Source organism: Furipterus horrens, unplaced genomic scaffold (genome assembly GCF_987537825.1).
Source record: "Furipterus horrens unplaced genomic scaffold, mFurHor1.1.pri manual_scaffold_1, whole genome shotgun sequence".
Classification (NCBI taxonomy): Eukaryota; Metazoa; Chordata; class Mammalia; order Chiroptera; family Furipteridae; genus Furipterus; species Furipterus horrens.
In genome coordinates, this window is record NW_028327171.1 from 119,319,704 (window position 1) to 119,391,792 (window position 72,089).

Consider the following 72,089-nt stretch of genomic DNA (forward strand, 5'->3'; position numbering starts at 1 on the left):
TTGTATAGTAAATTCTATTTTGCTCTTATATCTGACCATTATAGTTTGTCAAGCTTTATACTTTGCTTGTATAGTTAGTTAATTTGGTTTTTGGGTTCTTCTGTCTAAGGAATCCTTGTTATGTTTTGGTGCTATTAACCTGTCTTATGATTGTGTCTAAAAGCCAACAGGCTGTAAGTGAGCCTCCGAGAAGTCGTCCCTCAGTAAGTTGTGACAACTTGGGGACTTGCTCTTGGTCATATGGTGGGTCTTGGCTTCCTTCTATCTCTCCAGCTGCAATCCAGATAGTTGATTTTTTTTAATTTATAAACTCTGACACAGGGGATACTGTTATCCAACACAGAGTTAAATGTATTACAAGACAAAATGTAACACTATTGCAGTAATCATTGCAAGCTTCTATTAAATGTCCCTTCTACCCCACTGTTATTTTAGAGACATTGCTCTGTAAAACTCTGGAATGTGAGTGTTCTTGTCTCCGTGTGATAGATGAGGAAACCAAGACTCCCAAACCTGGCCAGAGGCATTCTGCAAATAGTTCACTTGAAGTCAACATGCACATGGCCAGCACGGAAGTTTCACTAAGGATAAACAATGTGAGGTTCTTCATTATAAAACTAAAGATAATTATGAACACTTTCCCACTGTGTCAGACAGGCAGTCCTAATTATGATGCCTGGAGTTGGTCCAACCCAGGTGAAGCTGGGCAGGCGTCTGCACCACACACCTCCAGAGGGCAGCCTTCTACTGTGTTCAACATGGGTGGTAGTCCCACCAGAAACACCTTGTGCAGACAGTTGGAAAGGTGCCCCAGGACTGAAGAAGGTAAGGGAAGGGGGTGCATTGAGGACTGGTGAGTAAACCACAATGGAAATTCCCGCAGGGAGATCAGACATCAGAAGTGAGAAGTACAGGTTGTCTCCTGGGGCTGCAATTTAATGCAAGGGCAACATAGTCTAAGTCTCCTTCCTTTCTCTGGGGACAGGAGAATATACTGCTGCATTTAACACTACATTCTTTGTGGGGAATGTGGATACACTCCATTTAACTAATGAGTGTTAAAATCTAAGTAGAGTCTTTAGTTGTTTAAGTAAAGCGAATTTTTCACAAAGTTTCACTCTGACTGGAAGCCTCAGACAAGTGATCCAAATAAAGCACACAGCCTTTGTCCAGCAATCCGTTTTTTCTAAGCGCCTTTGCCAAACATTAGCCGGTGAATTGGGACAGCGCCCCTGATGGGCCAGCGAGGCAGGAACTCTTCCTGGCCACAAATGCCCTCAGCTGTGAGAGACCAGGCCATTTTAGTAACAGAGCCACCAGCTAAAATTCAAATACAGGACTGTCTGTCCCTACTTGGTCACAGTCCCAGACACTGTCCGAATAGGCCTTTGTGTCACATGTGGGAGTTTTTCAGTCCACACAGGGGAATTCTCAACCACAACTTCTGTATCTGGTAGCTGCAGACGGGCATAGACACAGAAAAATGTGGTTCTTGCGCAGGAAAGTTGAAGCGGGGAAGAGTTCAGAAGTGAGCGAATATGTGCTGGAAAGGAAAGGAAAGGAAAGGAAAGGAAAGGAAAGGAAAGGAAAGGAAAGGAAAGGAAAGGAAAGAAAAGGGTGGAAACCACACCAGCCAAGTCTGCACCAAAAAAAAAAAAAAAAAAAAAAAAAAAAAAAAGTCTGCCTATCTGGGGCCGGAGCCCCTCCCCTCGGCCTGCGCAGAGGAGTGTGACCCAAGTGCCGCTTCCTCTGGCTGGTGAGGGTCAGGAGCAGGCCCGTGCGACCCTCGCACCTCTCCGCTAGGCCCCTCGGCCCCTGCCCGACCGCTCCCGGCGCCATCCACGATGAGCGGCCACAACGCCACTTCGCCTAACCGCCACCGTGAGTACCCGCCGCGAGGAGCGGTCCGCGGGGCCCGGGACCAGCTCCAGGCCGGGATGATAGGGGAACTACGGCACGGGGTTCTGGCCGTGCCCCGCTTTTATGGTCGAGGCGCCTGCTGGGTTCAGGCCGAAACGCAAGCGCCGTCCCAGGGCTCAAGGCGCCTAGGTTGCGTAGAGTCCCTGGCCCGTTCGCTTTGGGATCCCCGCCCAATCCCCAACCCCCAGCCCCCAACCCCAACTCTGGGGTGGGGCTCAGAGCTCCTGATCCTTGTGCGCGGGCTCTCCACCACCCGGCCGCGCAGCCCTGACGCCCGGGGAATGTGCCCCCTACCCTGGTGTGCGGGGTTCCCTGCCTTGCGCCCAGACCCTGGCGCGCCAACTGTGCGCCATAGACCTGGGGGTGGGCCTCCTCGCACGTCCGCCATCGCGTCTGCTCGCTTTGTTTCTTTGCGCGCTGGTCGGAAAATGTCTGTGGCAAGAACTTTTACTAAAAGAAAGTAAATGAGGAAAGGCAGAACGTTCAGCAGCCCGGAAAGAAAGACACAAGCCGAGGCAGGAGACATGGGACGCACTTAGAGAAAACTCCAGGTCAATTCCATCCCTGTACTTGCTCTCAGGCCGGCTGGGTTTGGGAAGGGATGCACAGATGGTTTGTCATTCCTTGTGGCCTGTTTACGAAATCCGCACTTTCTGTTGCTGACAGGAAATTATACACCCTGAGATTCATTGGAAGGCTGTTCAGAAACATTGCTGGGCCCTCCCAACCCTCCTTTGGACTTCACAATCAAAAACTAAAATTGTTTTCATTAAAAAAAAAAAAAAAATTATCCCTCTTACCCCCACCTTGGCTATGTCATTAGAAACTATGAGAAGAGACATTCTGATTCAGTAATGTAATCGTGTTAGGTAATGGATATGGTAATGATATGGATATTGGTGACACCAACTCATTTTATGTCTTTAAAACCCAGGTGCTTGTGAAGCCTTGGAGGTGAACTCCAGATAGATGAGTGTGGCTAGGTCTGTGGCTGTGTACTATGTGTCTCCATGTGCATTGCATGGCTCACTGTGTCTAGGTATGCAGAATGAACTAACAGAGTGGGGATCTGGCCGCCTATACAGGGATCATGTGTACCACTTATTAGTCGACTGACTTGAGGCAAGCCACCTTCTTAGCTGCAGTTCTGTCAGCTGCAAAATGGGAATATAATGTATTCCTCATCGCGTTGTGAGAATTCAGTGTGTGTAAATGGCTCAGCACAGAGATAGACCCATACTAGGTGTAAGATAAATGTCAGGCATCTCTGTTCATTTTACATGAGACTGTGGATCTGTTAGCTCATGTGTGTTAGTATGTTTACGCGTGTGTCTATTAATGTGGGTGAGTCAAGACACTACTGAGTTCATGTATGGGGTGAGGGAGGGTTGATGGGACAGAACCACTGTATGCATTCCAATTCAAGTGCTGAGGAAGTTCAGGCCTACCCGCATTCCCTGTCTGGTTAAGCCAGGCATGCCCACCCAGAGCCTTGCCCCTGCTCCATCCCCCAGCAGTTTTCTGGGGTTGAAGTTTCAGACTTTGACCAATGACTGCAAACACCACCCTTCTGGAACTGATGGGGATGTAGCCCCTACTTGCACACCATTCCAGATTACGCTTTGGACTTGACCTATGGCAGGGTCTCTGCTGTGGAAGAACCATGGGGCCCTATTTCTTGCTGCTAACTCAGACACAATGTCTCAGTTTACATCACTGTTCCTCAGCACCAGAGATTAGAATGGAGAGGACCAGGCCAGGCCTGCCCTATGCAGCTGGGCTCCCAAAAGCTCAAAGGCCACGGTTATTACAAATGAGTCATGTGCAGAAATCCATTGCGTTGCCCTTGGGTGAAAGAGGTAAATGCTCAATAAGGAAGTGGCCAGGTTTTGTCAGCCTTATATAGAATCTGCTGCCTCTGACAGAGCAGAAAGTGTTGCCTCAAGTGCCAAATGGAATTCCATCTCAGACATTGCTCAACCTCTCCAGGTACTGGTGGAGTAGCATTGGCACAGTCAGCATCTGGGCCTTCCCAACAGTGCCATGTCTGGGCAGTTATTTCTGGGACTTGCAGTGTACCCTGGGAAACAGATGTGTGGGGTAAGAGTCACTCCATGTTTGCAGTGGGACCACAGCAGCCCATCTACACTGAATAGGAGGAGGCCCCTCACCAAACAAGCAAGGGGGAGGTTGGCAAGTCAAGCCTGTTTGCCTCTTTGGGTGGCAGATGTCCTTCTGAGACCCCAGCTGAAACACCTTCTAGAGACTGAGCAAACACAAGCTAAAAACAAAAACAAATTTGAACAATACATGAAGTTAATAATAGGAAAGAGGTAGACACCTTCTGCCCACCTCAAGGGCAGATACTTTACTGACTTGTAAGAATCCTTCTAGAAGTATTTCATGAATATACCATTACTTTTTATTTTAAAAAATGAAACGTTTTTATGTATTCTATTTCATCTTGCTCTTTTTCTTAACAATATATCGTAAAGATTATAACAATTACTACTCAGATAGGCATATAGGTTGTATACAGTCTTTATTTGATTTTTTTCTAACCAGACACTACTGCCATGACAGCCCTTGTAAGAAAAATTGTACATACATGTGTTTGTGTATTTTTAGGATCAATTCCCTCCAGAATTTAATTTCTGGTACAAAAAGTGCGTATCTTTAAAATATTAATAGATACTGAAAAATTGCTTTCCAAAAGGTCGCATGATTACTAACACTCACCAGTAACCAATAATAAAAGGTGCTATTTCCCCACATTCTCACTCACACTGTGCAGTTTTTATCTTGGCCAATCTGATGAACAAAATACATTGTCACTTTTGACTGTACCTCTGTAATTATGAATGAGGCTGGGCAGATTTTTGTACCTTTAGAAAATATTTCTTTTCCTGAGAAAGTACCTCATTCTGGCCTTTACTCGTTTCCTGTCAGGTTCCTGTCCCCGATGGGAAACATGTACCAGATAATGACGTGTCCTCCCTCCCTTGGTAAGGTAGAGACAGAGTAGGGACCACAGTCCCACACGTGCTGTGGAGTCACCGTGGGTTTGATCCCACCTCCAACACTTACTGACTTTGGGAAGGTACACAGTGCCTCAGAGCCTCAGCTTTCTCATCTGTACTTGGGAGTAATAACAGCTGCTTCACGAGAATCATGTGATGAACAGAGGATAAAGGCTTGGCACCGTGCCCAGAAATAGTGGCATCTCTGGCTGTTGTTAACTGACTTTATCAGCAAAAACCCAGCCTGCATGTGCTGGTAATCTTAGCTTGCAGACAGCTGCTATTTTGTTTTTGACAATGTAACAGTAACAACAGCAGCAGGATGCATATGTGGCAGACCTTGCCCTGGTCATCTTCCACAGCCTGGTCTCACAGGCATTTTCTTAGCTGTTCTGCAGATGAAACACTCAAGGCTCCGGGAGATGACCTTACTCCAGGGTTCCCAAGTATGGACACAGGCTGCAGACACCAGAGCTACACAGGCCAACTTGAGGGGGCTGTCAGGGGCATGTGGACCTGCTGTCCCTGTCTCTTGTGTACCAGGTGAGGTGTTCTGCCACCTTTCCACTGTGGGACCTGTGCCTGGGACATTGCTGCTGTAGCTTTGCACCAAGGGGGACTGCGTGTGGCATAGACACTCAAAACCTGCCAAATAACCCATGGCTTTTCACCCAGCCCTGTGGTCAAACCTCAGTTTACCACTGCCAGCCATCACTCCTTTTTTGTGGTCGGGTCTGACCCACACTGGGCCAGCTGCTGCTCTCCACGCTGCCTTGCCAGGCAGCTCAGGCTGGCCCTGGAGCCTCCTCTCATGGCTGCTCCTCCTGTCGGCACTGCCCTGCCTCTCCAGCTTCACCCTCCCCAGCCCCGCACACATGCACACATGCACTGTCTTCCTGGCTCACACCTGCTTGTCAGTTTGGGCCTAGTTTATGCACTGCCGACTCCCTGAGCCCTTCTGACACTAGAAAACCACCCACCATGGCCCTGGGAACACTTTTGAGCCCCAACAGATTCCTGGGTCTGCCCCCTTCACAGAATTCTGACCTTCCAAGGGTCTCCATGATCTAGCTCCCTGCCATATGCAGACTGGCCCAGGTTGGTACTCAGGAAGTGATTTGGAAATGAATGGATGACTGCAGAGATGACCTAAAGGCCAACACTGCCAGGCCTATGTCCATTCCAAATGCCAAAAGCACCTTTTAGAAACCATATGCTCAATAGCTCCTAGTCCAGAACTTGGTATATTCATGGAGGTTAGTAAATAATAAGTTGAAATGGACAGAAAGTCAAACCAAAATGGATTCTATGAACATGGCTGAGGGGCCCCATTAGTCACCACCTAGCCCTCCTTCCCAGTCAGCATTAAGTCCTATTTCATATTCTGTCTCCCTGCCCCTCGTCTCCCTGCCTCCATCACCAGCCCCATCTTTACCTAGGATGTCATTCAGATCCTATGTAATCTGAAGTTCTGAGGGAATGCTGTCTCCTGCCCTTAGTTATTATAAATTCTCATTTTTGTACATTCTTCCAGAAAAAATGTTAGTGCACAAAGTCTTAGCCATGGCAGATCCTGGAAAAGCCAGTTTCTTCCCATGCTAGCAAGAGACAGAGCCCAGGACACTGGCCATCACAGTTGGAGCAGGTTCTTCAGGGCCTCTGCACCACTCCCTGCACCCACCCTGGCAGCGTCAGAGCCTTGTGGTTATCACCACCTGACAGATGTACCATGGCCTGAGCAGGCAGGCCTGCCCTACCTGGAGACAGTGGCTGAACAGGACTTGCTGCTGTTTGTCTGGCTCTGAAGCCCTGCTCTTCCTCTGGCTAAACATCTTTTTACCACCTTTCACTAATGACTCTTTAATATTGACAAATTGTGGGAGGCCCATTGTGGACAACTCTTGAGAGTTAAAACTCCAGGACACCCAATCATGGGTGAGGGTAGGGCTTCACAATATTGTGAGATTTACCTTGTGGAGCTCCACGAGGTTCCCACAATATATATATCAGAGAAAAACACACACACCCCTTACGCCCCACCCCAGCTTCCAGCAGGAAAAGGGGGAAGGAACTTTTATTTAAAATTGTGCCAGAGCAGCTGTTCTCAATCAGCTCTGCCCTCAGGGAAACTAGTTAACCAGAGCCTGACCTGCTGGGGTATCACTAGAGCCTAAGGGACCTGGGAGAAGAGATATGCCCAACTCCAGCCCCCTGTAGCCAGCTGTCCCACATAAGAGGAGGGACTGAAACTGAGAAGCACTTGTGAAGCTCACAGTGCAGAGGCACGGACTCACTAAAGACATACCTGAAGGCAGGACTATGGAGTGCGTCCTCTCCCTGCCCTCTCCACCATATCACAGCAGTTCCCTTTACCCCATACATCATCTCTGATTGTCAAAAAAAATTTCAAGGCATACCAAAGGCAGAGCAAGCCTCAGAAACAGACATGACAGGGATGTTGGAATTTTAGACGGAATTTAAAACAACTATGATGAATAACTATGACACTTTGTTATATATTCTCTTACTTATGCTTCTCTAACAAACTCCTTCTATAAGTTAAAGTTACACATCCCTTCTCTTATTGCCAAAACATTTCAGAGTGCTTATGAAGGGTCAGACCTAGGCAAGTTTGCCCAGTTATCTCACTGCACCTGTCACTCCCTGTTGGAGGCATTTTATCTCCACTTCAGATGAAGCCTACTGACTGGCAAATCAGTGGCAGAGAGCACAGCCAGAAGAAGCCCTTGCTCCCCTTCTGCATGCAAGTGCATATTCTTATGTTCTTATAAGGGGTTCAACTGTGCAGCTACCTGCTGGCCCTAGGCCCCAGTTCTGCCATTTTCCCCCTTGAACCCTGGAAAGGAGAATCTTCACATTTTATTGATAGCTGTGGACACATGCACTCTCAACAGAATCTTAAAGGGAAGGGTATTATGGTTGCTAGATGAAAACCAGATAAAGCATTCGTGCCTACCTTTTGTGTTGGGCCCCATTCTGTGGCTTCTGCATTCGCCAGGCAGCAAAGTCCACTGGATATAAAATGGTAGTTTCTCCTGAGATCCTTGTCAAACACTCTCTAGAACCTTTCACATAGCCTTTAGCAAACAGAGGCCTCAAGTTCAGGTTCCTCTTCTGTACATTTTTGAGTCATTTAGTATAAATATACTTTGCATTTTTTTTTTTTTATGACAAGGAGGTGGAAACAACCAGTTTTAGAGTTCAAGAATTTGAGTTTGAATGTGGACTCACACTGACCTGGCTTTGGCCTTGAACACATTGCCGGGCCTCTTTGCCTCTCAGTTCATTGTCCTAGACAGGGCTGGCTTCACGGGCGCGTGACTTATGGAGTCACAAAGAGCCCACACTCACTAGATTTAATGCTTTGCTGTTGCCATCTTGAAATTCTTAAGTTTTGAACAAGGGGCCCTATATTCTCATTTTGCACTGGGCCCCACAAATTCTATAGCTAGTCTTCATTGGCTAAATGGGGATAATAGTCATTTCTGCCTCAGGGTTTGCTCTGAAGATTAAATGTATCATCATAGATAAAGTTCTCAGAGTAATGCCTAGTACATGTTCATCAGTATGACCCACTGAGTCTTGAGTGTGCCCAGCCTTTCCTTGTTCCCAGGTCTTCACCTCTGTTAGCTCATTCACCACTGGAAATATTACCCAATGACAAGACGGCACAGTCTGCCCTGGTCCTGAATGGGGGCAAGTCTTTCTGACCCAGTAGGGGAGCTGCCCTGCAATAGTTCTGGGAAGCTGCTCCCTCTTGAGCTATGAAAGCTTCATCCAACATGCCTGCCCCTTCATGTTTCTATGAAAGAATGGGCACAAAATGTGCAGAGCAGCCCAGAACACACACGAAGGCCCAGCAGCTCAGTTTCCTTCATATACCATGAGGTGGCCATTCCTTGCTCCCCCAGCCTCACATGAATACCAGCCTCTTGTCAAAAGGGGTCTCACTGTCTCATTCTTCATAGGAAAGAGAAGACTCTTTAAAACAGGGAATGAATGAATGATTAATGAATGAATGAATGTGAAGTTTCAAACAGTGTAGACAAAGCCTCCTCTACACAGACAGTGCTGTGGGTCCTTGATTCACATGAATCCCCTCCAATCCAGTGTAAGATCCCTCCACTCAGTGACCTATACTGACCTCTGAGCTCCCCTTGGTTCAACCCACTGACCTCTTCCTGACCAGTGGCCCTTGTGTGCCCTATCTTGTGCACACGTGGAGCCCTGTCCCTTCCCACCAGGCCCTCATACACTCTGCCTTTCTGTGTCTCTTCTCACAGTCTTACAGCAGGGACTCTCTCAGGGGCTCTTTAAAGCTGGGACCCCTCTCTTAGAAGGATCTCTTCTCCCCCAGTCCCAGCCTGCACCTCATGCTTAAGTTCCTGCAGGGAAAGGCCATGCTTCCTGGGACTGTGCCCTGGGACTGACTTGTCATTTGAATTGCCATCTTTAAGTTCTCATTTTAGTGAATTGATTTTAGCTATGACTGGAAAGCTAGAGTAGTTCATTTTTATTTTTCTTTAATTTCCCAATCTCTTTTATTCCTTTTGTACAAATTCTATAAATTATCCTGACCCATTCTCTTCTTACGGTGACTGTCTCACTGTCTAAAAGCTTCATTTCAAATAAGTTCTCTCATTTCACCCTGTGCACCCCTGAGGCGGGTATTTTATCTCCACTTTACATGTGATAATACTGAAACTTGAAAGGTAATGTGACTTGCTGAGAGCCACAGCCAACTCCGCCTGCTCACATGCACACGCAATGGTTTTTCTAGGAAGGGCTCAGCCAGGCTCCACTTGCACATTAGGCACAATGCTCTACAGTTCTTTGAGAGACCCACACAGATGTTTGTTTCTTTCAAACTCGAAAGGAAAAAGTGAACTTTTAAGACTAAACATTACATTTGTCTTTATATGAATGCCACTATAAAAAATAATTTTTAATATCTGGGGGGAGAGGGGACCCATGAAGTCTAAGTGCCTAGGCTGATGAAGGTCATATTGGGGCCCTGTCTCTGCCCATTCAAGGTCAATGAGCTGGATGCCTGCTGGTCCCCAAACTGTCCATCTCCCCACCCAACTTGGCCCTAGTCGCAGTGTTCTGACACTCCTCTGCATGGCTGTCTTACCCCAAATCCTCACACTCCTTCCCTGGCAGTCCTGCCCAATTGGTAGGACTCCTGGGCTGGACAGATGCAGTGGTTGCTCTTGTTCCTGCCTTGACCTTTGCCCTAGGAAGATTCGCAGAGTCAAAGTAAATTCTTGAGGATACCCAGGACTCCCTCTGTCTGTCTCTATCTCTGTCTCTGTCTATAACTCCATCTCTGTCTCTGTTTCTGACTCTATCATCTCTATCTCAATCTTTCTCTTACTCTCTTGGCTTTTTAACCTAGGAATTGGGCTGCTCTTCACTTAAAAGTTTAAAAATAAGTTTTCTTTGCCCTATTTTATTACCATGGGAGCAATTAATGTTCCTTATTAAATTATGTATAGACCAAGAGGAAGCTTCTTTCAAGAGCAGGGCAACTCTCAGACACTCCAGGGACTGCCAGGTGACAGCTGGAAGGCTGTTCAGTGGGAGATCTGGGCAGAGACAAAGATTCAGACCTCAGTGTAAAGGGCCACCCAGGGAGGTATCCAGAAGGAGCCAGGAAGAGCCTGCTGGAGCTGCACTGACCACTCTGGATTGGGGCCCAGATGTGGTCATGTGGGTTTTAGCCCAGGCACAGAGGGCAGGCTGGTGCACCACCCTCGGCAGACGCGCACTCTGTGCTAACTCACACCCACCAGGATACATGTGCTACGTGGGTGTGATATTGTTAATGCCAGTTTAGAAATATGGAAACTGAAGTTCAAAGAGGTTATTACCCCAGGGCCTCACTGTGCATCACTGGCACTGTCTAGCGTTGAGCCAGGTTTGTCCCTCCACTTTCAGGACACAGTAGCTACCATGATGGAAGGAACTTGCCATGACCCCTGTCCCTTCTGCCCAGCTCCATGCAGCCCTGAGCTCACTCTCTTCACCTCAGAAGAAATAGCCTTTCTTTATCCACCCCAGCCTGGCCACTTGTGCTGGCCCTGCCCACCTCTGCCAGCCACCATCTGTTGGCCTAGCAGCTGCTAATGAGATGCTCACAAAGGCATGTAAGGGCCAGTTGTGGCTGTTCGAGTTCTGCCAGCCAAGCTGGCCCACACACAAGTCCCACCCGCCCCTGAGTAAGTAGTGAGCAGCTGCCTCTTAGGGTCACCACAGGGGCATAAGCAGAGAATAACGCCCCCACCAGTTCTTGGAATGCCTCTACCACAGAACCACCCCTGGACTGGAAGCTTTGTCTTTTGTTGAAATCTCACCAGCCATGGACCCTTACTGCAGTGTGTGTTATATTTTGCTAGGCACTTTCAAATCTTTCCTTTCTTCACTCAAGAGCTACTGTCTCCCTCTTTGACAGGGAAATAAACTGAAGTTCAGACAAGTTATGTGACTTGTAAGAATTCCCACAGTCAGGTGTAGGAAATGGATGAGACTTGGGACACAGATCCTTGGTAACTTTTGGAGTGCACTGTTTGCACCACAGGAACTCAGTCATCAGGTTCTTAAATGGGAAACAGGGAGACAGGATGGGGTGATGTTGAGGATGCATGTCGCCAAAGGGGAGAAACTGACTAACCCTACATTACCCTGTACCTCACCTTCCCCTCCCCCCACCCCCACATGCACACAGGCACTCACATATAGGAGGTCTTTCCAGAAAAAGCTCTTTCATTGTTAATATGATCAGAATGGTTTGTGTGACATTGATATAACCTGGCAGCCAAGGAAAGTGAACTGGAATGCACATGTGTCAATAATGATCATGCCACTGTACTAGTCAGTGGGATGGTAGACACTGTTAAATGAGCATATATACTGTGTGGCCATCACTGAGCAAGTAGAGCAATGAATCTGCATAAAGTTTTGCATTAATCTTGAATAGTCCTCCACAGAAACTATTTGGATGATTCAGAAGGCCACAGCTATGGGCAACTGGTGATTGGCAGCTTCATCATGGCAACATACCTGTTAATTCATCATGTCTAATGCAGAATTTTTGGTGAAACATCAAATCACCCAGGTGACTCAGCCCCTCTACAGCCTGTATTTGGCACTCTACAACTTCTGGCTTTTCCCAAAACTGAAATCACCTTTGAAAGGGAAGAGATTTCAGTCCTTCAATGAGATTCCAGAAAATATGACAGGACAGCTAATGGCGATTGGGAGAACTGTGTGAAGTCCTAAGGTACCTACTTTGAAGGGAACTGAGGCATCATTGTCCCATGTACAATCTTATATCTTGTATCTTCAGTAGATGTCTCTATTTTTCATATTACATGGCTTGATACTTTCTAGACAGGCCTCATATACACATGTGCGCACACATGTGCACAAGCACACACATGCATGTGCACACATGCACACACATATGCATGCACACCCAAATGCTCATTACCACTTTCTTGCATATTTCAGTGACAGACTGTTGTCAGCTCTGGTTCAAGGCAGAGGGACGCTCTCTTAGGGGTCTGGTTCAGTCTGGGGCAGGGCAGGCAGGTGCATGGGTCCAACTGACCTCCCGGAGACAACAGGAAAAAATGGAAGAACTGCTGCCTACAATATCATTGGTCCTGGGCATGCTTCTAAAACATTTTTCTACATCACTATTTTTCAGCCACCATTCTCATCTTTTTACCTCAGTCTAGAATATCCACAATGTGCCTGGCTATTGGCACTGTGTTCTACTTCTCAAAGCTCCTGAGGCTCAATGTGGTATTCAGGCCAGACCCCTTTAACCTCACATGTCAGAGAGGGGTTGGAGAATTCAGCAAGGTAGTCTTGGTTATTTTAAGGTTGGGTTCATGGTTGCCTCTCCCATGCCTTCCCCCCTTGAATGCACCCCAAGTCTATTAACAAAGACAGGAATTAATTAATGTCTATTGATAAAGGCAACTTTCCCTCTGGCATGTAACCTGTACAGTGCGATCAGGTACCAGTAGTTAAATTCTAAACCACTTTCCAGATTTGACCTATACACACCCTCTTCACTCCCAGCCTATTATATCATCTAGGCTTATTTTATAAGTCCCAAGTTTCCAAACCAGGAGCCATCTGCTTTCTGCTCACTTCTGGTGAATTCAGGCCAGAGTGCCACCTTTAGGTTGACAGAATTGAGTCTGACACACCTTGATTTTAACCCAGTGTACACCTCCTGTGTGTAAGGGTTGCACAGTAAATACAAGACACAGACTTTTTCTTCAAAGGGTCTTCAGCCTCATGGGGGTGAGGAGCAAAACCCAAGAACATCAGAGGCAAAAATAGTCAAAGCATCATTCAGAGCTATTTGGTCCCCCAGGCCAGTGGCCACATCTGGCTCAGATACAGGTAATAGTCTTCTTCCCCTATGGAATGAAGGCCATGTATTCTTGAACGTCCAAAAGAAGTGGCTTCCCACCTGGGGTCCCCACTCTTGAAAGCATATACAGAAAATGATGTCACAGCTACAAATTTCCATTGCATTATTTTCATCAGAAATAACATTTCTACAAAATAAATTCTTGGATAAAATCTGGAAATACATGAAATAAAAGCCCATCTGACACATCTGTGCTGGAGATGAGAGACTTGGTGACCACACTCCAATGGCCCCATTTGATGGTTCTCTCTAAAGTCATCTCTGGACACTGAGGACTTCATGTTACCAAGTTTGCAAACTCCTGCCTGGCACCTTAAGGAACAGTTAACTGATGCTCAATCCCTATTTGTTTTATTGTCAGTGATGGCACTCTGGTGCTTGGATCTCAGACGATCCTTTCATACTAGTCATGTTCATCATGTGAAGCCATCAAATTCTCTCACTGTGGTTACTTTTCCTGTAGCCAGACTGCAGTGTGCACCCAGCTGTCAATCACTTTACCAGTTAATGCCATGAGACAGGTCTTATCAAACTTCAGGAACCCTCAGACTCCATGAAGAAAATCTGAACAGTTGGGATGGAAACTGGATGAAAAATTTTTATTATGAAGCCATTTATCCGCAAATGCTTACTAACCACCATATACATTCCAGATTCACCAATAGAAACATAGTGTTACAGTGTGTCCCTCCTGTCCTCTGTCCTGGGGATTAAGGAGGAAACAAAATGTACAATGAGATTTCTGCCCTCAAAACATTGCTGGGCTCTTGGGGCACCAAGACACACCCCATGACAGGAATAAAACGCAACCTGTCCTCCTAATGAGAAATTTCTTACGAAACAATTTCAGGTTTCAGATTGAAATGCCCGTGTCTTGTGATTATTCACTGAAATAGCTAAATATTTCCATGTATAAAGAATAACTTCAGGTAATGTAACCCCCAAATGTAAATTGAGACCTAATATTAGCTAATATTGATAGCTAATATTGAATTATGGCGTATTTCTTCTAGATTAGTTTTATCTTGCTTAACTAAGATTTTGTGCGGAAGAAGTTGTCAGTGAACAGTGCTATTGTCAAGAATGCCCTAGCTCTGGGCAATGACTTAAACAGAGACAAGTGGCAAGGATGTAAACATGGAAAGAATGGTGCACATGGACAGGTACCTGTTCTGGAGAGGGATGGTCAGCCTGTCACAGGTGCCAAGGGAATGTGAGCCAGTGGCAGTCACTCGCTGTCAGCTATCCTCCCTATCTCTGTTTTTGAGACCTAGGACTTGGTTGTGAATGGCAGGGCTGTGATCTGAGCCCAACTGGCCCAAGCCCCCAGCCATCTCTTAACCTCTGCACACCCCACCTTTCACATGCTCAGGAAATGGGAAGTTTCAAAGAACAGAGTTTTCCTTCACAGGAAGAATGAGAGAATATTGGTTCAAATTAGGTTTTCAACTACATTTATTTATATCAGGTTTTGGTGATTACTCCTAAGTCATTGCCTATTAAGAATCATGGAGATTTTGAAAAGACCTTCTGGAACATGTTATTTTAAAACAAATCATTTGTGTGAAATAATGTTCGTCACTCTCTGAGAAAATAATGCTGAAGAACACCATTATATATTTTTGAGGACATTGCAGTCAGAGACAGATGAAATCCATTGTTTTCCTTAAAAGTTTAGACTCCTTATGAGGCCGAGTTTCCCACTCATGGGCTCCTCTGGGCCATTAATTTCCTGAGGCTTTGATCTCTGTTGTCCAACTCTTTACTGTCCTTTCCCCTCTGTGTCCAGGATGATTCTTTTGGTAAAACTGCCTCTGAGGTCACACTGCCACAAGGCACAATTATTTCAGTTCCTGACCTTATCTTTCCCTCCTTGCCCCTTGGCTGTGGGAACAGAGGCTGTCTGGGCAGGTAAGAGGCTGGCCTCTCACTGCCTTGCCTCCTGCCTCTGGGTCCCCAAGGTTCTTTGAGCTCCCTGAGTGGGGTCCCCAAGGAGAAATGAGCAGAGAGAGGCATTCTTTTCAGCCTCAATTTGTGATGTTTTTTCTGAGTCAACAATATTCACTTACGGACCTTCATACTACTAATGCTTTCTGGATCTCCTCCAGCCTCCCTGGACCAAACCTTTTAGTATAACCAATCTGTGACCACTTGGATAAGCCATTTGTCCTATTATGGGATGAGATGACCTGGATCTCAGGATTCCCTGGAGAATTCCTCTGTGCCAGGACCGCATACCCATTAATGAGGTTGGCCAGAGAAGCCAAAGAGGCCAGCGCCACACCCCTTACCAGCAGAGATGGCCTCTACCCTGCACAAGGTATAAATCAGAGGCAGGACTCAGGCAGGCCACCTCACCAGGAACTCTGTTGATTCCTTGGCATGTGACTTCACCTATGTTGACCTCCATGGCCCTTGTGTCCTCCCAAATGCATGGGGGATTCAGAATGCAATGAACCCCAAGTTCAGCTAGACTCTAATCTGTAGCAGGTGAGCACAGCTTTGGACAGTGTGCCTGTGTTCTAACTTCTGAGCATCACATAGGTTGAAAGTATAGGCTTTGGATATGACAGACCTGTGTTCAAGGTGCACATAAACCACTCAGTGCACCTTAAATGAGAAGGCGTAGGTGAAGGCCTAGGCCTCGCTGGGATAAGCATTCTGCAAATATTAGCCTGAAAGGGAAGAAAGAGATTCAATGATGCAGACTGAAATAAGGGCTTGCAACTAAGGCCCATGGGCCAAATTCAGCCTGCAACCTGCTTTTATAAAGTTTTATTAGGACATAGCTGCACCCATTTGTTTACATGTATCTATGGCTGCTTTCATGTGACAATGGCAGAGTTGTTGCAAAGAACATATGGCCCACAAAGCCTAAACTATTTACTGTGTGATCCTTTATCAAAAAAAGTTTGCCAACTTCTGACTTAAACCAACAGGAGAATGTCTCATGACTCAACTTCTAGGCCTCAAGCTTACCTGGCCTCCTAGCACCTCTCTTTGGGGATATCACAGCTTCATGGATGGACAAGAAGCCAGGGAAAAAAGACCCAGAACCAAGATCACGGACCGGGCAACAGCCAGTGAGTGAGGCCCACTCAGGTCAGACCTGGCTAACCCAGGCACACATGAAGTGCCTTGGTTCCAGTTACCTGAGTTTCCCAGGCAGCCAAGTGGAGGGCACTTTTGTAGTCTTCTCTTTCTCTTGCTCCCTCGTTACTCTCTATAAACACAGGTATTTGAGGCCCTGCTTGCTGACCAACAGACAGTTCTCACTTCAACCGGGCAGGTGTGGGACGAATGGCCACACATTAGACAGGCTTTTCCTGGCCCTGCAGTGAGAGAGCCAGCCATCTCACCCCTGCCTGCAAAGAATGACACTTCTCACCCAGGGCCCAGGCAAGAGGACATACCATTCCACATGGAGGTGTCAGGCCAGGTGAATGACACCTGACGTATTGAGACCTTGCCTCTCTTCTCTGGTTTGGAGATGGAATTTCAGGGGAAGAAGTGTGTCCACATTATGCCAGTTACAAAATGGTGGGTCCTGAGTATGACCATGGTGTCTCTGCATCAAGGCCCAGTTCTTTGCCTTTGCTGCTGGCACCAGAAAGCCTGTGGCTCAGGAGTTACATTCCATGAACATGTATTGAGCACCAACTGTTTGCAGGCTTTGGTTGAGGCCCTGGGGATGTGACAGTGGATAAATCAGCAGCAATCCCAAAGTGGCGATGGATAGAGAGACACAAGATATGTGGGTAGAATGCTCAGTTGTCAGATGGTGTTAAGCCATGAAGAGAAATGGAGAAGGCCAAGGGATGAAAGGGGGTGCCATTTAAAGAGCATGGTCAGAGAAGTCTCTACTAAAGGCAGCCAGGGAGCCAAACATGGGTATATCTGAGGGAAGACATAGGAGGTAGAAAGCATAGCACATGCAAAGGCCCTGAGGCAGGAACAGCCAGGAGACCAGTGTGCCAGGAGGAGAAGGGTAAAAAGTGGAAACTAGGAGATGAAATCAGACAGGTGAGGTGGTGGAGAGATCATGGGACTACCTCCTAGCACCTATTGGAGCTGTTGGAGGACTGGGGTCCTCCAAACCCTTTGTTCATGACCTCTAGAATGTTCATGACCTCTAGAGTGCTCATGACCATGAGGTAGGAGCCCTCCAGCATCTCAGATAATTCTCTAGCATGGGTCTGAGAGGAGGGCCTGGGCCAGCATGCCTTGTGCTGGGAGCTGAGAGAAAGGATGAAGATGGTGGAGGACTCCTGAGGAGTGCCTGAAATACAAGGAGTGGGGGTCAGGAGGGGCTTTGTCCAAGGTCCAGTTTCTTATCAGTGGTCCTGAAATATGCCTTAATTGTGGGTGCACATGCATACACACCCACACGAGCTTTCAGAAGCCTCTCTGACAGTTGCTAGTTCTACCTTCTGGGTGAAGCTTTTCTGCACAGCTGTGCTAGGCTCTACAGAGAGTGGCTGTGAGTACCTGCAGTTCACCAGACACTCAGGACTCTGGGGTAGCAGCTGGGAATGTGACTGAGAACCCATGGGTTGGAGGAATGTGCATTGGTCCTTCACTCACTTCCTGGGTCCATGTAAGGTGGGGCTGCTAGCCCCATAGAGAGCATGAAACAGTGGCCTTCCCTCTTGGAATGTAGGAGATGGCCCAGCAGGCATGAAGAGAACCAGGGAAGGGTGTGGGAAAGCATGGTCTTGGGCTGCAGCCCCTGGCTGCCACCTGCCAGAGGAGGGAAGCCCCCATACCATGCTCACCCTCCCTCAGTCTTCCCAGCAGAATGAAAGCACAGTCCAAATAGATAGGCTTCTCTTTCAGAAGTCAGGGAGATGAAGAGACCAATTCAGGCTTCTATAGTTCAGGTTAGAACCCAAGATGCCACCACCTCAGTCTCTCTCCCACACCTGTGTCAGGTGACAACTGGCAGGACTCCCCCAGAGTAAGATGCATGAGCAGTCAGGTTCATCAGTCTGAAGGGTGTGGGGAGGGTGTTTTCACCTGCTTTGTAAATTCACATGCCTTTCTGCTTTGTCTGATGAGAAGTCCTGGGGGAGTCCAGTTAGGAGACCAAAGTCACTTAAATAGGGCACAATAGCTCATTCTAAGCACCTCCTCCCTCAGTGTGAGAATCCAGTTGATGCTAAGTGACTGACTCTTCACCTTTACCTGATGGCTCTGCTAGAAGTCTGGCCACCTGGGCATCTCTTTTTACTTGGAGTCTTACACACATTCACTCTTCTTATCTCACTGGGTCCTCACTGCAGCCTGGTACAGGGGAGGACAGGGGATGGAGAGGGCATTAGCATTTACTGAGCTCTCTTTGTGCCAGGGAGCCTAGGCAGCTCTCCTTGTGCCCACCAGAAGGAATGTGCTATTTTACCTCTGCTGAGAAGAGGGCCTGAGCCCTCCTACAGCAAGTTGTCCTGAGTGTTTTTGGGAAAGGTGTCCCAGAAACTGTCATAAGGCCACACCAATAATAAATTGCACTTCAGTGTCATTCCATTCCATACCTCTGCACCCAACCAGTTGACCTAAAGGCATCCAGTGTCTTCCTGTCAATGATGCCATGTGCTTCATGTGCTGCAGTTTTAAGGAGACAAAGGACTTCATGCTTAAGCACTGCATGCTCCACCCCCACCACACACACACACACACACACACACACACACATGATGAGGAGACCCAAATGTCAGCACCCTTAGAGAACCAGCTTCTGATTGCAGCTCAGCTCTCTGAACTTCAGACCCATGTGTGCAGGTGTCCACTTGCTCCTGAGAGGAATGCATGGGGTGCCTTGTCCTGAGCCTCGTCTGAGTGCAGATCTGTGCCTCACAGGCAGGCAGCCAGCTTGGCTGTGTCTGAGTGCAAGGGCATTATATTTCTTCTGGGGGCTTTTTTTCCCTCTGCTTTGTTCACGCTGATGGAAATGGCTCTTTCACCAGGCCTGCCTCTGATAAGGCTCCAGCAGTAAAGAAAGCAGAGTTCAGCCTCTTATCAGGGAGCTACAGGGTTACCAGGTGCCTACGCTGGGTGGGTTTGGTTCTGATAAAGTGGTCCTGGGCCCAGCCACTCACCAGCTGATTTCTTAGACCTGTCCCTAGAGCCCAACCCTCAAAATAGAGACAGTGAGACCCAAGGAGCTGTTTTACTTTCTTAGACACCAAAGTAGTCTTCTAGTGGCCATAGGTAATAGGATCTGATGGGGAGCAATTAAGGACAAAGGTTTGGTAAGGATGGTTGATGAAGAAGGGGTCTCAAGAGGCTTTAGGGCTCTGCACATGGCAGTGAGAGTTGTACCTCCCACAGATGTCTAAGGATTGTGTGTGGCTTGAGCCCACTCAGAATCCCCTGTGAGGCATGCACTAGTGATCCTATTGTGTGAGTAGAACACTGAGATTAGGAAATAGAAGGTGTTGAGGTGTTTTGTCTAATGTGTGATACGATTTGAAGCCAGATTTGCTTGCCCCTGCGCTGCCTTCCTCCCTCTGGGAACTCTGATTGGAAGATCTAAGAACTCATCCTCCTGCCCTCCACCCTGTACACCATGCACACCCCATTTAAAGACAGAAATTCTACCTTTAAAAGTTAACTCTCCTTTCCGTTAGGCTTGGGTCACTGTTAAACATCCTGTCGTTAGGGTAGGACAGACTGGGTTAGCAGACTGTTTCTTAGCGAGTGACTAGGCCTCTCTGTCCTTAGGTATCCAGTCTGTAAAATGGGCTGGTCCTCCCTGCCTCACAGAGCTGCTATGCTCAGTGCACCCAGGAACCACAGGTCTCTATAGGTGGAAAGCACATCATTGCTGCCGGCCACCAGGACTCCAACACCAGCTCAGCCCAAGCCAGGGGGCAGGGCAGAGCCAGGGTGACAGTGGGGCAGTGGTGGACCCTTGGGTGCAAGTTTGGATTTGAACATTTTGACTTTGCCCTTGGAAAATGATTATATCTCTGAGCCTGAATCTTTTTCTATATAAAGTGTGGATGGAAGTACCTGCTGGGAAGATTGCCTTGTGATTTTAACAATGAGAAGTACCACAGACTCGTGGCTGTCCCTTAAAAGCAGCAGGCTTTTCTGAGAAGCATCATCTGTGTTATAAGATGCAGGTGGAGCCCCAGCAGAGAGCAAACACATCAAAAGCAACCAACATGAGTCCAGTGACTTCCTGTCTGCACTCTGCCCAGGCTGTGATGCACACAGATGCATAGAGGCCAAGGGCTCTCCAGACAAAACCAAGATAGCAACCACCCACATAGGTGGGTTAGGTAGGGCCTCACGGCATCCTGGCCCAGTGATTGGAGCCTTCCCTGAAAGGTGCTGCCACTCAGAGGTGACCCACAGGAGAGGTACAGGAAAGTGAGTCCTGCCTTCAGAGGTCCTGCTGGAGAGCCAAGGCAGCAACTCAGATCTTACGGGAAAGGCTGCCATCACGGCCGGGGAGCAGCTCCTGACTCAAGATACTCAAACAGCACCATGAAAGTGCTCTGCCCTGAAATATCTTGGAATATCGAGAAGTGAGTCTCTCCCAGACACCAAGGATTACAAATGCTAAAGCCAGAGAAAGGGCAGACTGAGGGGGTGGGCAGGAGTTCCAGCTAGGTGGCTGCTCAGCTGAGCTGGTATCTGGGGAAGACATGTGATGGTGCTTCTCAGATCTCTTCCCTGGAATATCATTGATAACACTCGGGAACACAATTTTCGTTGAGTTATATCTGACACTTGTTTTTGACTAACTTTTGGCATATGAATTCAAAAATGACCCCAGATTTTCTCTATCACATCAACTTTTTAAGGTACAGGTTACCCTCCCTTTGTCCCCAAAATCATACAAAATGTACATACAAAGGAAAATAAAGAAAAAATTACCTGAATATACTGTTTATTTAGAGTTATTTTATTCACATAAAAACTGTATATTGCTACTGTAAGTCAAATTGTGTACAAGTAGTAAAGTTCTGCTACCAAACATACATATTAAGGTATTTTATCTTTTCAAATGACAGGCTAGGAAGTGTCAAAATGAAATTATTGAAACAGTCTCCTTCAGTTGGCGAAGCTTTAACATATTGCTTCATGAGACCCAGTTTTATGTGCAGAAGTGAGAATATAATGTTCTTTCTGTCAACAAGTAGTTCATGTAGATTGTTTGGATCACCAGGATTGAGGGCAGATCTTAGAGGCCAATTTGACTCCACTCAGTGCTTCTCACTAGCTCTGCTGTTTCACCTACACAGAAAACAGAGATACTTGGTATATCCACATTGCTGACCAAGAAGGAAGCAGACCATTTTAAGGTCAACACAGATGATCCAACTGTGCTTATGATATTGCAAAAGATCAATGACTCTCTTTATGTCTTCATATTCTTCATGAAAACAAACTGAATGGCCAATTGGGACTGCACCAAATAAATTGCCATTGTGGAGGAGGACACACTTCAAGCTCTGCTTTGAGCTATTGACGAACAGTCACCATTCAGTTGCGTTATAGATTGGAATTCCCAATTCCTCCATTAAACCATGTATGTTATGGCAATACACAAAGCCACCATCACTTCAAAAGTACTGCAGAAATTCACTTTCTCTTGACCAAAAGTAGGATACCTTCACTCCTTTTTCAAGCAAGTTTTTCTCATCAATCTTGATGTTAGGAGTTCTGAAGCCTTTTTGGATAGTCCTAAATCTCATGCCAAATCATTCAACTCATGCTGATCAAATCCCTTACAAACTGAGTCATCTTCAATTTCAAAATCTTCATTGTTGCTGTCACTTAGTTCTTCACCACACTCCTGTTTTTCGAAAGAGGTTAGTTCAATGAAAACTGGCACTGGGATTTCAGATGAATGAGGCACTAGGTATATAGCTGATAGTAGAATAGCATACTCTATTTTAAATTTATTTTTCTTCTTATATCCTGACATTTTCACTATACAAAAGTAAGAGTCACTTGAATGATCTCTGAGCTCTCACCAAACCATAGGTATACCAAGTGCCAATTTATCACTTGTTCCCTTCGTCCACATTCGTAAACTCTCGACACACTGCTTGCACACCTTGTGAGGGGCCCAAGACTTATCTTGATCACCAAGTTTTACTTTAAGATATGCAAAATAGGCTTGCCTGACAAATGCACTGATGTTTGTCCTTTGACTGGGAATGGTGAAACTGCCACAGATATAACAAAATGAATCAGGGTTGTTTAGGCACTTATGACAAGAAATAGCAGAGGCAGACGTGATCTGAAGGAAAGGAAATAAGTACGTACATAAATAAAAAAATTAATTCTGCTAACTCCTTGTATACAGACAAGAACTCAGACTAGGACTTCCAGCCAAGATGGAGGCTTAGACTGACACACTCGGTCACCCTCTACAACTAAAAAGGAATACAACTACCTCAAAACAAAAGATAACTAGAAATTCCAGAAAATAAAACTACATGGAAACCCAACGTATGAAGTTATAAACCAGCAGTGCTCGTCCAGACGGGTAGGAGGGGCGAGAAAACATGGTGCTGTCCGCGGTAGCAGCGGGGATAGTGGCGGGACTGCGAGAAACGTCAGGGGAACAATCCCAGCCGCAGTCAACTCCTGGCTACTCGCGATTCCAACACTGGGGAAGGCAGCCCCCCCCCCCCCCATTGCCTTGGACGGTGAGGCCCGGAGGGCGGGGGGACGGATCCTGGTCTCTCAGCGGAGAGTAACGGCAGGAATCCATCTTGAACCCCCACCCCCACACAAAGCACCACAGTGCAGCGAGAAAAGGTCCCCAATCACAGCTGTTGCTGGGTAGTGACGAGTGCACAGGGCTCCGCCCCCTATAGCCCGCCCAGGAAGCAAAGCTAAACACAAATCTGTCAGAATGAAGCAGACAACGATTGAAATCCCAGTGATGCAGCTCACCAGGCAACAGATGCGAAACCTGACAAACAAACAAATAAAAAACCTTTCTGAGGCTCAGTTTAGAGCTATAGTTATAAGGTGGCTTACAGAATTAACAAAAGATTTGAAACAAGACAAGGAAGGAATAAAAGTTACTCATACTGAAACAAACAAAAATCCAGAGATCAAATCAACAAACCAGAACATAGAGAAGGAACAGTCAACCAGTGCAGAAAGAGGAAACAAAAAGTAAGGAAAGTGAGGAGAGGATCAGAAACCTCTGGGACAGCTATAAGCGAATGAACATTCAAATAATTGGATTGCCAGAGGGCGAAGAAGAACTAGAAATTGAAAAATTATGTGAAAAAATAATGAAGCAGAAGTTCCCAAACTTGGGGAAGGAAATAGACTTACAGGTCCAGGAAGCACAGAGTTCCAGAAAAAGTGGACCCAGGGAGAACCACTCCAAGACACATTATAATCAAAATGTCAAAAATTAAAGATAAGGAATCTTAAAAGCAGCAATAGAGAAGAAAAGAATCATGTACAAGGGGGTCCCAATTAGACTATCAGCTGATTTCTCAAAGGAGACCTTACAGGCAAGAAGGGACTGGCAAGAAATATTCAAAGTAATGAAAATAAAAAACCTACAGCCACAAATACTCTATCCAGCAAAATTGTCATTCAGAATAAGAGGGCAGAGAAAGTGCATCCAGGACAAAGTAAAACTGAAGGAGTTCATTAGATCCAAACCACTATTATATGAGATGTTAAAGGGACTGGTTTAAAAGAAGGAGGATCAAAACTACGAACATTAAAATGAAAACTGCATCACAAGAACCAACAACAGAAGCTAGGGAATTGAAACAAAGGCAAACTAAATAGGCAATGAGAGTGGAAAAAGAACTATAGGTATGGGAAACATATTGGGGGGAGGTCAGCAGGGAGGGGGAAGGGGGAAAGGGAGGGAGATGGTACAGGAATTAAGAAGCATAGTAGTAGGGAATGGAGTAGAGAGAGAGGTTGAGAAGAACTATATGCACAACCAATGGACATGGACTAAAAAGGGGGGACAATGGAAGGAGGGGAGCAAGGGGAAAAGAAATTGGGACAACTGTAACAGCATAATCAATAAAACATTTTTAAAAAAAAAGATCTGAGACTACACTTCGGAATACGATTCACTATATAGAGCGGCACACAACCTCCCACCACACTGTCTCATGTGTAACTGAATAGCCTAGACAAGTATGAACCTGTCGCTGGTCTCCAAGTTCATCCCTCACCCCTCCCCACTCAAGGGAGTTTTGCTCTCAGTCAGTAGGAGAGTACTAGTGCTTCCCTCATTCCAGGCTCAATCCAGCCTAGAATGGTCGCATTAATATAAACTGTACAGAGAAAACTTGACGTGATAGAAGAAAACTAACTGCAGTTTTGAAATCAGCATGCCTATTTAAATCTAAAGCAGCTGAAAAGTCTAACTCAACAGGAATTATGTTAAAAATTGTACCCCTGTACATTGGAGTCATGGGAGTAATGTATGTAACAAACTCTCTGCAGTGTGAGGAGATGAACCCAGGAGGTGGTTTCTACTATCTAGCACCTGATAGATACTCAAGTCCATTGGTTTAGCCATGACTGCAAATGCCTGATTTCATAACTACCTGCCTGGATGACATTTTGTGCCTCATTTCACTGCACTGCTGAGAGGAGCTTTCACTGAGTAAGCTTTTGGTGACTACCTTATATGTGCCTTGCAAAATGCAGGGGCACTGAGAGAAAGATTCCACCACCTTTTCTGCAATGACAGGAGTCATTCTGGCATATCTGATGAGTGTCTACAGTGATAGGAGGTCACTCTTGCCGAAAGGTCAGAACAAGCATCAACCAATGGTGAAGCTAGACTAGTGTGGATTGGGCATTTCAGTCAGGGGGAATAGCAGGAGCCAGAACCGTGGAATTTGAAACAGAATCAGAGACTGTGTGACCTACATGGGGACCCTGTGGTAAAGGTGGGATGTGAACATGTGAGATGAAATGTGGGAGTCAGGTTGGCTGTTCCTGTGGCTTTTGCCACAGGAGACTCTAGTCATGTCCTCTGAGGAAACCCTCAGTCTATCTGGTAAGTTGACAACAACAACAAAAATTTTTGGCATGTAATTTTTAGGACATGCTTACACCAAAAATAATTATTGTTCTTTATCTGAAATTTAAACATAAGTGATGTCCTGCATTTTATCTGGTAGCACTAGGAGATGGGACCTGGGCATGGGTGTTTTATAAAGGGTCTCATCTGGTTTGAACATACAGTCAGAGTTGAGAATCGTGAGCAAGAGGCTGTGTTGCTGCTGTGAGCCAATCCAATTACTTGAGTCCCAGGCCAGGTCCCCAACTGCAAAGACTTCTGCCTAGATGGACCATTGCTAGTCTTAAAAATTCTCCCAGAGAAGCTTTCGAGATTCCCTTCTCACTCATCCTTTCCATTTATCTCACTAATGCTTCCCACAATGGTTAAAAAACCTGTTTCTTTTTATGTAAATTTGAAAATCTGAAACACATCTTAGCATTAAATGATTTGAAAAGTACTTTAAGTAATGTAATTGTGGAAGTGCTTTAATGACTGACTATTTAAATGCAAAACAATAAATCATTATAAATCATTATTCACAACCCTACAATCACTTCCATCACACATCAACTTGTAATTACGCTCTTGCCAGAGCTTCAAACTCTCTAACCTTCGAGGTGTGCATTCCTCTAGCCCCCACTTCACACCATACTCCCCTCTCCACTACCCTCGGTTCTGTTGGTCTCTCATTGTGTCATGCTGATCCATTCTGGGTAGCTCCCATGTGCATTTCTAAACTTGGAAGAGAGAAGCCTTTTCTTCTCGTTATCTGTGTATTACTTGAGAATTTCCAGTGTGTTCTTTTTTCTGTAATCTCTCACCTGTTCATTGCCCACAAGAGAAAACCCAGCTTCTCTAACCTGATCTGTTCACCAGGCAGATAAATAACAAAGTTTATTAATGGTATTAAATGTGGTCGTAATGGTAGGAGAAGTAATAAGACACGGAAAAGGAAGAGAGGAAAATAAACTCAAGATATGCACTGGATTTAGTCATTCATTTTTTTCTTCTTTGACTTAAATCCTAGCTTTTATATTTCCCAAAACACAATTCAAAACATTTGAAAGGTGTAAAATTGAAAAAGAAAACTGCATTTATTTCAATATGAGCATTTATTCTGAAAAGAATAAGATTATTTAAAGTTTGTTAGACCACCTGACTTATCTGGAGGTCCATCATCCTGATCACCCAAACAAACCCAGCCCTACTAATGGCGAATGTCATTTTTGTTAACTCTTTTTTCACTCTTGGTTTGCTCAAGAAATTAGTACACCAGACTTCCGGCCAAGATGGAGGCCTAGACAGACATGCTGGATCTCCCTCCTGAACTAAGAAGGAATACAACTACCTTAAAACTAGAGACAACCAGAAGTTCCAGAAAATCAAGCTGCATGGAAGTCCAACAAACAAAGATATAAAGAAGAAACATTCATCCAGAAAGATAGGAGGGGCGGAGCTGGGGAGGAAAGGATGCAGTGTGGTGGCGGCAGCAACGGTGGCAGTGGCAGCAGTGGCAAGCGAGCAGAAAGTGCAGTCACACATTTTTAAAAGTGGGGAGGGACACCTGAGGAGCGTTCCCAGCTCCTGACCAGACCCTGCAGCTCATGGTTCCAGTGCCAGGGAAAATCAAGCCCCATTGCTTCTGACTGTGCAAACAAGTGCAGGTTAGGGAAGAGGAAGAAACTGCCAGTCTCAGCAGAGTCTGCTTGTTTAAAGGGCACCCACAGTCCTAGAACATCCACAGACCCACCCACTCTGGGAACAATGGGCAGGGCAACAGCTAGAGAGGTGCCAGTCCCATACAAAAGTGATAGAAGTGCCTGGAAAAGGGACAAGTGCTGAGCAAGCGGCATTGTTCCTTCTCTGACCCCTCCCCCACAAACAGTGCCACAACGTGGTGAAACGGGTCACCCTGTACTGACGAATACCTAAGGCTCCGCCCCTTAAAGTGTAACAGGAGTGACAGCTCTACCTAAGGCCCAGAGACAAACACAGCCTGTCAAAATGAGGAGACAGAGAAGTATGGCCCAAAACGGGGAACAGATCAAGGTTCCCGTGGGAGAGCTAAACGAAAAAGAGATAGCCAACCTAACAGATGCAGAATTCAAAACACTGGTGATAAAAGATGCTCACAGGCTTGACAAAAATGCTTAAGTACAGCAGATGCATAAGGGAAGAAGTGAGGACTATGCTAAGTGAAACAAAGGAAAATCCACACAAAACCAATGGTGAAGGGATGGAATCCGGGGTTCAAATCAATGATTTGGAACATAAAGAAGAAAACAATAGTCAACCAGTACAGAATAAGGAAACAAGAATTGAAAAAAATGAGGTGAGGTTTAGGAACCTCTGGGATAACTTTAAACTTGCCAGCATCCAAACCATAGGGGTGCCAGAAGGAGAAGAGGAAGGGCAAGAAATTGAAAGCTTATGTGAAAAAATAATGAAGGATAACTTCCCAAATTTGGCAAAGGAAATAGACATACAAGTCCAGGAAGCACAGAGAGTCCCATACAAGCTAGACCCAAAGAGGACCACACCAAGACACATCATGATTAAAATGTCAAAGGTTCAAGATAAAGAGAGAATCTTAAAAACAGCAAGAGAAAAGCAGAGTTACCTACAAAGGGGTGCCTATAAGACTATCAGCGGATTTATCAAAATAAAGTTTGCAGGCAAGAAGGGACTGGCAAGAAGTATTCAATGTGGTGGAAAGCAAGGACCTACAACCAAAATTACTCTATCCAGCAAAGCTATCATTTAGAACGGAAGGGCAGATGAAGTCCTTCCCAGACAAGGTAAAGCTAAAAGAGTTCATTATCACCAAGCCATTATTGTATGAAATGTTAAAGTGACTTATTTAATAAAAAGAAGATCAAACCTATGAACACTAAAATAACAAACTCACAACTATCAACAACTGAATCTGAAAAATAAAAACAAAATCCAACTAAGCAAACCAGAATAGGAACAGACCAATAGGTACAGGGATCATTTGGAGGGTTATCAGCTGGGTGGGGGGAGGGGGAGAAGTGGGTAAATGATGCAGGGATTAAGAAGCATAATTGGTTGGTTCAAAATAGACAAGGGGAAGTTAAGAATAATATAGGAAACGATGAAGCCAAAGAACTTATATGCATGACCCATGGACATGAACTAAGGGGGGGTGGTGGGATTGCTGGGAGAAGTGGGGTACCAGGTAGAGGGGAGCAAAGGGAATTTAATTGGGACTACTGTAACAACATAATCAATAAAATATACTTTAAAAAAAGAAATTACCAGTCTGACAAAATAGAAAATTGTGTTTGTACTTATCTTTCTTCCGCTAAGATTATGTGTTAGATTTCAAACCTGGTTTTGAAGTGCTAAAATCACTGGTGAGGAAGATGAATAAAAAGTTCTGTTTGTATTGACTGCACAAAACAGCAGGAGCATGCCAGTTCACCATTCCCATCGGCCATTACATACTAACAAGTTGTTGAACCTTAACCACACCACCTACAAAATTCTGAAGTCTAAGTTGGTTGGCCCTCTTTGATTAGTCTCTATGAAAGAAACCTTTAACTTAGATGACAGTTGATTTGCATCATAGGATTTCAACTGACGGAAGGGTTATGTATGTGTTTATGGCTTCTTTGTTTTTGAAATATTCATGTGGGGGAAGTATCTGTTACAAGACCTGGACATGGAGGCTGGGAAGATGGAGCAGTGGTGTGCTGGTGTGATGGATTGGGGCATATTTATTATAGAGTATTATAGAGTATTTCCATTGGCCAGGAAAACAGGGAAGGATGGGTTCAAAGGGTGGTGGGGTAGAAGCAGTGAAAAGAAGTGGCTTTTCCTCCCCAGAACAAAGATAGTACAGGGGCTTGAACCAGAAGCCAGCAACTTCCTGGCTCTGTTGTCTGATGCAAAATAGGAGAATCAGTGATTTCCTGAAGTTCCTTCTCTGTCCTGACATCCAGAGAACAAAGGAGGACTAAGAGCACAGAGAGAAGTGCTCAGGAAGCCCAGCTGTTCCAGAAAATAGCAAGCACTTCCTGCTCCCCAAGTTACAGGAACTGGCCACCTGAACCTCCCCACTAGAGACCCAGAATCCAGAAGTCCTGTGTGAGGGAAGGTGATGATGGTGGTGATGTGTATAGTGTATGTATGTGGTGTGTGGTGTAGTGGGGTGTGCGTGTCTTAAATATGTGAAGCTAAGGGTTTTCATGGGTTGAGCACTGTCCCCTTGGAGCCATACAGGTGCATCCTTCTCTACAAATGAGCGAGCCCAAGGTTAGAGAGTGTTGCAGGCAGCTGAGATGCAGGGAGCCAGGATTCACAGGTATCTCTCTGGTATCACAACCTGCGCTCCCTAAGCTGCACATCAGGATGCCCCTGAAAGTGCTTTAAGATGGTTTCTGTAAAGAGCAGTTTGTTGATGTACATCTGCCCTTCTCATCACCACCCTCCCCAAGCAATACATTCCCAATATTTAAATGGAAATGTCCCTCTCTTTCCTAGTACCCTTTACAAACACAACCCCAGCAGAAAAACCCAATCACAGTAGTATCCTCACAACATCAGCTGTTATGTGTTGTGTGTAAACTCCTACTGCTCTATCTATATGCATCATCTTATGTCATCCTCACAGCCACCTGTGAGGAGGGTTCCCCCATGATTCCTTTGCACATGGAGGAATGGTGAGACTCAGTACCCTCCGCCCAGTGTCAGAGAAGGCATTGTCCCTGATGTGGCTCCTAACTGGCTTCCTGCTCCTTTGGCTCTCCTTCCTGCCAAGACCCTTCATTGCATCTTTACCTTTTTGGTCCTAAACTCGGGGTCCTGCTGTCTCTGGGTCACTCATGCCACCTCCTTTGCACACCCCGTCGGCAAGTGCCACTGTCTTATCTTTAAAATACGAGAACTCACTGTGTTCATCTGACAAGCTCTACCTGAGGCTTTTAACCAGTATCCAAGGCAGCATAGTCCCCCCCACCTCCCACTGCCCTCACCATCATGCTGGCTTTCCCAACAGGACACAGGGCTCTGCAGATCCTGCCTGTCAAACTTGGTGAAGGAAGGAGAAAAACATTTTCCACCTCCTGTTTGCCAACTGGTAAGCCTTCTGGAAACTCAATAACAAAGTGTGGCTATGTAAATCATCATTATTTACACACACGGCCTGACTGAGGACATTTAGTCACATAATTAGGCACCTAACTATACTGAAAATGCAATTATCTGATTTTTTAAGTGAGTTAAGTCCTCCAAAGAAGTGGGATTAACACATATGAACCAGCCAGAGAGCAGAGACCACAGAAGGCATATCAATGTGACCCTGGCTACACAGAGGTTGAGTGGTGTGTACTTGAGCCATGTGTGTGAGCACACATGCACACACACAACATACCCATACACATGCAACACATAAAATGTCAGCTTTACCTCTGTGTCCTTGGGACTCTTAAAAGACCTACTGTGTACCAGGAACTTAATAAATGATAGCCATTAATATCATTGGAAGTTCAGTGTGTACCTTTTTAATGGATGACTTGAAAGATCTTAGGGATGTTATTTAATTAACTTGTGAAATGCAGGTGTCAAGAAAAAAAAATAATGATAAAATTAGGACATGTCAGAGAATTTTTTTATTTTACATCACTGAGTCATTAACATAGCGTTGTGTCATATGTTGAGGTATAAAATTCAGTCTTTGTTCTATAGTAGCTAAAAAATTACTGTACAAAGCCCTGTAATGGTGATTTGAACAAGTTATTCAGCAAACTATAGCCTATGGACTAAATCTAGCCTGTGGCCTGTTTTGATAGTCAATTAACTGAGAGTGTTTTTTACATTTTTAAAGGGTTATAAAAAACTAACCAACAAGCAATTAAATGAAGAAGAATATGCAGCAGAGACATATGTGGCCTGTGAAACCTAAAATATTTGTGAAAAAATGAGCTGTTCCTGCAGGAATATTGGAAGGAGCATGCAAGCCTTGTATGCAAGTCATGGAAGGCTTCTCAAAGGAGATGATGTGCCCTGAACACAATGGTTGATCAGGAGTTGGCAAAGGCCCAGAGTCTCTATCATAGGGTGAGGCACCACTGCCTCCCAGGAGCTTCCTTCCAGCAGCAGCTCAACACATGAGAAATAATGACAAAGGCCAATTTGGAGGATGCCTGAAATGAGAGCTATGAGAGCCTGAGGTTCTGGAACTTGGACTAGATCTTTAGCAGAAGGACTAACAGCCCTCTGGCCAGATGTGGCTAGACTGCCCCAAAGTATGAAGGCAGTGGGAAGGGACAGACAGCTCAATGTGTCAGACCCCTTGTGGCCTAGATGCCAATGACTTTAGCCCTTGAATTACCAGGTGGTCTATTCTGTGAACTGAATGAAGTGAGAGAAAAGATCACACAGTTAACTCTACCGGGCCCTAGGCCTCTGACACAAGATTCCACTGACACCTGAACACCCAAACATTCCGCTCACCCCCATCCCCAGACTTCCCCCGAATAGCTCAGCTCATCCCCAGTTGACCCAATCTCTCAGCTCCCTAAAAGCTCTTCCTGTTGGACCACAGATCATGTCACCAAGCCCCTTACCTCAAGCTCTTTGAACACCCCTTATCCTCTGCTGGAAGTGGAAGCCTGGCTCCGTGAGGACACTGCTGACCCCCTCAAATGGTGGTCATTCCTCTCCCACACTCTGGTACCACTGGGTTCAGGATAGAGTGTCCACTTACAAGACACGATTATTCCTTCCTTTTCAAAGCGGCTTTCTTCGAAAAACACACAGTATGTCCTCCTCTTAATTCATCGCCTGTTCTATCTCTCTCACAAATATACCCCCAACACCACCCCGAGCTGTCAGCACACACAGGGGACTTATCTCAGTTCTTCTGTTTGCCATCAGCCACCAGCTCCTGTGGTTGCACCAGAGCAAGACATTTTCCGTGACTTCCACAGTCTCCATTGCAACCATTCCACTCCCTGACCACTTCCAACATCTCTGTGCCTGCAATTCTTCAGCCCCATGGGGACCTGAAGTCCAGTAACCTGGCCACTGCCCACTGGCCCCCACCCCACGTTTCCTCACTGCCTGCCCATGCACCTTCAGTTTCCCAGTCCATCGTTACAATCCTCCATGTTTCCTCAATTCCTGTTAACAATGCCTAGGAAGGATATTCAAAACCCACCATTTCTCATTTCTTCCACTGAAATCGATCCTATCTTCTCTAGATTTTACCATAACAGCCCCCAACCACCCAAGCTAGTCCCCTTCCCCTGCATAGCAGCCATAGCCATACTGTCAATGAGTTACGTAGTCAGTGTATGTCACTCCTCTGCTCAGAATCCTCTCGTTGCTGCTGTCTACCTCAGAGTAAAAGCTGAGCTCAGACAAAGCACTCAAGGGAACTCTGACTATGTCTTTCACACCTCACCAGCACTCACTTCACTCCATCGCCCTTGCCTCTGTCTGCTCCATAAACACTCCAGTACTTTTGCACTTACTGTTCCTCTGTCTGGAACACTCTTCCCCAGACATCCACATACTTCATTGCCTTCTTCAGGTCTCTGGTCATCCTCTGAGAAGCAAGCCCTCTCTCCTCTTCTCTTTTCTTAATGTCTTGCTAGCATTTATCACCACCTGGCCTACATCATGAGTCCACATTATTTACTCCCTGTTGCTTGCTCCCTCTTCTAAAAGTGGAAGCCCCTACATAGTTATTATAATGCTATTGACTATATTCCCTGTGTTGTTTTTTACATCATCAGTAATTGATAGACAAATAAAATTAAAAATGGAAGCCCTGTAGGTAGGGCTTTGTGCTGTCCACTATAAAATGGAACACAATAGGCCCCTGGTGAACTTTTGTTTAATGGATGATTCTAGAATAAGCTTTGGAATCAGACAGGCATGATTCTAATCCCACCTATAACTACTGTGTGACCTTAGGCAAGTTATCCAACCTATCTGGGCCTCAGCTTCCTCAACTGTAAAGTAAAAGGCATTGCAACACCCATTTCAAGTATTCTTCTGAAAATTGGAACAATACATATAATTATAAAGTGAGCCCCGAATGATGGCAATTGCATCATTTTCCATACCAGGAAAGAGCAGAGGAGGGTGTTCAGTGGGAAGACAGATCTTCAGACAATAGGGATTACTGGAGAAGTGGAGACCAGAGAGCAGCCAGGCCTCAGGGTATTATGAATGGGACAGCAAAAAAAGTGCACACAACCTAGGGGTGGAGGCCTTGCTTTTATGATAGCCCTAGAGGGTGGAAATTATGTCCAGGGAAAGCTTCAGAGGCAGTCAAGTGTCCATGATCACCCCAGGGAGGTGATAATAACACTGACCTCTGTTCTGTCCTAGGCCAGAGAGATCAGATCCTTTGACCCCGTGCTTCTCCCCACCCGGAACACAGTACTAGGGAGAGCACCCGTAGCTCATCATCTCTGGGTCGAGCAGCATTCTAGGCCTCCACATCTCACTGAGAGGCACAGTTGCTCCTTAAAGAAATATCTTCCCATCATACCTGGATCTTGCCCACCATGCACATGCTTGACACTGTGCTAGGACACAATAGTCATGGACCTGAGACACTCACAATCCAGCCAAAAACGTCAGGGCTGTACCTTAGAAACACACCTGTCTCGGCCTTGGGAAATTGTTGCTAAGGCTGCAGGACATAGAAGGCCACATATGTGTTCATGTGTGTATGTGTCCAAATGCATGCATGTGTATGTGTAAACAAGGTTGGGAATGAATGAGTATCTTCTGATGTAGGAAGTCAGTGAAAGACTCAAAGCTGAGGAAAATGAGCAGTAAGTACACTCACATTCAAAACAGACACTAGGGATCAAAAAACTGTGGTACATTTACACAATGGAATACTATGTAGCAGAAGAAAGAAGGAACTCCTGCTATTTCCAACAACATGGATGGAACTAGAGAGAATTATGCTTAGTGAAATAAGCCAGGCAAAGAAAGAAAAATACCATATGATATCACCTAACACAGGAAACTAAAGAACAACACAAACAAAGGAACTAAATAGGACAAAGAGCAGAATAGCAATCAATAGGGGGAGAGGGGAGGGAGAGAAGGGGGATAAGTAAGGGAAGGGTTTAGTCAAAGAACGTGTATAAATGATTCATGGACATGGACAATGAGGAGGGATATGATTGTGGGAGAAGGGTTGGGCTGGGTGGGGAAGAGCAATGGGGGAAAAATGAGAACTGTAATTGAAAAAACAAAAATTTAAAAAATTAAAAAAAAAAACAAAAAACAGACACTAGATGTGTCCTAAGTGGAGTTCACACTGGCCCTAGCGTGATCACCCACTAGCTGTCCAAGACAGCTGTCAAGCTGCCCCACAGGGCATCCCTGAGGGCAACTATGGGAGAAGACAGTACTGCATTGTTCTGCTTCTCCAGGTTGCTCCTGGCCTCTCTCCACCTCAAAGCAAGAGAGAAGGGCTCTCTAGAATGGCCCAAGAGAGCCCCCAGAACAAGCAGGGCTTGTGCCCTAGGGAACCTGGCTCCTGTTGCCACCAAGGAGTGCAGCGCTGCTTGGGAATTCCTGGGAGGTGTCATAGGTTCAAAGGCACATGCCAAGAGACTGGGTCAGGGTAGCAGTTGCATACTCTAAACAATCTCCATTGTTCAGGTTCCACAGGGGCCGGGAATGAAGCATCTTCAGAGCTCCTACTCGCTAGAGCGCAGTGCAGGCTAGGCAGGCAGGGGCCCAGTGAGGGTTCGGGCAGCTTGAGAGCCACATAGGTCAGGGACAGTGCAGGGTGGCATTCCTGCTCTAATGCTTTCTAGAGCCCATTACTGTGCCCTCAGAAAGAGCCTACACACTGAGGGCATTCCTGCCAAAATGAGACAACCATGTCACTGGTTAAGTAAAACGAGTTTCCTCCCACCTGGTGTCACCTCCTTCCACTGCAGCCCAGGAGGGGCCTGAACTCAGAGCTGGCAATGAGGTAGAGGTGAGGAGAGAAATGCTTACTGGGCCCCCTTTTTTCTGGTGGACAGGCCAAGTATAGGGGGCACTTTTTTTTTCAACTTTAGTTTAATGTGATAAGAAAAGAACATTTAATGTGAGATCCACCCTCTTAACAAATGTTTCAGTGTACATTACATTTGACTATATATAGGCACAGTGGTATATAGCTGATATCTATAGCTTACTCACCTTGCTTCACTGAAATTCTATGCCCCTCATTACCAAATCCACTTCCCTAATATCCCCATCTCCTGACCACTACCTTTCCACTCCTTGGTTCCATGAATTTGACTACTTTAGATTTTTCATCAAAATGGAACTATATAATATTTCTTCTTCTATGACTAGCTTGTCCTTTAGGAGCTATAAAGTGGATTGAGACCAAAGCTTTCATTTCGACTAGACTTTTCCTGAAAGGAACTTGAATGTGGCAGAACCTGTCCACCATGCCATCCCTGCCAAGGACAGACACACAGAGTGTGTCCTGTCAGCGAGGAAGGGAGGAAAGAAGCTGTGTCCCCTTGCAGGGCATCTTCCTCTTCCTCAGCTGCTTCCCCTACCACAGAGCCCTCCTCTCTGCTCCTGCTCATCTCAGCACCTCCCCGCTGCAGGCATGACTGTAGGAGACCAACACAAAAAATGAAATTGTGAACAAATAGTTGTTTTGCATATCCATGCCCTTAATTTGGTAAGGGGATGTGTAAAATTAACTTGCTAACAAAGCCTTGCTTTCATTCATTTGTATTTTATTTTCCCCCAAAACATCATGAAAAATAGTAGTGGTAGCCCCAGGCCAGTGCATGGAGCTCTGGTAGAGAGATCATGTAACTAAGACAAGGACCAAATGGAGGGCTGGGTCCTGGGGGCACAGAGTCACCCAGTGTGGTTGGAAAGAACTAGAATTGGGAGCTGTTTTGATAACCTCAGGGAAGCTGTGATCACAGTGTAAGAAAGGCTGTGATTGAGAAGGCTGTAGAGCAATGGAAGAACCAGGCAAGGATGGCCAGAATGAGTGTTCAAAGTCATTTCCAACCCAAAGCTGCAGTGATCCCAACCACTGATAAATGCATACTCACTACGATGTTAACAACAGATGATTTTAATTACTCCATCCCTTCTCCCTGAGTCTTTTGAAAGAAAAGCTATCCTGTGACCTTACAGTGCAAACCTAGCTAAGCTGAGGTTACAATGGTTGCCTTTCAAGGAATTTAAAGACCTTTCTAACCTGACCTCTCTGACACTCATTGAACTTAGTGCACCTCTCTGCAAGACAAACTCAGAGATAATTGATTCTAGAGGCCAAATCCAATAAATATAAATAATATATTTATAAATATAAATATTTATATAAATATAAATATATTTATATTAAATATTAAATATATTAAATAAATATATTAATATTTATTAAATAAATATAAATATAGAAATTGACACAGACTCAGAAAGGGCAGGGCAAAATCATGGATTGAGGAGAAAGAAACTTTTCTCTATACTCCAAGATTCCTTTGGCTGTTCTAAAAATTAAATCTACATGAGACAAATTAACAAAAGAAAATAACCAAATTTAATTACATATGTACATATGGGAATCCCACATACATAGGGGTTCAGAGACAGAAAGGGAGAATGAGGTATATATGGAATTCTGAGATAAGGATGAGGCAAGATCCCTTGGGACTTCAGAGAGAAGGAAGTTTTTGCAATTACTGAGCAGCCCTTTACTAATTAGGAATTTGCCCTTTCCTATATATAGGTCAAAAAAGATTATCTCTGATAATCTCTTATTACGGGCAAGACCCATAATTTAGGTTCTCTTAGGTAGTTAAAGGGAGCAGGAGTTTCTCTTGAGCCTGCAGGGTCTGGGTTGCCTTTGGCTCGTTAATAATCTGAATCTCGAAAAGGTACATCTTGGAATGACTCATTCTGAACCCCTACGTGAATGAGGATGAAGAGACTGAGGATGGTCACAGGGATAAAGAAAAAAGAAGAGATGGAAGAGATGAAGAAACAGGATGGCAAAAGGAGAAAAACTGAGTCTGCCTATTTCCGTTATAAGGTTCTTTTGCCTAAGACTGAAATCCAAAGGACAATGTAGCCCTCAGAGAATTCTAGCCACAGGGCCCTCAATCAGTTTGGGAAATGAGAAGGACCTTTCTAGTATCTGTAGGAAGATACTGAAACCCAGAGATCCTTGAGAAGCTGCTGACCAGGATGCCAATGATGACCTCAAGGAACTACCAGAAAAGAAAACTTGTAGCCAACAGCCCTGCGATTTCTAATATGCACCTGGGACCTGGTCCCTGAGAGGCCAGAGCCCCCCTTATCTCCACTCACAGAAACAAGAATCTAGGTGAGGACTACTGGAATTCGACCGCAGCTCACCTTGCTCATCCACAAGGACAGCCCAGGAAAAGCAAAAGAGGAGTTCTGGTCACTGAGTGCACCAGCTCTTTCCCCACTGTGCACTTTATTACTGGAATCAAAAATGTCTACTTGAAGCATCTCTTTACCAGGTCATACAAAGGGTGTGGGAACACAAGACTCAGGTCATTTAGAGCATGCAGCCACAGTTCCACTGTCCAGTGATAAACCAGATGGCTTGTGGGAGACACCCACTAGGGTGCAGGATTGGGCAGGCAGGTCAGACGGGGCAGGACCTGTTTGGACTTCTAGCCTGAGGTCAGCTCTGAGAGCCAATTCTGAAGACCCACTCCTACTCCTTGTCATTAAGTAACACATGTTTATTGTATATAGTTTTGAAATTACATAAAACTGTACTTTAGAAGAAAATGCCACAATAACCCCATCCACCATTCAAATCTATGACCTCAAAGTCTCAAGTGTATTTCCTTTTATTCCTTATTCTAAGACTTTTTAAAATAATTAACATACTTTATATTTACAGGATCCTATTTCTTTCCTTTACATTTTTTTACTTTACATTTTACTGTAAGCGTTTTCTCCTATCACTAAGACTTCCCATGCATCATTTCAATAACTGCATAATATTCTATCATATAGGTATATTGTAATTTACATAACCAGTTTCCTAACGTGGAATATTTACATTCTTCTCTTCCTTTTATTTTCTATTTTAAACCATATTGCAATATACTTGCCTTAGCATGAATTTTTTTTTCCAGTTCAGATTATTTCTCTAGACTCAATTAATAGAAAGTTTTTGATTCTCAGGGTGACATATTTGCCAAATAGTGTACAGGATCATTAAAGGTACCCACTTTGAGGCCATGTCAATGCTGTCAAAAATGGTAAGTAATACTCAAACAGCCAGCGTATGTGGGCAGTGCACTAGGTACTCCCACATACTCACAAGGACCTTACACCATAGTAATGCTACAAAACTGAGGTGCGAGAGGCTGCAGCACTCCCAATACAGTCCAGGGTGGTTTGGAGCTCAGTTTCTCTGACCCTAACTCTTTCTCTTGTGCACTTCACACCTGGCCAACAACAATGCACACATGCGCACAAATATGCAGGCAGGCACCCATCCCTGAGCCTGGCAGAGGGGCTTCTTGTGTGCCCCCACCACATTGAGATGTAGCTGGGGCTGGAAGTAGACACATCCAGGGCCTTCTGTGCTACAGCCACTTCTGATGGAGCTCAGAGTTGGGAAGTCAAGCAAACACTGATTGAGGCACACAGCCCCACTCTTGAATCTCCAAAATATATCCAAGCATCAATCCATTTCCTTTGATGTTTCGGTGCTCCCGATATCTTCCTTTGCAAAAGCACCTTCCTGCATTTCCTGCTGCACCACCTGAGCCCAGGCACACACTTAAATAAGTCAGCAGTGGTTGTCCTTCCTTCCACAGTCTCACTGAAATCATTGAGCAAATATGGAGTCATCTGAGAGAACTTCAGACCCATCCCAGGATGAAGAGACTGTGTTACCCAACATTCCAGGTCAGGGGCCCAAACCAAGGTCTTTCTGCACAGTGTTGTTTGTGCCAATAGAAGGGGACTGTGTTCTATAAAGCAGAGCAGAAACTTTATTCTTTGATCAAGGAATGGAGAAGGATGAGCTCATGCTCTAATGGTACCTTCTCCTTGACTGGGAGGGGCCTTCTGTATTTATAGTCTGTGACATGAAGTGATTAAATTCCTTTAGACATGTGTATTTATTCTTCTTTTGTACCCAGCTCTTTTGTGCACAGTCCTTTTTACACATGATGCCCTGTTGCCATTTTGGTTTCTGCATTCAACACCTTGGTCTTTGCATATGGTGGGAAATCCTTTTTAGTTCCTGCAAGCAAGCGTAGCTCATGACATAATTTAGGTATTGGAAACATTAGTCTTTTAGTTGATATCCCAGTGACAACTGCAATCCCTGATTAGCCACTGATCAGAGGGCACGTGCACCTATCAGACCCTGGCTCAGAGCTGCCTGTCCCCTCACCCAGCTCATCCTGGAGCTAGGTGGGGGAGTCAGCATAGATGATAAATGCTTAGAGTTCACTGTGCCAGCTCTCCAACTGTATCAGCTGGCTCCAAAAGAAAGGACAGTGATCTCAGAGTTGTGGTGGGGGCAGCTGTGACTGTCACTTCTTTTTTTTTTTTTTTAATTTATTTATTTTTATTTATTTGTTTATTTATTTATTTATTTTTAGAGAGAGGGGAAAGGAGAAAGAGAGAAAGAGAAACATCACTGTGTGATTGCCTCTCACTTGCGCCCCCAACTGGGGACCTGATGTGCAACCTAGTCATGTGCCCTGACTGGGAATCGAACCAGCAACTCTTGGCTCGCAGGCCGACGTTCAATCCACTGAGCCACAGCAGCCAGGGCTTGTGACTGTCACTTCTTAATTGCATTGTTGAGGGAGTACCAGGCCCCTCAGTCCTTGCAAAGGATATTGTGTAATAGCAGTTGGACCAAGCCATGTGGTCTATAGCCACTCTTACAGTCACAAGTTCAGTAGTTTTCTGAGGGGGGATCCTATACCAGCAGTGTCACCTGGGAATATGTTAAGAATAAATGTTCTCAGGCCCACCCAGACCTGATGAATCAGAGTCTGAGGCAGTGGGGCAATTGTCCAGTGAGTGGAGTAAGACACCCCCAGTTTTGATTCACATTCAAGTTAGAGAACAATGCCTTAGCTGTCAGCTCACAAGAACCCTGTTAGGCTAGGGTATTTCTGTCTGTTTTGCACATGAAGAAAGGGAGGCTTTGGAGTTGAGGTAAGTTTCCTGAGAAATTCCTCCTGACCACATAGGTATAACCTACCTCAAGATAGGTAAGGTGGAATATGGTATTACTTGAGAAGACTAATCAGACTCCTTATGGTATTTAATTCCTTGCTCATTAGGGCCTTGTGCCTTGTACTAGAATAATGATGGTAAATATGTTAATCTGTTCCATTCTTACCCATAATACAACCCATTGCTACAAATGCTGCCATGGTCCCATTGTTTTTTACTCTGGCCCAAGAATGGAGACAAAGGGAAGGAGCGAGGGAGAAACAAAGAATGAGAAGAGAGAGATAAAATAGCTTAGAAAGCACCAGGACCCCTCTCATGAAATTGGGGGACATTTAGGTAGAGCTTCGATTTTACTTATGCACATATACCACAAGCACAGGGACTTGAGCCACAATGTAAATGGTGTTTCTTAGGGTCACACTCACCATCATGTTCAGGACCCTGATTCAGACATGAACACTATAAGAGGGAGTAAACCAAATCCTTAGTCCTACAGCATTTTGTTCAAGGGAAGCCCAACTAAGAGATCAAGCAATAAGCAGGCAGATGGAGAACAAAGCCAAGGAAAGCTAATTTGGGTAATGGAAGTGAAGTGGCTGAGTGCCACAACTCTGGGATTCTGAACCCCTGATTTGGATACCCAGCTGCAGGCCTCACCACAAGGTCAGGGCCAAGACCAGAGCCACACGGCGAAGTGCAGGGACAACAGATGCTTCCAGTGAGTTGGAGGATGTTGAGAGGGAAAGAAAAGAGAAAGACTGCTCTGCTGCTACACTCATCACTTCCCTGTGGATGCAGGGGAAAGCAGGGAGGCAGGCTGGTACAACCATGGTGGCCTCAGGAAATTCCAGTGTGGGAAGAATGTTCTTAAACTATGGAAGTGATGGCACATGTCCTGGAGGCTAAGAAGGAGGAGGAACACTGGGTTGGTTCTCCGTGCATTTACTAGACACAGGCCTTGGGCAAAGCTGCCATTTAGCACATTGCATATGGGTGGCGAGAATTCTCATCATTTCTAAAAAGCATTTAAATTCCCCGGTATGCAACGTGTTAAGCTCCCTCTAATCCTACAGCAAGCCAGCACAATGGAAGGGTTCTCTGTTCTTTAAGTTACAAATAATAAAATGCATGCCCAAAGAGGTTAAGTAACTTGTTGAAATTTCACAGTCAAAAAAGGGGCTGACCCGTGTTTTGAGGTTCCCTAGCACGATAGCACCCACTGCCAGGGCTGGGAACATCTTTTGCCCGTACAATCTGCAGTTCGGTTGCAGCGCGATCTCTCCTGGTGTCCCAGGTCCATAGCCAGCCTGCGCCTGTCCTCTGGTCAAAAGAAAGCAGCTCCTGGAGGCGGCAGGTCACAGGGTACTGCCCTCCCATGTAGGCAACATTTCCTCTCCAGCAGGCAAGGCAGTGTAGGTGCAGCTGACAAGGTGGGAGATGTCAGCAGCAGCTGGGTCCTTGGGGAATGCGACTGTGGCATTTCTCAGATGGTGACAGAGAGCAGTGGTCAGGCCCTGGCCCCAGGGATGCAAACTGACCCTTCCTTCTCTTTTGTTTTCTGGTGAAGCTGTGTGGGGGAAGTTCTCCTTTTTCTTGCAAGGCTCTATCTTCACGCCTCCCATCCACCTCTAATGACTCTTTCTTCTGCCTCAGGTGGAAGTGTCCCCTTCCTATTTCCCATTGCCCACCTGGTCCAGCTGGAGCACAAGGCCAAGTACTTGGGGAGTGAGTTCCTTTGAATTGGGGGGTAAGGATAGCTTCAGACTAGGAGGTCTGGGTGTTCTGGAAAGTGGAAGATAATGTCAACCTTCAAAATCATGAAGGGAAACAGGATTGTCATGAGTCGTTGGAGAGTTCCCATGTGATACGGTGTCCATGATAGCTATGCAGTGGCAGCCACATGTGGCACTTGAGGATTATCTGAGGAATCAACAGGTCTGGTCAGAAAGGTCACCTTACCAAGTGCTCTCAGGTGGTGATGCCTTTGTGTGAGTCTGATTTTGGTTCAGGAGGAGCACTACTATTGGGGGAGGGACAGGAACCTTTGTGGTTGTGAAAGGCTCTTGTTGGAGTTTCTCATTCTCTGTGCACCCCTGACCAGAGGTCTATCCATGCAACATGCTGTTTCCTGTCTTCTCTGGGCCTGTTAACAGAACTCCTCACATGTGAGCAAAGGGTACATGCAGGCTAGGCTGAGATGCTGCCAGTGTGGAGGAACTTCCTCTCTCAACTTAGGGCTCCTTTGTTCTTTTCACAGAGCCTGACCCCACGATGGCCTGGATGACAATGGACATCGCCATCATTGCAGGTGAGCTGGCCTTGCGCCCTTCTAGTAGTCAGGGGGGTCAGAAGAAACACCCAGAGGAGAACCCATCTGAAGGCTTGGGCCAGTGGGTGGCCAGTGCCTTGGTTCTCTCGAAGATGGTTTTGAATGCAGACTGGAAGAGTCTGGCCCTGTAAGAAAACATCCAACACAGTGTCCAGTGGGCGAGGGTAAGACAAGAGCGGCACTGAGTGTACCAGGTCAGGGTTCTCACAGGGCTGTGGAATCATGGAGATTGGGGGCTGAAGATAGAGCCGCTGTATTGGGAAGGTGGCCTGGATGGACCAGGGCTCCCTGAACTCTTTCCTGTATCCTCATCTCACCCCACTCCCTGTCCTGGGTCCACACCCCCAAGAAATGTGACCCTGATCTAGCCTTGCTTCAAACCCTGCACTGGCCCCACTGGTCATGGTTGTGACCCCAAACTGTGCTTTAGAAAGAACTAGGTTTGGGAGCTGTAGTCTGCTGTTCCTTTCTGAGATTCACATATCCCCACAGCTCATTAGCCACTCAGGGACTTCACTATTAGATATAAATAAGAAAAAGCAGGCCCTCAAACTCCTGCTAGGTTCTATGTAACTGATGTTCTCCAGTTTATTGGACCCCCAAACCCTTCTTTTCCTTAGATGGTATCATTAACATCATGCAGACAAAGTGCTGTCCTGAAGGCAGCAAGAAGTTTAGGAAATTGTTCCTCAAAGATGGGACTTGGGAACAGTTTTCACTAACATCCCCCAAAACCCATAAATAAACCTATACTCTTAAGTTGAAGCATAGGTCTTGCTCTGTGGCTTCAAAGCAAATACCTAAATTCACATCTCCCCCCTGCCCCACACCAGGGGCTGCCCATTAGCCCTGCTCAAACTCTCTAGTCTTCCCCTCTCACCCATACACCAAGGCCCCCTGTGACCTGGCTCTACTGACCAACCCTCAAACCTCATCGTTCAACCCTTCCTGACTCCAGATGAAGGAATGGCTGCTCTTCACACCCCACACCCCACACCCTCACACACATCCTCCAAGATCCCATCCCCTCTCAGTCTACTGCTTGGCCAACCCCTGACCTCTTCAGTTCAGGAGAGTTGGGTGGGGTGATGAGCAGTGAAGCCACATGTTACCCAAACCATCCTGTCCTGGGGGCCCAAGCTCAGCAAAATTCAAGGCCCTACTCTTTCTCCCTGAATAGTGCACATTAGGCAGACAACTCCAACCCGATTTCCAGCACCTTTCTGATTCTAGCACTTTAAGCCTCATGGCCCAGGAAACCCCTGTTTTAAAACTGAAACTTCTGAGACCCCTAAACCCCCTCAGTTTTAGGCAAACCCACATAGTTACATTATAGAAATTATAAATCATGCACATAGGTCAATGTACTGTGCACCTGCTCCTGATCAGGGATCAAGTCTGGAGTACTATTCCAGCCCTTGTCTGCCAAGCGCTGAAGTGGGGATGGAGGAGAGAGGAAGGAAAGAAGGGAGAGAAGGGGAACTCACATGAGCACTGATGAGGGTCAAGCATCCACAGGCAGGGGGAGGAGTGGCAGGAATAAGACAGCCTGTCTCAGGGTTGGTGTTCTTGTAGCAGCGAGTCTGTCCCGCCACAATGCCTGTGTGTCCCGATCCCTTGTTCTGGTTTCACACAGAGCTGCGCGTTTCCTCCTACCCACAGGAGTGATCGCTGCTGTGGCCTTCTTCCTGGTCGGCCTCCTTGTCCTCATGCTACACTACATGTACCGGCACAAGGGCACTTACCATACCAATGAGGACAAGGGCACAGAGTTTGCCGAGAGCGTGGATGCAGCCCTGCAGGATGACCTGTCTCTTCAAGATGCTGGTGACAGCAGCAGAAAGGAGTACTTTATCTGAGGGGCACCAGGCCTCACCTCCCCCAACACCTTCTTCTACTCCACAACTTCACTCCACCACCCGCACCATCCAGCAGACTGTAAGAGCACCCACCTCAGCCCAAGATGGGGAACACTGGGTGCTGGGCCAGGGAGCTGGGAGAAAAAGAAGAGGAACTCAGTCAGGAGAATCCTCTCTCAGGGACACAGTGACCACTCAGGAAGCCAGCCTTTGCTCTGCCAGAGGGAAAAACATCTGGATCATCCTAGGCAGTGCAATTTGTCCTCAGTGTGGTGTGTAAGTCCTTGCTGGGTCTGAGTGGGGTGAGTGGGCCTAGGGGACAAGGAAGTGGGGAAGTGAGTCAGCACTATGCTGATTGGAACAATGGCATCAAATGTCAGTCCTTGACATCTATGGGAATAGCAGGTAACAGAGCTAAAGACACCTTAGTCTTCCACTGATCCGTTTCTAAGTGAATGGAAATAAATTTGAATTGTAACTGAGCACTCAGAGTCAAACAGTATTACCATAATTGTCTGGGGAAGAGTAAACACCATCTAGAACTGGCTTTTCACCAGTGCAACTGTGTGCCTCTGATAGAGTCTGCATGTATGCCTGCATACATGGAGCTGTACCATCCACGTCTGGCTCCATTGCTGGTCCCAACACGGACAGCACACAGGGCTCTTGGGCCCACCAGGGGAGGGAGGGACCAGTGACTAGCATTTTTTTCCCCCACACAGGCCCTAGCTTCCTGAAACAAATGTAAGGGTGGAATGTTCCTCTAGAAATAGGTTGTTCCCATCACCAGGGCATGGGATGAAGCATTGATTCTCTAGTACACTATTAGAAAAAGTGGACCTATTAAACAAATATGAGTGAACCCTATCCTTCCCATAATAACAGTGCCTGGAACATAGACTCCTTGGGTTTGGGCCCTGGCTCCCCTTTCCTGGTCCTGGAACTTGGTCAACTGCCCTCACAATTTTTGTCCCTCTGTGCATATCCCTCCATGGTACCCACTCTCAGTGTTGATGGCAGTAACAAATGTGCCAAATGTTCAGTGTTGTTTTTTGATGTCAACATGTGGTATAGGACATAGACTATGTATGTGTAGGTTAACAAAGTTCCTCATTGTACCACTTCTAAATGCTTCCTGAATAGTGTTCATAATTTAAAATGAATAGCAGAAAAGAAAGGTGAACTTACTAACCATTCTCTTTCATAAGAATCTCTCTAAGACCCCAAGCAGCTCAGCAATCACCCAGAAACCAAAAGCTCCAAGATTAAAGACTTCACACTGGTTACCAGGAACTCCCTAGGGCTCAGATTTCCAAAAGCTGCACCATGTACAACTGAGTTAGCAAAAATTTCCCCAGGCAATCTCCCTAGGCAGATAATGGATCCAAACTCAGTTGGGAATGACTGACCACCAACTAAAGGAGCTGAAAGTCCTGGGGTTGTCATAGGGCAGAGAGACAGAAGAAATGAAGCTGGCCAAGAGGTGAGATGGTTCTCTGCTGACCCAAGTTTGCTGGCCCTCCACTGTCTCGTCCATACAATGAAGGCCTTGGCTGTACCTACATGTCCCAAACTGTTCTATTGAACACTGCTTGACAAAATGGTGATAAACAGCCCAAACACAAAGGATACCCCAGGTGAAAATAGGTTTGGAAAATGACATATTAAGCCAAGTTAAAGAAGTAAAGGCTTACCAGCATCTCTAGTGTTCCAATGTGTGCTAGAACTCAAGGTGTGAGGAGTAGGGAAATTAATGCAGCCTTCCCCAAGTAAATTTGGGCAGAGACCCATTTCTTCTCAGAATACCTACTAAAAATTTATGGACCGAAGTTCCACAGAACATGTTTGGGAAACACTAAACTAACATCCCTTCCTATTGTGACATCACTTTAGGTTTTTGAGAATATGTGGGCATATGGCCTCGTCCTCAAGCATTGTAAGCATAGATCACTGTCTAGTGCACCCAGAACCCACACATAGACAGGCCTTTCTTTTAAAAAAGCTCTAGGGAGAGAGGTTGAGCTGGTGCCTTTGTGGGGAAGGACATTGATCCCTCTTCCTTCCTTCCCTCCCTCTCTCCCTCCCCGAACTAGTCCAGCAGTCCTCTATCTGAGAACTGATCCACGGGAGGTGGGCTCTCTATCCCCTCACCTCATCTCCCTCACCTGCCCTAGTCCTCACCCTCCTTGCCTATGTAGTGTCCTAGAAAACTCTATGGAAGTACAGCCTGCTCCCAGCCCACTGGGTCCCCAGGCCCAGCCAGAATCAGAGGCAGTGTGACATGGAAGCTATAGGGTTGATTTGTCCAAGGTAACCAGTCCAGATGCCACCCAAGTCCCTTGGCACCCTGTGTGAAATTCCAGCCTCCAGCCTCTGCATGCAGTTCCTCCTTTTATCCTCTCAGTAACCCTTTAGACTTATAGAAACTGAGGCTCAGAAAGACTGAAGGGCTTGTTGGAGGTCACATGGCTTCCAAGAGAGCAGCAGGAGGAATTTCCTTCCTTCCACAGGCTGTGGTGAATCAGAAAAGTCTTTTCATGGGGGCGGATCAGGGGCACCAGAACTCAGGGATGCTGGAATGGCCCAGTGTCAGGGTCAGAGCACCCCACGCCTGACCAACAATTACTTGGGCTCCTGTGTCAACATCCCCATCCTCAGTGAGGGCTGGCCTGGGGAAGAGCAGCTGAGTGGTGGGAGTTGGTGCCCAAGTAGAGTCTCAAGCTGTTGGCCATTGGTGGGATGGTTAGCAGGGTAAAGTCTTTCAGTTAGATCACACCTCATCCCCATCTCAAGCACCCATGAAGTTGGCCACCCAGTCACTCTTATCAAAGAAGAAAATGATTGGCTAGGTGATATACCAACCCTTCTTGGATGATTTGTGCTTTAAAAAAGTCCTCAACCCCAAAATAAAAATGTTTATTGCTGAATTTTTAGGTCCAGAGACAGATAGATCATGTTCCTCTATGTGTCTGATTATATAGCTGCAGTCCACACACATGTATTAGGTACCTATCCAACTGTGGGGATGACCTCACTGAATAGAATAAGCCCTGCACCAAAGTTTCTGTGCTTGGTGGAGAAAGTAAACATGTTAAGTCCATAGCCCTGCAGTGTTATAGATGCTATGAAAGTAATGGCACAGGTCAATGTGGAATACCAGGAGATGAGGTGGACTTAGAGAGGGCTTCAGAGGGAAAGGGAGACCTGCAACATTGCACAGTAGACTAGGGCAGGACCATGGAGGGTCTTGAGCCTCAGACTAAGGAATGGGCCTTTGTCCTACAGGCTATAGGGAGCCACTGGAGGAACAGGCCAATCTCTAACATAAAAATATGCAATGATCAAGTTAAACAAGACCCAAGATGAAAATAACTGTGGAAATGTACAAGGGGGCTTCTAAAGTTATGTCATGGTGGCAGCCCTGCCAAGGGGTAGAGACATCCCTTATCCTGGGGCACACCCCTTACTTCAGCTTCCTAGTCCTTTAGTCTGGATTTCACATGACCCAGCTTATCCTGCTTGCTGACAAAGAGATTTCATCCTTTCCAGAAGATACGGCAGTAGGTTGGGCTTCAAGTCAACCTTCATATGAATATTAGAGAACTTTTTCATCAATGGAAGGAACTACTGATGAGTGTATCCTGTTTATGTTCCTTTGGAGAAGACAGTGCTCAGTTGTTCTTCATTTTTTGCCTGAGCTATTTTTTTTAAGTATATTTTATTATGTTGTTATAGTATCGCAATTTTCCCCCCTTTTCTCTCCTCCGCCCGGTACTCCCCTTACCTCCAGCAACCCCACCCACCTTAGTTCATGTCCATGGGTTGTGCATATACGTTCTTTGGCTTCACCCTTTCCTATATTATCCATAACTTCCCTATGTTTATTTTGTCCAAATCAATTATGCTTCTTAATCGCTGCACCATTTTTCCATTTCTCTCCCTCCCCCCTCCGAGCTGATAACCCTCCAAATGATCCCTATACCTATTATTCTATTCCTATTCTGGTTTGCTTAGTTGGATTTTGTTTTTATTTTTAGATTCAGTTGTGGGTAGTTGTCAGTTTGTTGTCATTTTAATGTTCATAATTCTGACCTTTTTCTTAAGTAAGTCCCTTTGACATTTCATATAATAATCATTTGGTGATGATGAGTTCCTTAAGCTTTACTTTGTCTGGGAAGCACTTTATCTGCCCTTCCATTCTAAATGATAGCTTTGCTGGATAGAGTAATCTTTGTTGTAAGTCCTTGCTTTTCATCACCTTGAATACTTCTTGCCAGTCCCTTCTTGCCTGCAAAATTTATTTTGATAAATCAGCTGAAAGTCTTATAGGCACCCCTTTGTAGATAACTCTCTGCTTTTCTCTTGCTGCTTTTAACATTCTCTCTTTATCATGATCCTTTGGCATTTTAATCATGATGTGTCTTGGTGTGGTCCTTTTTGGGTCTAGCTTGTTTGGGAGTCTCTGTGCTTCCTGGACTTGTATGTCTATTTCCTTCACCAAATTTGGGGAGTTTTCCTTCATTATTTTTCAGATAAGCTTTCAATTTCCTGCTCTTCCTCTTCTGGCACCCCTGTGGTTTGGATGTTTGCACATTTAAAGTTGTCCCAGAGGTTCCTAAGCCTCTCCTCATTTTTTTCAATTCTTGTTTCCTCATTCTGTACTGGTTCACTATTGTTTTCTTCCTTCTGTTCCAAATCATTGATTTAAACCCCGGTTTCTTTCCTTCACCATTGGTTTTGTGTAGATTTTCCTTTGTTTCATTCAGCATCGCTTCACTTCTTCCTGTATGCACTTGCCATACTTAAGGATATCTGTCAAGTCTGTGAGCATTTTTATCACCAGTGTTTTGAATTCTGCATCTGTTAGGTTGGCTATCTCCTCATTTGTTAGGTTGGCTATCTCCTCGTCGCTTAGCTCTCCCACTGGAACCTTGATCTGTTCCCCGTTTTGGGCCATACTTTTATGTCTCCTCAACTTGACAGGCTCCTCTGTTTGCCTGTGTCTTAGGTAGAGTAGTCACACCTGTAATGTTGTAAGGGGCAGAGCCTTAGGTATTCATCAGTACAGGGCGACCCGTTTCACCACGTTGTGGCACTGTATGTGGGGGAGTGGTCAGAGAGGGAACAATGCTGCTTGCTCAGCACTCACCCCTTTTCCAGGTACTTCTCCCACTTTCGTATGGGACTGGTGCCTCTCTAGTTGTTGCCCTGGCCATTGTTCCCAGAGTGGGTGGGTCTGCGGAGGTTCTAGGACCATGGGGGCCCTTTAAACAAGTGGACTCTGCTGAGAGACTGGAATTTTCTTCCTCTGCCCCAACCCCTACTGGTCTTCACAGTCAGAGGCAATGAGGCTTTATTTTCCCCGGCACTGGGACCATGAGCTGTGCAGTCCTGTCTCGTGCTAGGAGTGCTCCCCAGGTGTTTCAACTTTTTAAAACATGTGACTGCACTTTCTGCAGGCCTCCTGCTGCCGCCGCTGCTGCCACCACCACACTGCATCCTCTCCATCCCGGCTCCACCCCTCCTACCTGTCTGGATGAGTATTTCTTCTTTATATCTTTTTTTGTTGGACTTCCATGCAGCTCAGTTTCCTGGAACTTCTGGTTGTCTCTAGTTTTGAGGTAGTTGTATTCCTTCTTAGTTGTGAAGGGAGATCCAGCATGTCTGTCTAGGCCTCCATCTTGGCTGGAAGTCCTTGCCTGGACTATTTTTATCATTATAGCACAGAGATGAGTTAGAGGCCAACAGGATTTTAACTGGCTCAGTGCCACAAATAGAACTACAGTCACTTTCAAGTGCCCATCAATAGATGAGTGGATAAAGAAGATATGTTACATATATACAATGGAATATTACAAAGCCATAAAAAAAGAATGAAATCTTACCATTAGCAACAGCATGGATGGACCTAGAGGGTATTATGCTATGTGAAATAAGTCAGACAAAGATAAATAGCATATAATTTTACTTATATGTGGAATATAAAGAACAAAATAAATTAACAAGCAAAATAGAAATAAACTCATAGATGGAGCAATCACACTGATGATTGACAGATGGGAGGAGAGTTTGAGGGACCAGGTGAAAAAGTTGAAGGGATTAAGAAGTACAAATATGTATTTACAAAATAGGTATGGTGACGTAAAGTACTGCATAGGAAATATATTCAATAATATTGTAACAACTGTGCACGGGTCAGGTGGGTACTGGAAATATCAGAGGGAACACTTTGTAAAGTATATGATTGTCTAAACATTATGCTGTATGCCTGAAACTAATACAAAATAATATTGAATGCAAACTGTAATTGAAAAATAAATTTTTTTACGGAAAAATAAGTTTTTAAAAAGTTCTGTCATTGAAGATATTAACAGGATTCATGAAGTCATGGTTTGTGGTTTCTGGATGCATTTAGAAAGCCAATGACAAAAGTAGACTTAATTGCTCTACCTTTAACAAGTACATAAGCTCCAATGGCCAGAAATCAAAGGTAAGATTAAGATACAAAGGTGACCTAGCATATACAACAATTCAATTAAGTGAAAAATAAAGTGTATCTTCAAAAAAAAAGGAAAGAAGAAAGAACAAACTACAGGCACTTTCTTGTTTGCAATTTAACATGTTCACATGTTGTGGAAAGAGAATGATTCTGCAGGCACAGTTGAACAAAAATCTCCCCTCTGGTACTAACTAGCTCTGTGACCTAGGATAAGTTACTTAACTTCTCTGCTTCAGTTCTAATCAACAAAATGAAGGTAAAATATTTGATTTTTAGGGTGTTTTGAATATAAAATTCAATAAGGATAGAAGCTTGTCTGGAACTTAGAAGACACTGAGATTTTTCCTGTTTGTGAGGTAACAAGTCAGCCCGTGACCCTTCAGTGGATGCTGACAGAAGACAGAGACTTCGCTCAGAGACAGGGGGCTTTATCACGCACTGCACAGCAAGAGTATAAAAGCATATTTGATCTGTTGCCCTTGTCCCCAAGTCCTGGAGGAAAACATAGATGATCCTAGGTGGATAGTTGCCCACATGGTGGGTTGAGTTCCAGCAGAAGAGTCCTGAGCAAAGAGAACCAGAGTCTCTTCTGATGGGCAGTAGGTTGCCTGTCCTCTTCTCTGAACAAACTGTCTCTATCTTCCAGGGCTCCTTGCTATACAGACATCCCAGAAAAGATTGTCCAGAACAAAAAGCATCTTGTGCCTCACTCACAAAATGTTAGAAATGTGAGAGATCCACAGAGAATTATCTCCCAAGTAGGAAGACACTACCTAACACAGTGCCTGGTAGTATGAGTGCTGAATAAATACTTATTGAATAAGTGTGCACAGACATGAAACCCTAGTTATGTGCTAAACACCTGGGCTCAGAGCCCTTTACAGTATCCCTGCTTTTCACCAGCAAATTATAAAGTATCTTCTGCTTCTTGAGGCCTGTGAAGGAGTTTAAAGATGAAAGTTTCCCATCCTTTTGCTGGTGCAGGAGGTTTGATTGCTTTTATTGGTTTGCAATCATAAGAATAATAGAGGCACACCCTGTGGGAAGTCTTAGTGCATGGGTGAGGTCATCAATCCAGAGCCCTGGCAATGAACTTGTACAGTACTTGTCAGCCCCTATCTCTGAGTCCATCTCGTGATCAAGAAGTCCCTGCCAACATTACAGATCTCCACTAATGCTTACGAGCAGAGCCCCCCAGACTGCAACGTCTAACCAAATGCTTGGGCCACCTTTTACCTTTCAAATAGCTGAAATTATTATTTTTCTCTCCAAGTCAAAATGTACCTTGAAATTTCCTCCTTGGTCACCCCAGAAAACCAGAGCAGATCCCTCACATCTAAAAGTCAAGCCTGGCACTCCCAACCTGACCCTGGAGCAGAGAACTAGGCTTTCCCTAAGCCTCCTCATTCAGATTGAATCAAAACTTTGCTACTGCTGTCCATCCTGGGTACATGTACACTCAGATCCCAGAAAGGGTCCTCAGGCTATGACAGAACATTCCTTCATTCAGGACATCACTTAGTTCTGGTGTCACATGTGCAAAGGGGCCTGGGATTCCAATGTGACAGATTTAGGCCTCACCATTAACCTTTTCACAGGACACACACTTTCCTCTGTCATGGCTGGGACCTCGCCATCCCTGTGCTCTGGCCCTGATAACAAAGCATGTGCATTGGGGGAATGGCAGGCAGATAATATGAGGGGGGTCTGCTATCCAGCTGATAATAAATGTTTGCTTTTCTGTTTAGTCTTGAGTCATCTGTGTATAGCTCCTTTGGCCAGGTCCAGAAGAGTCGGCGGCGGCGGCAGCCGTCCGTCTCGAGAGACGATGGTGTAGCTTCTTAAGAGTCTATCTGCACCGCCGAGAATGGCTGTGCAGTCCGACTCGGGAGTGACACGGTATCTGTCTCCTCCCGTGTTGAATCGACATCTTGCGATGACGCTGGAGTGTCCTCTCCAGTGAAGCTGAAGCTACAGAGCCTGGGCAGGGTAATATGGAGGGTCTGCTGTTGCCCATGCAGCAGACCCCCCCTCTCTTCGCAGCTGAAGGGTCCAAGGGAAAGACGGAGTCGATACAGCTTGGGTTCAGGTGCGCCGCAGGAGTTGCCGGTGTTGACTACAACGTCAAACCGCCTTAGGGACTCCGGCTCCGGATTTTCTGTCGGGGTTTACTCCCTTAGCCTTTCCCCTGAAGAGGTATGCCGCAAGGCAGCGGAGGTCCAGAAGAGTAAGCAGAGGGAAACAAAATCACAGCTAATCCCCCCAAAAGTGGTCTTCTCTCTTTCCAGCAAAGTGAATCCTCACGTGAGTCAGTTAGAATATCTCTCTCTCCCCCCCCGCCCCCCACCTCACACAGACACACACACAGTCAACAAGGACTTTCACTGGTTTATATGAGCCTCCAGTTCTCTTTCTCCAAAGACCTGATAAGTACACTTAAACAGAGGCTGCCAAAGAAAGGGCATTGGTTCATAAAGAGTGTTTTGGCTTCTAGCGTGCTCTGGGTGGTAACCTCTTGAGCATCTACTTTTTAACTTACTATCCCTATCACAAATCAAGGAGCCTCCTTAGGTTTTGCCTATTCCCTTGGTTAAAATACGACCCTAAGGCACAATCAAGTTCTTCAAGGTGCTTTCCCCCAGCAGGCTCTGTGCTGTGCAGTCAGCTGCTCGGTCTGTATGAGGGTATATCGACAGGGCTGTGGCTCCCTGCCCCTCCAAACCAGGGGGTCACTCTTCCACAGGTCATTGGCACCATCCACTTCCTCTGTTTCTGTCAAGAGAGGAAGAACATTTTAAATCCCAATGTTCACAAGCATTACTTCCTGGTTATAATATGAAATATAAATCTTTTTATGCTTCCTCTTGATTACTGGTAGACATCTCCAGTGGCTGCACATGGAATGGAATTACTCTCAAATTCATCGTCGGCAGTTGTCCGTCTCGAGAGACGATGGTGTAGCTTCTTAAGAGTTAATCTGCACCGCCGAGAATGGCTGTGCAGTCCGACTCGGGAGTGACATGGTGTCTGTCTCCTCCCGTGTTGAATCGACATCTTGCGATGACACTGGAGTGTCCTCTCCAGTGAAGCTGAAGCTACAGAGCCTGGGCAGGGTGATATGGAGGGTCTGCTGTTGCCCATGCAGCAGACCCCCCCTCTCTTCGCAGCTGAAGGGTCCAAGGGAAAGACGGAGTCAATACAGCTTGGCTTCAGGTGCGCTGCAGGAGTTGCCGGTGTTGACAACAACGTCAAACTGCCTTAGGGACTCCGGCTCCGGATTTTCTGTCGGGGTTTACTCCCTTAGCCTTTCCCCTAAAGAGGTATGCCGCAAGGCAGCGGAGGTTTTTTGGAGTCAGAGTCTGACTCCAAAAAACTCTCAAATTATTTCATGCCTAAAATATATTAACCTACAGTAGAACTTCTACAGCCTGTTGAGATAAAAATATTTATATCTATGTCTTTGTTCCTCTCCTTGTAAAATACATAGAGATAATTCTCCTCTTTTGATACATCAGAAAGATAAGAAATTAAGAAAGAAGGGAAAGAGTCTAGTCAAGGAACTAATGTAAATGACCCATGGACATGGACAATAGGGTGGGGATTGACTGTGGGATAGGAGTGAGGTGGGCGGGGCAAGGGAGAACAATGGGGGCGGGGGAACGGGACAACAATAAATAGAACAACACTAAATGGGAGGGGGGAAGAACTTAAGCAGGTTGCCCAACATCAGTCTCAGTGTCTCCATCTTTAAAATGGGAATAATAACACCAATCCAAGGGGATTAATCATGTAGATTAACCCAGATCGTGTAGAGTGGCTACTATGCTCTGAGTCCTTTTATTGTCATTGCTTGAGTTGTTGTCTCACAGCAGGTGGTGCAAGGACAGAGGCAGAGGCAGAAAGCCTGATCTAGCATTGTTTCCTCTGGACCACACTGACATCCACTCTTTCCGTCAGTGGTTCTACACATGGGGGTTACTCTCCCTTAGGAGTGTTTTAGAACTTTGGGGGTGCTTGGAGTTGTTGATATGATGGGTGGCCCTTCTGCAGTATGTGGAGAGGTCCCAACCCACTTTTGAATGTGCTGCTGGACATTCTATAGGTGATAGACCTGTTTTTATTTGAACTTTACATCATTTTACATATGGACACAACATATATTTACCCAGTTTCATATATACTGAATATTCAAATGGGAATGAAAGGAAGAATTGCTCTTTTTTTTACTTATTTTTATTGTTGACCCTCTCATAGATGTCTCTATTTTCCCTGCACGTTGCCTCTTCCACCCAGCCCCTGTCCCTCTTCACTCTGGCAATCACCACACTGTTGTCTGTGTCTATGGGTTATGTATATATGTTCTTTGGTGAATCCCTTCACCGCTCATCCAGTCCCTCCTCCCCATTTCCAACTGACAGCTGTCAATCTGTTCCATGTGTCCATGCCTCTGTTTCTATTTTGTTCATCAGTTTATTTTGTGCATTCGATTCCAAATATAAGTGAGATCATATGTGTCAGAACATGGAGGCAGCTAGAATGCACACCTGGACTTTTGGTATATGCTAATCAACCTGCCCCTGAACTTAGCCTTTCCCAAAGATATGCTAATGGACTTAGCGGTTCCCAAAAAATACATTGATGGACTGAAACCATTCCCAGGGGAAATGGTAATGAACCTAGCCCAAAATGTTAACTAACCTGGCGGGGGTGGAGGGGTGGAGGGGAGCAGCAAGCAATCAGGTGTAAATGATCTACTGAATATGTTGATAAGCAAACTCACCCTCACCAAAATGTGTGGTTGACAAGTATAAAAAGGGTGCCTGCTGAAGTGCTGGTGGAACTCTTATGGGCCCACGAGGAGGACCAGGAGTCCCCATTTCCCCGTTCCCCATTCCCCTTGCTCCTATGGGCCCTTGAGTTGGTCCGGGAGCTGCCTCTCCCCTTCCCCACTTTCTCCTCCTTTTCCCTCAATAAACCCATTGCCTAATCCCATGGTGGTCTCTGGATGATTTCTCAAAGCAAGGCTGCCCTGACAATATGGTATTTGTCTTTCTCTGAGTGGCTTATTTCACTTAGCATAATAATCTCCATATCCACACATGCTGTCACAAAAGGTAAGATTTCCTTTTTTTTCATGATCATGTAGTATTCCATTGTGTAAATGCACCACAGCTTTTTATCTACTTATCTACTGATGGGCACTTGGGCTGTTTCCAGATTTTGGTTGTTGTAAGTAATGCTGCTATGAACATAAGGGTGCATATACTTTTTTCCAATCGCTGTCTCAGGATTCTTAGGACATATTCCTAAGTGGAACTACTGGGTCAAAAGGCAGTTACATTTTTAATATTTTGAGATAACTCCATACTACTTTCCACAGTAGCTGCACCAGTCTGCATTCCCACCAAGAGTGCACTAGGGTTCCCTTTTCTCCACATGCTCGCCAGCACTTGTGGTTTGTTCACTTATTGATGGTAGCCATTCTGGCAGGTGTGAGGTGATATCTTATTGTGGCTTTAATTTGAATCTCTCTGATGATTAGTGACACTGAGCATTTTTTCATGTTTATTGGCCATCTGCATGTTCTTTTTGGAGAAGTGTCTATTCAGGTCCTTTACCCATTTTTTAATAGAATTGTTTGCCTTCCTGGTGTTGAGTTGTGTAAGTTCTCTATGTATTTTGCAAATTAATCCCTTATCTCATATATCATTGAAGAATATACTCTCCCGTATAGTGGGTTCCCTTTTCATTTTATTGATAGCTTCTTTTGCTGTGCAGAAGCTTTTTAGTTGATGAAGTTTCATCTGTATATTTTTCCTTTATTTTCCTTGCCCTTACTTTTCTTTTAAGTAAATGCTGCCACAATGGCAATGTCCTTCAATGTGTTTGAGTCATCTCTACCACAAAACACCTGGATACATCTGCATTTGTGACTGTCACAGCAACCCCATGTATAAGTATTCTTCTATAGCCCTACTTTAAAATATCAAACATAAAGAAGCATCTTCAATAAAATTATTATCTACTTTCTCTTAATCCATTTATTTGTTTTAAGTATATGCAAACATCTGATAACTTAATTATATTTTCTAATAGAGTGAGACCTGACATTTACATATTATAACATATAGCAGTTTATTGTAGATTGTTTTTCTTTTATTTCTCCTTTTTCCTACAGTGATTATGGTCAGGGCTTTATTGACTTTTTAAAATATTATGTGTGGAGGTAAATCATTCTATCTTTGAGTTTCACTTCAGTATAATAAAAGGAGTATTACAAAATATTTTCCATGAAGGCAGTATTGGATCTGACAGTGTTAAGAAGCACTGCTCTGTATTTCTTACTTAGTATTCTGCTCTGTAAGAAAGCCCCTTTAATAAACGAAGGTTGGGACTAGATTGTAACGGGGGGGGGGGGGTAAACTATTGGGATCAAGGAGATAAAATGAACTAGGCAGGCATTAAACATTTAGTTGGTTTAGAACAGCCAAGTCAGCGTAAAACTGGGATCTTGGCACAGGTAACTAATGAGATCACATTTCTATCAGCCAGATGTAGAGGCTGTCAAGTTAAAGGGAAACAGGTTAACAAGATTTTTGGTTTTTCTTAGTGGCTGAATATCAAACCATCTTCAGAAAAAAGGTAAACTATTATTTTATTCTTACAAAGAAACAAGAATATTTATCCAAATTAATATTACATGTAGAGCATTGTCTCAATAAGTGCAGTTCTTCCCTCTTAGCCATATAATTGATGCTCAAGAAATAATAAATTGATGAAGGGCCAAACACATGAAGAAATACATGGCTACACAAATACTGAAGACCCACAGGTCAAAAATAATAGCTTGATCAGGTATCAATCAATAAACGACTTTCCCAGTGGGAGCAAAACCATTTAAGCTGTGCAGAGTCTGGAACACCTGCTTGGCCCCTGATCCTGATCCCACCCCCTCTCTCCTGTAACTTCACTACTGAAGGGCACAAATCCCTATACTGAAGAGGAGAAAAGGGAGAGTTGTTTCTCAGGGATGAGGTGTGTCCCAGGTGAAAAGCTTGCCCATGCCATGCCAGGGCTCTTCTGCCATCACTGGCTTCCAGAAGCAAGCCTCAATGCATCCTGAACAGCCTTCTGCTCAGCTGGGGCAGGCTAGCCCATCATTTCTCAAAATCCCCTCTCTTGGGTCTCATTACATAAGGATTTTCAAGTTAATTATGCAGTAGGTATGTCTAGGGTATCTAAGCACTTGCCAGCTGGAGAGAGGTGATGAGCAGAACAGACATGGTGCCTGCTTTCATGGAGCTCACAGCCTGAGGGAGAGAGAAGACCTGAAAGAGAGAGAGAGAGAGAGAGAGAGAGAGAGAGAGAGAGAGAGAGAGAGAGAGAGAGAGAGAGAGAGAGAGAGAGAGATTACCATATAAACAATATGTAATTAAAACAGGATATAAGTATTATTAAGAACAGAATGGAGTTGGGCGGTCATTCAAAACTATTTCATAGAAAGTGATACCTGAGCTCAGAGTTGAAGGTTGGGTAAGAGTTAATGAGAGAAATAGAAGGGGAGCAGAAGGCCAAGGGAGGAGCAGTATTTGCAAAGTCTCTGTGGTGAGACAGCACCAGAACCAGCTGTCCCACAGGCCAGCAAAGAATAGGGACATAGGAGGAGGTGTGAGTGAGGCTGGGCAGGGAGTGAGATCATAAGAGCTTGTAGTCAGGGTGGGAGACTATAAGTGACCAAAAGCCATGCAAAGCAGTTGTTCCAGGGAAGGAGGAGGGGATATTAATAGTTGCACATTTTGAAGCAATCATACTGGTTGTACACTGGAGAAAGATGGATAAAGAAAGGGCCAAGCAGAAAGCTGGGAGATTAATCAGGAAGCCATAACCACAGGGCCAGCAGGGAAGCAGGTGAATTTGGAGTCGAAAAGGAGTGGAGACATGCAAGAGATATTTGGGAGGAAAAACCAGCAAGACAAGCAGTCTGATAATCAAATTCTCATGAAAATATAAAGGACTGAGTGTCTAGCATGCTACCTTTCCAGTAGTTGTTGTTCCTTATAAATCCTTCACACTTAACCAGCCAGCATCTGGCCAGGTCATTCTAGTGAAGGGAGGCAGTCACTGCTTTGGGGAAGTTCTAAATGTGGGAAACATCTTTCTCACTGCCAGGTTAACCCTCTGCCCTCCTCTTGGGCCTCCTGCTGGAGGATAATGTGGAGGATAATGGTGTGTACCCTTCTCCTCAACCCACTCCCACCTCCCAAGCCCAGGAGGTCTACATGTGGAAAGAGCATAGGTTTTGGGGTCCCCTTACTAATGGATGGCCATGGGAAGACCACTTAAAATGTCCAACCCCCAGTTTCCTCCTATGTAAGATGAGAAGCAAGCAGCAACCAGAAGATTTGAGTTGATATTAATCAAGGGCTCAGTGTGTGACACTCTTGAGGAGCCTAAATGTTGACCATGCTCCCCAACATTGCTCCCCTGCCTCAGTTACTGGACGCTGAGTGTCAATCACCCTCACCCTTGAGAAGTATCTCCAAAGTCTTCAAGTAAATGAGCAATTCCCCCCCTGGTTGGGAAACACTCTTCCCTGGCCCTTCCCAGCATGAGACAGGAACTGGGGGCAAGCAGGCAGCACCAGCCACCCTGGGCCCTGGGTGCACAAACTTCTCACACTGCCCTGTCCCCCACAGATTATGGAGAAAGGTGACCCCACAGGGAAATTAACACCCTTATTCCCAGGCCAAACTGAAAAGGAGTGAGGAGTACCAGAGCTTTGTCAACCCAAAATATGTCTTTAGGGACATATATTTTTTAAGCTGGTATTAAGAAACAAAAGACTCAGCAAAAACCTTTGACCCTCCCCTCTTACCTAAAGGAATTCAGGTAGAAAAACCTGCTTAAAGGAAGGGAGCATCACCTTAGCATATCCACCTTATCAAATATGAATTAAGTGTGGCAGACTGGGAGAAATGTAGCACAGCCTGTCTGTTGGACTCCCCTCTGTGTCTCATGGCTTCTGGGTTGCCCAGCATGAATTTGTCTCCACATGTTTGCACTTTCTCATTTACCTAGGAATTGCCTGCTTTCCCTTTGAAGTCCCAGACCCCTGGCTCCCTCTTCTTTGCCAAGAATGGCAAATAACCCTCAACTTTTCAATGTGTTCTGGGGTCTCATATCCCCATGTGTACAAATATAATAAATTTTGAAATTATTTCCTGTTAATCTGCCTCATGTTATTTATATTGGTAATTTCTAGAGGAGTGGGAGGAAGGGGCTGTTTTGCAGTGAGGGTCTGTGGTGGCATTGTCAGTGCATAAGAGGAAGAAAGGGGTGAGCTTGACTGCTAATGTGGGGAGTGGGTGAGTGTGTATATGTGCCCTGAACACCTACACGAGTCAGCTCCCTGATCTCAGGGCTACTCCCAGAGTGCATGGGTGCCAAGGGCCTGCCAAATTGAACTGTCACTCCTCCCTGTCTGCCCAGCTCCTGGGGCAGAGAACTGCTCAGCTCTTCTTACACTGCTTGCCTGGATTTATGTATGGGAGAACCGGACCTTAATAACCTTCTGGTGAGTCAGCAAACCTGGCACAGGTGCTCATCTGAACCTTGGAAGTTACACCAACTGTAAGGCTTTTATCTGAGGGTAGCTTAGGGGCAGCTTTAGTCTGTGCTGAGACCCTCCAGGATGTCTGCCTCCAAACTACCACCTACCTTGCAGGGGTGAGGCCACAGGAGATTGGCCACTGGGGAACTGATGGTTAGACCACATGTTAGGCACTGGACTGATGTCCTGGCCAAGTCAGAGGACACCTTCCTGGCCCCCTGCAGCATTCACCGGCAGGCCAAGGTTGAGACAAATCTGAACTACTGTGACCTTGAAAGAGTAATTAACCTCTCCGCCCACTATTCCTCTTTTTAAAAAGGGGCAGGAAAAAGGTGGGATAAAAATATTCAGAAATGAGGAAAGGGTTATTAGCAGTAATAACATAGTAGTTACTCCCACATGCCTGGGTTGAATCTAGTCACCACTTACCAGCTGTTTGTCCTTGGGCAACTTAATAAACTCCTCTAGGCTTCAAGGGCCTATGTCTAAAATTAGGATAATGATAGTACCTATGTCAGAGCTTTGTTTTGATAATCCACCCCAAATTTTTATTGAGCACAGTCAACATGCTCAATAACTATAACGTGTTTATTATTTGTTATAGTGCATAGATAGGGGTGGATATAATCCTTACTGTAGATGATATAGGAGTCAAAAATCATTTTTCTCCTACCTTATAAGTTTTTCTGGCTAGACTAATCATCAAATTAACATGAGACAGATAAACAGGAGAAAATTTCCAAATTTATTAACATTCTTGTATGTACATATAGGGATATGAGACCCCAGAACACATTGGGCCATGGAGGCTTATATGCCATTCTGGACAAAGAAGAGGGAGGCAGGGATTTGGGATTCCCAAAGGAAAGCAGGCAATTCATAGGTAGATGAGAAAACACAAACATGTGATAAACAAATTCTTGCTGGGTCACCCAGAAACCATGAGACACAAACAAGCTGTGCTACATTTCTCCCAGTCTGCCACACTTAATTCATACATGATAAGATAAATATGCTGAGGTGATGCTCCCCCTTCCTTTAAGTAGGTTTTTCTATCTGAATTCCTTTAGGGAGTTTAGAGGAAAGGATCAAAGGTTCTTCCTGAATTTTATGTTTCTTAATAACCTGCTTAAAATCAATATCCCAAAAGGTGTATTTGGGGTGGCAAAGTTAGGTCTTTCTCAGTGGTGAAATTGCACCTCTGAGGAGTTGGGCTGAAGGTCACCTGCTCCCTGGTCCTCCAAAATAGACACAGGGTGTCATCAGAACAGCAGTAAGTAGGACGTTGGTCTCACTCCAGTCACACATTCACTCCCAGACTTAGTGCTGAGTGTAAGGTGGGGCAGAGGCCTGAGGTCAGGGGCATAGGGTGCCTTCCTGAGCACTGCTCACATCCTTCAGGCATCCTCACTCTGAAAATCTCTAGGAGAATTTCCCTATTTCACCTTCCTAGTGGCCATGATTTCATCTCTTAGACACAGACAACAGCGGCCACCACCTGTCCAGTATGTGCCGTGTGCAGTACATTCTTAAGTGTTTTATATGCATCAACTCTTTAATATCATTGTAACTCTGAGGACTATTATTATCTGCATTTTACAGTTAGGGAAGCTTAGGGCCAGAGAGGTTAAGTAAGTTGCCCATAGACACACAGCTAGTAAGTGGCTGCGCTTAGGATTTAGATACTGGCAATCTGATATCAAAGGCTGGGATTATTTTGTATGTAAATAATTTCAAATTTACAGAAAAATTGAAATATACTACAAATAATTTGTAGATACCCATTATTAATATTTGTCCTATTTTTCATCACTCTTTTTCCCTTTCTCAGCTATTTAATATATACTTGAGAGTACATTGCTTACATGTACATTTACCCCTAAATACTTCAGCATGGAAATTCTCAAAATAATATGACATCCACTTACGCACCCAAAATATGATTATCAGAATCAGGAAATTTAACATTGCTACAATGGTATCTTTTATGCTACAAACCTTGTTACAATTTCACTAACTTCTAAATAATAATCTTCTTGGCTACTATTTTTTTCTGGTGAAGAATTTTCATGTCTTTAATAAGAAATAATTCCTCGGTCTTTCTTTCTCTTTTATTATGTTGACACTTTTTAATAATGTAAAGCTGAGATTTTTCCTCAGAACCTCCCTCATTTGAGTTTGTCCAGTGTTTTCTCATAACTAAATTCAGGTTACAAGTTTTTGGCAGGGATCCCCAGAGGTGATGATATGTTCTCGGTGATGTTCATTTGCCTCATTTCTGGTAATGTTAACTTTGATCATTGCTTAAGGTGATATCTACCAAGTTTCTCCACTACAAAGTTGCTGTTTTTCCTTTGTAATTAACAAGTTATTTGTTGGAGATGCTTTCATCAAACTTTCACCCATCATTCTTATCACCTTAGCTTACACTTATGCTCCTTACCTGTGTCAGGTGGCACTCCAAAGTGGGGAAGGATGTCCTGCCAACTCTATCACTCCTTCTACATTTACAAGTTGATTATCTACCGTAGTTGATTTTGTCTTCTCCCCCAGTTGATAATTTATTATCAGTAGGGACTCACAGATTCTTATCTATTATACCTGATAATCCATTACTATCATTATTTGATACTCAAATTGTCATAGATATGGCTCAGTAGGATCCTGCTCAAGCTGGCTGTTTCTTTGCCATGCCTCTATTCTTCTTCACATACTCTCTCTCTCTAGCACAAGATATTCCAGGCTCATCTTGTATTTTCCTTGCTCCAGTCATTCCATACAGCATCTCCACTTCTCCAGGGATCCCTGGTTCCTCTTACTGGAGAATGGCACTCAGAAACCAAAGTCAGAGTACAGGTGCTCATGTTACCAGTTCAAAGTCCATGTGCCAATGTTTCAAAAGGCCAAAACTCAAAATGTCATAGTTTGGAGTAAGGAAAGATTTATTGATCCAGAAGATACCAACCTAGAAGATGGGAGCCCTAGTAGTACCTGAAATCCATCTTCCTAAAGTACAGATTTCAGGCTTATTTTATGTCAAGGGAAGGGGAAATGAGAGGGGCAAGAGGTAATTGATGACCACAGATGGCAGAGATCTAAGAGAGACTGTGACACCTCTTTGTTTCCAGTCAGTTGACCCCAGTTGTCTTGAGTCTGGTCTGCCAACTTTTGCTAAACAATTATTATATATATCCCCCATCTCCTTGGGAGAAGCACCTTCTGGCAAGGGGCTGTTTTGTAAAAGCTCAAGGTGCATCAAAATCCCTCTAAAGGTTAGCACGTTTTTATGTGAGAACACAGCAGGCTTGAACAAGAAGGAGTCAGAGGGGCCAAGCACTTTACGCTCTTATACTCATTGATACTGTGTGGTACTGGTTCTAATCACTGTACATCCTGTCCCTAGTGCTGTACGGATGCCCAGTTTCCTCACTCATAGGGACACCTAGATTGCAGACAGTCAAATCTGAGGAACAACCACAGGAATGTGTCCATTGCCAGGCTTGAAGTTTGGGTCTTATTCATGGCTTGTATTTCCTGGCCCTTATCTTTATTCTTTATTCTTCTCTCAACACAAGCTACTCTGCTATTTTAGCCAGCCCACCATCCCATCCCAAAAGCAAGCAAAGATATGCTCAAATCTCCTATTGGCTTTGCTGTGGCCAAGGCAGAGATCATTAAGAGGGATCAGGTTATTAGGAAAATAGATTCTCATTTTCCAGAAGGAATTACTGTGCACAGTGTGAAGAAGAGGAAAGAAAAAGTAATTGAATGCTCAGTGCCAACTCCACTGTGGGCATAGCAGCCTTTCATTTTAGGAGTATAGACTGAAATCTCTCCGAAAATTAATTGAGCTAAAGGGTAAAGGGGAACAAACTCTTACCACCCTAACGTTGCCTTTTATGACTTTTATTTTTAGCTGATTATAAAAGAAAAGACCCAGAAATAACTTTAGACACCCTCTCCCCTTTCCTATCTAAGAGATTCAAATGGGAATACTTACTTCAGGAAGGGATCCTTGGCATAATCACCTTAGCATTAGACAGGAAGACTTCAAGTTTGCTGACTAGATATACCCCGTGTCCCATTTTTTTATGGATCTCTTAGCAAAAAAATACACCTGACTTGTGTATTCTGCTTTTCCTCAATTACCTGAAAATAGCTCATTTTTACTTTTAAAATCTAAGACCATGTTATCCACTTTTCTCCATTGTCCAAAGTGACATATATACCCAGTTTTGCTTCACTGTCTTTGGGATTCTCATGTTTATTTGAATTTCCCATGACTACATATTAAACTTTGACTTTTTCCTGTTAATCTGTCTCAGTTATTTTCATTATTAGTCCAACTAGAAGAACTTAGAAGGTGGGAGAAAAAGTTTGTTGTTTTGTTTAATCCCCACAAGAAACAGGTATTTATGTTTGTGTGTGATCCAGGAGCGAGACACTTAGAAGACTATCTTCCGATTGCAGCCCTTCATGGGGCTTTAGACACCACAAAGTTGCAAATCTTACCTGGACAAGCACACCAGAGCTCCATCCCCATGCTTCCCAGGGTGTTACTCCTGACCTGCACTGTCCAATACAATAGCCACTAGCCTGGTGTGGTTATTTACATTTTAATGAATTAAATTTAACTTGAGCTAAAAAATGAGATTCTCTGTTGCACTCGGCACATTTCAAGCACTACACAGATATAGAATCTCTTCTTCATCACAGAATATCCAATTGGATAGTACTGTTCCAGACTGAATAACTCAGAGGGCTGAGAGACCTGTGTCCAGAGAACCCCTGTTGGGCCCTGAAGAAGTTTAAGTTCCACAGGTCAGCATGGGTTTTCCTAATGGTGTGCGGAATGTTGTGGAGAATTGAAGAAGGATATCTCCTGTGATGGCCAATGGACCTGAGGTCAAGAGAAGCAGAAGCTCAGACAGTGATTAGAAGGTAGATAACCTGGCAAAGTAAAACCACTTCATTGCCCTCTCTTTCAGTAAGGTTCATCACAAACAGGAAAGCTGTTGTTAACCATGGGAGGGAGAGTCTGCAGTGCAGGTCTCTTGGAATTGGAGCCAGTTTCATCTGCATGTCAAATAAAAGGGGTGGATGCACCCACTTGACATGTCACTTCTTTCAACTCTGGACTCCAGTGTCTCCATGGTTGGGGTGGGTGGGGGCTTTCTCTGGCCACTTGAATCAGAGATACAGCCCCAAGCCTTTCCTGCTTTGTTTTTCTCCTTAGCACTTGCCACTCTCTGACACTGTGCAAATTTTACCCACTGTAATTGTTTATTGTCTGTTCCTGTGAAGTGTTGGCACATGCAGGAAGGGATTTGCATGTGTTTTATCTAATTCTGAATCCCTACCCCCTCAAGTAGTGCCTTGCTCACTCTGTGACAATTGTGTGCTCAGTGCCTGAGTGCACTGTGGTCAATCCACATATGTAAACCTCAGGCATTTCTTTCTTCCAGAACCAGGTGGGGATAAGAGAACTAGTGCTCTTTGAAGGTAAAATATTACACACAACATACTCCAACGTTCAACTACCCTGGAGTCTGCAATGAGCCATTTTCTCTACCCTGCCTCCTCTGCCTCATCATACTCATATGTGCATGCATACACTCAGGCACACACACATACTTTGTGCACACATATGCATGCATGCACATGCACACACATACACACTTTCTGACTTACCCTGTGTTATTGTCTCTTCCCAGATGTCCTTCTCCAGCAAATACTGGTCTCTCCAGCAAACTCTTACATCACCTACAACTCTCAACTCACATGGTGCCACCTCTGGGACATCAGCCCTGACCCCCATTGGGTGACTCAGGGCTCTATGACACTGAGACACAGTGCCTACCCTTACAGCTATCTGACCATTTAGAACTTCCTGTTAACACATCTGTCTCCCTTCCTGACTGAGCTCCATTCAATCAAGGGTTGTTTTTTAATTTATGAGTCATTTGTTAAATCTATTCTCATTCTGAATACTTTTATATTTCTCAGTAGCCCCCACCCAATAGCTTACAAATGCTGTTTGGTATATGTAGTTTCTAGTTCATGTTTAGTAGGACTTTGTGCCTGTGTAAAAGCTGAGCAACTATGGTACTTACCAGCAGCTCATATGTGTCCAATCTCACATTCTTTTCTTGGCACTAGTGTCCCAAAATGTCCTGTGACTAACTTTGGGCAAAACCAAACTTCTTACTTTCTGTATTTCAATAGAATAGTTTCTTTATACATTTAAATGATGGTGGTTGTCCCTGTAAAGGACTCTTTCCATATTATAGCAATATGGCTTATTCTTGACAAAAGCAGTAAATGCTTGTGTCCTCTGCTTGCTTGTCCCTGAGCTAATTGTTAGATTATAAATAAGTATGTGGCCTGGCCGGTTGGCTAAGTTGGTAGGAGTATCATCCCATACACCAAAAAAAGATTGCAGTTCTGATTCCTGGTCAGGGCACATACCTAAGTTGCAGGTTCTATCCGCATTCATGGTGCATATGGGAGGCAACTGATCAATGTTTCTCTCACATTAACGTTTCTCTCTCTCTCTCTCATCAATGAACACATCCCTGGGTGAGGATTTTAAAAAGTATGTAACATTGCTTCTCGGCCTTTTGGCTAAGATCAAGTGTAGTATCTGTTCTTATCAGTTTAATATCTGATACGTCCTCTATCCGAGGACATTACTTATGCACCCCTATGTTCATAGCAGCACTGTTTACAATAGCTAAGTGCTGGAGACAGCCTAAATGCCCATCTGTAGATGAGTGGATCAAAAAACTGTGGTACATTCACACAATAGAATACTATGCAGCAGAAAGGAAGAAGGAACTCCTGCCATTTGCAACAACATGGATGGACGTAGAGAGAATTATGCTTAGTGAAATAAACTAGGCAAAGAAAGAAAATTACCAGATGATATCACCTAATACAGGAAACTAAAGAACACACAAACAAACAAACTAAATAGGACAAAGAGCAGAATAGCAGTCATAAGGGGTGGGGGGAGGGAGAGAAGGGGGATAAGAAAGGGAAGGGTTTAGTCAAGGAATGTGTATAAATGACTCATGGACATGGACAACGGGGAGGGATATGATTGTGGGAGAAGGGGTGGGCTGGGTGGGGGAGCGCAATGGGGGAAAAATGGGACAACTGTAATTGAAACACCAAAAAATAAAAATATATATTAAAAATAATAATAATAATAAAAATAAAAAAGTATGTAACAGATTGCATTTTTTACAGAATAATGAAATCTGAGGCTTTATTCATTCATTCATTCATTCTTTCATGCATTAAATATATATAAGCCATCGATTTATTATTATTAGCAATAATTATATGAGTAATACAAAAGCAAATAAATCATAAATCCTACAGTCAGATAGCTTACAGTCTGTCTGGAGAAATAAAGTATGTAAACAAAATAATGTAAATACAATGCAGAATGAAATGATGGTATAATGACTTTTTATTTGAGAAGACCTGCTTGCTAAGGGACCTTGAAAGAGAGCCAGCAGCATGAATAAGTTTGAAGTTAAAGGGAAGAGTGGGATATTTACTTTAATTATGCAGAATTAGGGGGAAATATTTAAGAGAGCCAAAGAGGTCCATTGGACCACTGCCCTTCAGTTAAGTTCTCCTTGCTGCTGCCCTGATTCTCCTAGAAGATGTAGACTTGAGCAGGAGAGAGGGTGGAGGGAGAAGGTGGAGTGTGAAAACAGACCCTGCCGTCAATATTCTGATACAGTAGTCCCTCTCTATATCGCAGTTCACTTATCGTGGTCTCACTGTATCGTGGGATTTTTAAAAATATTATATTTAATTATTTATCGCAGATTTTTCTCTATATCGCGGGATTTTGCGGTACTGTATACATATGTTGTTAAAGTTACATAGGTTTAAGAGTGTAGAATATGTTTAAGAACATAAGTAGTGTTTATAAAAGTGTGGAAAAGGTTAATAAGGGAGTGAGAAAGGTTAATAAGGGATTGGGAATGGTTTATGAGTGTGTGGGAAGGGTTTATAAAGCCTTAAAAATATATAAATACTAAAATAAATATAAGGTTCCTACTTCGCAGATTTTCACCGATCACAGGGCGGGGGTGTGGGGGTGGGGCTAGAAAGTAATATCCACAATAAGTGAAGGAATACTGTATATCTCTTTACTGAAATGATCCCAGAAACAAGTTCTCTGCCTTTTTTAAACTCAGAAATAAGAATATTGTAATGACCCCAAAATATGATGCCTGGAACCTTGACAGTTTTAAAATAAATATTAAAAACAACTTTATAAGGAAAACACAAACACAGAATAAAACCACATTTTTATGAAATGATATTCAATATATAAACTTAAAAATAACAATAAATCACTAAATCTCTTTAAAAAAACAAGCAAATAAATGTTTGTGCTACATTACCAGCACCGAATGAGGACAAATAAGTAAATAAATTAATATATTGACAAAAGTAGTAGGAAAAACATACACTTTTTAAAAATCCTGGTTAGGTATGGCTGGTGAAAAATCATTTGTATTGTAAATGTTCTTGTTTCTGCACTGAGTTTATGCTTATTGTTACTTTGGAATCTCCTTGTTCACTTCTTTGTTTACCTGCCTTGTCCTGTTGAACAATTGCTCCATAGAGGAATTTCCAGTGGCTCCAGAGCAGAGCTGGGAGTTGGGGGAAGTAGTGAAGCCCAGAAGTACCAACTTCCTACCTTTATTAAAGTTCCTGCCCAGTGCTGATCCCATGCCCCATCCCCACAGGAGAAGCAGCCCCTCCTCAACATTCCACAAGAACACAAACAGCTTGACAAGCCTCTGAGTTGGCCTTCACCTCCATCCCCCATGCTCCTGCCTGCCTCGTGTAGCATGAAATAACTTATAACAGAACAACTGATCAGGAGTCATGCTGACGGATAGCAAAGGCTGTCAAAAACAACAAGAAATATCATACAGAGTATACCATCACTGATTGGATATGCAGAGCAAAGAGAGTTTTAAGTGAAGTTTGGGAATGTGCTTTTTACCTCTCACCTAAACCATGAAGATGCACTGAAATGTCCACCTCTCTCAGCTGGACAGGCCAGTCGGAGAGGAGTCACGTGTATCTTTCAGACACTTTCAGCACTAGAGTTTCAAGTCACACTCCCAAGGAACAAGTGTTCATTGCGCACTGGCTAAGTGCTAAGCCCTGCACTAGGGATGCAAAGATGGGCCACACAACAATCCTCTCCTCAATAAATTCACTGACTCTTGAGGAAGAGACAAGTTAACAGGCAAGCCACAAACACTGGGATGAAGTGTAAAGACAGCAAAATGTAGGGGAGTTCTGGGAATCACAGTGGAATCGTAGAGGTGGTGTCCAAAGGGAACAGTACCAATGAGAGCTAAATGTGAGGAAGGCCTGGCTGGTGAAGAGGGTAGGGCGTGTACACTTCAGTGTTTTTGGAGCCCAGAGCTCAAGACACTGAGAGAAGAGAGCTGAGGCGGGGAAAGGAAGGTAAGAGCCAGACTGTGGGCAACCTCAGGTGTCAAACGACACCTGAGCCAGAGTAGTGATCAGAAGAGTCTGACTCACAAAGACCTATGATGTTGATCAATGTCTAGTTGATCATTTTGTCCCTAAAAAAGGAGCAGATGAAGAACCTTCTGAATTCTGACTTGATCTGTGGAGTACAAAACTCTAGGTATAGAAAACAAAGCCTGACAAATGACCAAAACAGAAAGTCCTTACACCAACCAATTCTCAGACAAGCCAAGTCTCAAGCCAGAACCCTTTGAATGAAGAGAAAGCCAGTTCCCCTTCAGGAAAGATTTCACTTTACTGCCAAATTTTATGCTATTAATTTTTCCTTCTGCTTCCCTCAAAGAAACCTATGGCCATTTTCCAGGGTGACTATGAACTGGGGAAGTGAAAGAATCAGATATGGGGGGAATTACTGGATACTGGCTATGACCTGACACTAAGTCCAGGAAGCCCAAAATGTCACTGTGGCTCAGCAGAATAGATCAGGTGATTCATGCATTTTCAGCTCATGTCCATCTCACAGTGGGTCCCCATACCCATTCTGTGGTTATCTCCCCATTTCCAGAATGCATGGCTGAAATAAGTGTACTCAGGAAGTGACAGAATCCCCACACTGGTGCTCTGACTTGTGGAGTAAGAGTTATTATGGTACAAAAGGCCAAATGGAAGTCATTATAAATGATTTTATCTAAGAAAACACTGCATTCCTGGAGGGATTGCAGAGGTTAGTGCCACCATTGACTTAAAGGATGCAGGGGTGCTGATTCCCATCACATCTGCTTTCAACTTTCCTGTGTGGCCTGTGCAGAAGACAGATTGGTCTTGGAGAATGGCAGGGGATTATCACAATCTAACCACATGATGACTCCACTATAGTCTCTGTATCAGACATGGTTTCAATTCTTGAACAAATTAACACACCATTGGTGCCTGATGTTCAGCTATTGACCTTGAATGCTTTTTCTCCATCCCTGTTAATGAAGACTGCCAGAAACAGTTCACTTTCAGTGGGTAAGGCCAACAAGGCACCTTCACTATTCTATCTCAGAGGTATAGCAACTCCCCAGCTCTACACTATTTTGTTCACAGAGTGCTTGATCACTTTTGTCTCCCTTGGGAAATCATACTGATCCATTACATTGATGACATGGTGCTGATTGGATCCAGTGGTCAAGAAGTAGCAAAAAATCTTAGACACACTGGTAAAATATGTGCCAAGGAGTGAGAAATCCCACAAAAACTCAGAGCCTTTCCATTTCAGTAAATATTGTAGGGATCCAGTGATCTAGGGCATGGTGAGCCAGCCCTTCTAATGTGAAGAGACACATGGCTTGTCCTGGTACTCCTATTACCAAAAAAGTGGTATCACACCTAGTGAAGCCTCCTTGAATTTTGGAGACAACATACTCCTCATTTGGGTGTGTTAGTCTAGTTCATTTACTGAGTGATCCCAAAAGCTAATAGTTTTCAGTGGGTCTCTGAACAAAGAAAGTTCTGTAACAGGTCCCGTTTGCTGTACAAGATGCTCTTGGGCCACTTGGGCCACAACATCCAGCAGATCCAGTGGTGCTCAGAGTTTCAGTGGCAGACAGGAA

The 72,089-nt window shown here is 44.8% G+C and overlaps 1 protein-coding gene and 1 pseudogene across 2 annotated transcripts; both read left to right on the forward strand.

The window, feature by feature from the left end:
- The first annotated feature begins 1,663 nt into the window (after positions 1-1,663).
- On the forward strand, positions 1,664-45,327 carry GYPC (glycophorin C (Gerbich blood group)). Of its 2 annotated transcripts, XM_090279116.1 has the most exons (4): positions 1,664-1,881; positions 30,456-30,536; positions 42,915-42,965; positions 44,649-45,327. In XM_090279116.1, the coding sequence occupies exons 1-4, from the start codon at positions 1,845-1,847 to the stop codon at positions 44,843-44,845; spliced, it is 366 nt and encodes a 121-aa protein (XP_090135242.1). In that variant the 5' UTR covers positions 1,664-1,844; the 3' UTR covers positions 44,846-45,327. The 2 variants fall into 2 exon arrangements, with proteins under 2 accessions (XP_090135242.1, XP_090135246.1); XM_090279120.1 differs by lacking the exon at positions 30,456-30,536.
- A 22,231-nt stretch (positions 45,328-67,558) lies between these two features.
- LOC150021823 (U2 spliceosomal RNA) lies at positions 67,559-67,660 on the forward strand (annotated as a pseudogene).
- The last annotated feature ends 4,429 nt before the right edge of the window (positions 67,661-72,089 follow it).

Coding starts and splice junctions, on each gene's coding strand:
- GYPC (XM_090279116.1), top strand. CDS start 1,845: ATGAGCGGCCACAACGCCACTTCGCCTAACCGCCACC. Junction 1,882..30,455: donor CACTTCGCCTAACCGCCACC/GTGAGTACCCGC, acceptor CTTTCCCAACAG/GACACAGGGCTCTGCAGATC. Junction 42,966..44,648: donor GGACATCGCCATCATTGCAG/GTGAGCTGGCCT, acceptor TCCTACCCACAG/GAGTGATCGCTGCTGTGGCC.